We start from the raw sequence: 72,089 nt of genomic DNA, 5'->3' as shown, positions 1-72,089 counted from the left end.
AACCAAAAGTGAGATTAGTATTAATATATGAATATGAACATTAAGTGTAGCACCTTAAGGGCAATTTGATGAGAGTAATATATGCATTTATCTAGACAAGAGCAGGCTTTACACTCCTAAGGCTCATGACCTCTCCTGCCATAGGCTTTTGATTGGGTTTTCAGTACCAAGCATGTATTCCCTCCCATAGAGTGAGCCTTCAGTCCAATTAGAGAGTAGTTGGTTTCCCTCAGAACAGACATGCCACTATTGCACTCGTTCAGTCATTTGGCCTGTCTGGCCAAACTTGCGGCTTCCACTGTCCACTGTTTTCACTGCTGATGACTTCTGTCTCCCATAAGGCTGCATACAGTGAAGCTTTTCCAGGTTTTGGTTGGCTGAACTACAGGAAGAAGGTTTTCTGCTTAGCACCAGATTGATTTCTCAGTGTCTTTGCTACTCAGGCATGTGAAGTCTTCAGCAATAGGGTCTTACCATCTCTTTCTCATGGTAAATCAAGGGACTTGGCAACAGCCTATAATGTTTTGGAGGCAATAGGGACCTCCCTGGCCAACAACTTACTGGAAGGTATCCAATCCCTGGCACTGAAAATTTTCTCGTAACAATCTGTGGCTTCCAGCTGTGCCATTACTCAAGAAAGTATATTTTCACATGTCTTGTCCAAAATATCTTGAATTTTTATTGACCCTCCTCCCCACCCTTCTTTTATACAATGTCTTCCTTTGACCTATCTTAGGGCTTTCCCCTCTCTGTATCTGTTCTTCTACTTACATATATACAATGCCATCCACTAAAGTCCTTCCCTCTCCTCCCTTTCTTATAGAATTTTCTAGCTTATGGGACTCTGCTACTGACTTTTTGGTTCCAGCTCACATACATTTGTACCTAGGATCCACATATGAGAGAGAACATGTGACATTTGGCATTCTGGGCCTGGGTTACCACCCTTAATATAATCCTTTCCAGATCCTTCCATTTCCCAGCAAATTTCACAGTTTCATTTCTCTTTACTGCTGAATAGAACTCCATTGTGTAAATGTACCACATCTTTATTATCCATTTATCTGTGGATGGACATTTAGGCTGGTTCCATTTCCTAGCTGTTGTTAAAAGAGCAGCAAGTATCTCTAAGGTAGTGAGAAGAATCATTACGCTATATGCCTAGGAGTACTATAGCTGGCTCATATGGTAAATCTATTTTTAGCTGGCTCAAGACCCTCCACACTGATTTCCACAATGGCTGTACCAGATTACATTCCCACAAACAGTGTAGATGGGTTCCCCTTTTACTGCATCCTTGCCAACATTTATTGTCATTTGTTTTCTTGATGGTAGCCATTCTGACAGGGATGATTGAATCTCAAGGTAGTTTTAATTTGTATTTCCCTGATGGCTAAGGTTGTATAACACTTTTTTAGATGTTTATATGCCACCTATGTTTCTTCTGATGAGAACTCTCTATTTAGTTCCATAGCCCATTTTTTAATTGGGTTGTTTGATTTCTTATTGTTCTGTTTTTTTGAGTTCTTTGTATATTCTGGGTATTAATCCCCTGACAGATGTGCAGCTGGCAGATTTTTTCCCATTCTGTAGGTTGTCTCTTTGCTATATTCACAGTGTCCTTGCTGTACAAAAGCTTTGTAATTTCATGAGATTCAATAGGTTTTATTTTCTGAGCAATTGGGGTTATAGTCAGAAAGTCATTACCTATGCCAATATGTTGAAGGGTTTCCCCTACCTTTTCCTCAAGCAATTTCAATGTTTCAGGTCTGATATTAAGGTCCATAATCCACTTGGATTTAATTATTGTGCATGGAGAAAAACAAAGTTATATTTTCATCTTTCTACATATAGATATCCAGTTTTCCTAGCACCACCTGTTAAAGGAGCTGTCTTTTCTCCATTGAATATTTTGGGCATCTTTGCCAAAAATCAGATGGCTGTAGCTTCCTGGATTAACATCTGGGTCCTATATTCTGTTCCATTGATCTACATGTCTGTCTTTGTGTCAATACCATGCTGTTTTTGTTACATTGGCTTTATAATATTGCTTAAAATCAGGTATGGTGATGTCCCCAGCCTTATTTTTGTTACTCAAAATTGTTTTGACTATTTGAGGTTTTTGTGCTTCCAAATGAATTTTAGGATTGTTTTTTCTATTTCTGTGAAGAGTGCCATTGGAATTATAATGGGGATTACGTTAAATGTGTAGATTGCTTTTGGTAAGATTGACATTTTCACAATATTGATTCTTCCAATCCAGGAACATGGAATGTCTTTCCATTTCCATGTGTCTTCTGCAATTTCTCTCTTGAGTATTTTAAAGTTATTGTAGAGATCCTTTACTTCCTTGGTTAAGTTTATTCCAAAGTACTTTATTTTTATTTTATTTTATTTTTTTTGAGGCAATTGTGAATGGGAGAGATTTCCTGATTTCATCCTCCGCAGGTTTGTTGTTAGTATATAGGAAAGCTACTGTTTTCTGTGTATTTATTTTGTATCCTGCTACATTGCTAAAAGTGTTTATCAGCTCTAACAGTTTTCTAGTAGAGTTTTTAGGGTCTCTTATGTATAGAATCATATTATATGCACATAGTGATAATTTGATCTCTTCCTTTCCAATTTGTATCCCTTTTATGAGTGTCTCTTGTCCTATTGCTATAGCTAAGACTTCCAGTACTATGTTAAATAAAAGTGGGGACAGTGGACACCCTTGTTTTGTTCCTGAATTTAGTGGAAAAGCTTCAAGTTTTTCTCTATTTAGTGTTATGTTGGCTGTCGGTTTGTTTAAATGCTGGCTGCTTTGTACATGAGCCCAATTAACCTGGTGCCAATGTGAGACCGGATGCCTCTTCCACTAAGGAGGACTTTAGCTCTGGTTTGGCAGCTGTGTGTGCATTGTAGAAATAGCGTTCACTCCATGGAAACAACATTTTTTTGGCAGAATCCTCAAACTCCAGCCTGCTGTGGGAATTGGAAGGAAATGTTATATTCTTTATAATAGGATGAATTACTTTGTGATGTAGGTCTACATGGAAAATGAATCTTTCATTAGAAGAAATGGCATCCATGGCATTTTCTGTGCTACCTATTAACTGTCCTCTTTTGGGTAACAACTCCTGATGTTTCACCTGCATTATTTTAAGTATTTGATTTGTTAGATTCTCTTCTTGTCTTTACAATAATATCTGCAGGACTATTTTAGGCATTCAGTAATACCACAACCATATATTTCAAAAGTTAACTACTGAGTCACTTTTGACCTTTGAAGTGGTATGCCTTTTCCTTTTCCTCTTCAGGGGCCAGTGTTTAGAGTCATTCAGAATGGTTCAGAGTTTGACATACTGTCCTAGGCTTTCCTACAACATAGCCTCTAACAAAATTAGGCTGTCCCAAACCCCTGGTAATAGAATTGTTTACCTGTACGCCAAGAAGGTCAGAAAAGCACCAAAGTGAGAATCCAGTGTAAACCCAGGCCAACTTCAAGGGCTTCATGTTGTAAGACCTAAAGTCATGAGATTGTCCAAGAAAAAAAAAAAAAAAACTTCAGCCAGGCCTTTGGTGGTTCCATGTGTGGTAAATGAGTCCATGACATGATCAAGCAAGCTTTTCTTATTGAGGAGCAAAAATTGTCAATAGAGTCAGAAAGCTAAATAAATATGAAGCCTTTTTAAATAATAAAAACTAAGGCTTGTTCTGTGAAAAAAAATTAACTACTATTCCTAAAATTTTACCCATTCTAAACTCAGTTGATTGATATTATTATTATTATTATTATTATTATAATTAGTAGTAGTAGTAGTAGTAGTAGTATAAAAGTGTTTTCTCCTGATAGGTATATTATATGGACAAAAGCAAGGGCCAACTTGAGAAGATTTATCCTCAAGAAACACAGAAAACTGACAGCTATTAAGTAAAAAAATAAAAGTAGGAAAGTGCTCAGTACAGCATTCAGGGCAGCTAAGCCTGGGGAAGGACTGAACAGAGGAGGGTGACTTACAGGGCACTTACCATAACCCAAACCCAAAGTAGCTGTTCAAGCTTTTGAACATCTAAAAGTCATGAAAAAGTAAAACATGATAGGAACAAGGAATCTTGAGAAATTACCATAGCTAATTAAAAAGGAAAAGGCCAGTTAGAAGAACAGAACAAAGGCTATTGGAAAAAATAACCAAAGTTTTGAGCTAGAAATTGTTCTAGGGCATTAATAGCCCACATTGCTTTAATTCTAGTTGAAGGCTTACACCTTGGAGGTCAACTCAGTGTCACAGACTTTTGTCCCAGACTCCATGCTCTATGCCAAGAGGCAGTTTGGAATTTACCCACAAGGTCCTAGAGGACCAGATACTCCTAACAGAAGCTATTTGCCTCCATGCAGCAATCTGAACTGTCCTCTAACTTGATTATCTTTCTGTCCTGTCCTGACTTTGATAATGATGGGGTGAACGACTACGATTTGTACCATCATTGAATCTCCTCAGCACCACCACCTGGCTCTCTCCACTGGCTGAGCAGGTCTGATTTAGTGACGTGGCACTTATTGATGGGAATTAACAGCTGCCAAAAGGCTGAAGTAAGAAATAAAAGTCAATAACCTTCCTATGCAGAGATGAGTAGGAAACTACAGGACATACACTAAAGTGTTGCTGCACACAGCCTATGTCATCCCTGACTAATAAATAAATATATCTTACTTCTGGGAAGGTCTTATGTCATAGGAACATGGTGTAGGGTCAGATTTGGCCGTGTGTGTGTGTGTGTGTGTGTGTGTGTGTGTGCATGCATGCAGATGGAGATGAAAGTAGACTGGCAGGCAGGAAGTATATGAAGTCCTGCCACTTTCTGACTGTGACCTTGACTGCTGTTTAACTTCTCTAAGATTCTATTTCCTCAATTACCCCTTCCTCTAAAAGTTATAAGGAAAATTAAATCTGATAATCCTGACAACATAGAAAAGACTTTTCAAACAACAAGCCCTTATTGTTGTTAAAAGTCTAATATTTCAAAACAAGCAATTTTGTCAAAACATATTGACCATGTTCTTTGTGCCAAGCAATGGCACATGAATTACCTCACTAGATTTCCATTTATCCTTTTGCTATGGACTTTATTATACTGACTCTGACAGGTACAGCTATTAACTCAAGGTCCTTTGGCTAGTCAGGGCTGTCCAAGGCTGTCATTCTCAGGTTTGCTTTTCTCCAAGGCTTCTACATGACACATTTAGCTATGTTTCAATGAATCAGGCCAGTGAATTTTTCAAGGAGCATTGTTATTCCCTTAAACTTTTATGACTTTTCTGGCTTAACTGGGTGGGCCTCTGAAGTTATTGCTTTGAAGATGGCCTAGGTAATTGTGTATTTTCACTTGACCCTCAATGGGAATTAGACAGGCATTTACATTAGGCTCACTTCTCCTTAACAAGCAGAATCCTACTTTGAGATTATTTACATGAGAATTATACAAATTCAGAAGGGCAGAATCAGTTCTGATATTTTAAGCTATGCATTTGTTTTCCCACTGATAGATAGATAGGCAGACAAATAGACTCGAAGATGGATTTATTCATCAGGGCTCTTCAAACAAACAAAATCAATATGATGGATGGATATACTTGTACAGAAAGTTATTGCAAGGAACCTGTCATATAGTTAATGAGTCTACATCTTAAAATCTGCTTTTTGTAAGCAAGTGACCCAAGGAATTAGTTATGTAATTAGTTATGTAATTCTAGTAAAATCCAATGGCCCTGGCCCAAAAGTTATGGTTGTGGTAAAAATTCTAGCCAAGGGCAGGAGAAGACTTATGTTCCAGCTCAAGTAAATACGTAAAAAGAAAAAGGAACCAATTCTCCTATAATCTACCTTTCAGTTTTGTTCAGATTCTCAGTGGACTACATGATGTCCACTAATAACTTTCCTCACTGAGTCTGCCCATTCAAAGATTAACCTCATCTAAAATCATTCTAATCAAACCATCCAGAATCATGTTGTATCTTGGACCTCCCTGGCTCAATGAAGTTGATACAACAAAACATTAACCATTAAAGGGCTGTAGAGATTGCTTAGCAGTTAAGGCACTTGGCTGCAAAGCCTAACCACCTGGGTTTTATTCCCCAGTACCTATGTAAAGTCAGATGCCCAAAGTGGTGCATGCATCCAGAATTTGTTTGAAGTGGCTGGAATCCCTGGCATGTCCATTCTCTTCTCTCTTTCGCTCTATCTCTCCTTGTCAATAAAAAGTTAACCATTGCAATAAATGCAAAATAAGAGGTTATATCTTCATATACAAGATATAGAGATTACATTAACATGCTGTGTGTGTGTGGAGTATGTGTGTGTTTGATGCAAGAAAATCCTTTTCAGCACCTGATTCATGACATGGTCACCAACATCTTTCCTTAGGCCCTTGGATCTTCATCATGTCTTTACATGGTTAATACACATCCATCTGCAAATAGCACCTTCTTGTTTTCTTCTATATTCTTTGTAAAATAATTATTTATTTTATTTGAGAAAGAGAGAAAGAGGCAAATAGAGAGAGAATGTGTTGTACCAGGGCCTTCTGCCACTTAAAATGAACTCCAGACCCATGTGCCACCTTATGCATCAGGTTTACATGGGTCCTGGGGAATTGAACCTGGGTCCTTTGGTTTTGCAGGCAAGTGCTTAACTGCTAAGCCATCTCTCTAGCCCTTGTCCATATCCTTTAGCCAACTATTCATTACTTGTGAATAACTGAACTTACTGAGTGTACCTAAACTTCAAAATCCAGGTAAATTCTGTCCTATATCATTCAAAATGAAAGGGAAGGGGAATAACCAGAAAAAATATTTTTGTAATTGTGGTAAGGGTTATTAATAACCACAAGGAATCCAGGTTTTGGACAGTTAGAGTCCTTACTCATACTCATACCCACTATATCTTGCTATTTCCCACCATTCCTAGCTGAATATCATGAGAAAGAATAGCACCAAGAAAGTAGAATAGACATGACCAGAGCTTGGGTGAAAATGATGATTTAGGAATAGAGTATCTCTTTGGAGTCATGAAAACACTGTAAATGTATAGTAATGATTGTTACACATGTTATGAATATATTTATTGTAACTGAATTATATACTTAAAATGGTTTAAATTTTATATTTTATTCTATAAATATTTTACCATGTAAAAAATCAATATTATATAAAAAAGAAATAGTGTTACTACAGGCTGAACACCTCTAATCTGAAAACTCCAAAATCCTAAAATTTATATATATATTTTTAATATTTTTTTGTGTTTTTAAATTTATTTGAAAGTGACAGACAGAGAAAGAGGCAGAGAGAGAGAGAGAGGGAATGGGCCTGCCAGGGCCTCCAGCCACTGCAAACGAACTCCAGACGCTAACGTGGGACCTGGGGAATCAAGCCTTGAACCGGGGTCCTTAGGCTTCATAGGTGAGCACTTAACCGCTAAGCCATCTCTCCAGCCCAAAATTTATATATTTTGCATGCTAACATGAAACACAAATATAAAATCCCACACCATGAAATTTTGGTTTAGGCACAAATTAATTAAAATAATTAAATAATTAAAAGGTAATTTGATATATATATATGGAAGTTGTTTTGGTTCTGGGGTAGTTTGAATGTAAAATGTCCACAGCCTCATGTGTTTATTATTAAGCCTCATACTTGATCCCAAGCTAATGGCCATTTGGGAGGTGGAGTCTTGGTAGAGAATGTATGTCACTGGAGGGAAGCCTTGAAGTTTATTATCCCAGCTCCAAGCCAAGTACTAAGACTACTTCCTACCAGATATGTGCAGCTTCCTGCTTGTGCCATGCTTTTCCCTGCTATGATGAAGCTTTCACTCAAGACTACAAGCCAAAATAAACCCTTTCCCCACATCAACTGCTTTTAGTGGGATATTTTGTCCCTGAAATATGAAGGTAATTACAACAGAAACCTGGTGCTGAGGAATGGGATGATTGCTAGAAATATGGCCACATAGCTTTTGGTCTTTTGGAGCTAATTTGCATGAGGGATAAGGAAACTTCAAACTCGATAGGCCTAGTATTTCTCTGAGTATTGACTTATAGAACATTATGATGAGAGTTGGACTTAAATGCAGAAAGAACTGTGGGCTGTGGAAGCTTGGTTTATGAGGTTTCAGAGGGAAAATAGAATTTTGTAAGGATAAGGATTAAAGCAATATAGGTAATATTCTGGCTTTTCTACCTATGTTCTGGGAACTTAAGCACAGTTGAACTTAAAAGTAATGAACTGCTGTGTTTGGCAAAGCAAATGTGAGCATGCTCAGATTCCAGGCACAGAGATAGCTTCAGCTGCAATTGTTTGAAAGATTACCACTATTGAGGATGGGTCAGGAGCTCTGTATCAGGACAGTAGGAGGAGAGCTGACTCTTTTGAAAGGAAGGGGCCTATGGTGATTTGATTCAGGTGTCCCTAATAACTTACATGTTCTGAAAACTAGGTTCCCAGCTGGTGGAAATTTGATAATTTGAGCCTCCTAGAGGTACTGTATTGGTGAGGGCAGGCTTATGGGTATTATAGCCAGCTTCCCCTTGCCAGTGTTTGGCACACTCTCCTGTTCTTGTTGTCCTTGCCTTCTTTTGGTAGTGAGAACTTACACCCTGTACTAATATGTACTGGAAGTTAACTTATGTTTTTATTTTACAGACTCACACTTAAGAGACAATCTCGAGTTTCAAATGAGATTTTGACTTTTCAACAATGTTGGGCTTGGTAAAGACTATGGAGACTTTTAAAATTTGACTAAATACATTTTAAATTTTGAGATGGTAATGAATCTACTGTGGCCAAGGGCAGAATGGGATAGTTTGAATGTGAAATGTCTCCCATAGCCTCATGATTTTGTGATTAAGCCTCATAGTCCCCAGCTGGTGGAAATTTGGAAGGTAGAGCCTTGTGGGAGGGGGTGTGTCATTGTGGACAAATCTTGAGATTAATTTATTAGTCCACCTCCAAGGCAAGTATTGAGACTACTTCTGCCAAGATAAGTAACAGCTTCCTGCTCAGGTCATACTTTTCCCTGCTATGATGCAGTTTCCCATAGAGACTGTAAACCGAAATTAAACTTTCCTCCCTTCCACTGCTTTTGGTTAGGTATTTAGTCCCATCAAGAGAAAGTTCCAATCATTTCAGGTTAGGGAAGCTCATCTGGTACTTCATTTAACTTCTCCACCCTCAGCATTCCCATCAATATGATAGAACTTATGGCACCTACATAGACAGAGTTGTAATTAAACTGCAACAGAGCAAAAAAAAAAAAAAAAAAAAAAAAAAAAAAAAAAAACATGTTTTAGTATGAGGCTTTTTGTATTGACAATTTCTATAATTGTAAACAATATTCCATGGTAATTCCCTCCCTCCCCCCAACTTTCCCCTTTGAAACTCCACTCTCCATCATATCCCCTCCCCCTCTCAATCAGTCACTCTTTTATTTTGATGTCATGGTTTTTTACTCCTGTTATGAAGGTCTTGTGTAGGTAATGTCAGGCATTGTGAGGTCATGGATATTCAGACCATTTTGTGTCTAGGAGAGCACGTTGTAGGGAGTCCTACCCTTCCTTTGGCTCTTACATTCTTTCCACCACCTCTTCCACAGTAGACCCTGGGTCTTGGAAGGTATGATAGAATATTTCAGTGCTGAGCACTCCTCTGTCACTTTTTCTCAGCATTATGGTTCCTTCTGAATCATCCCAAGGTCACTGCCATCTGAAAAGAGAAGCTTCTCTAACCAAAAGTGAGAGCAGCATTAATATATTGGGTATGAAAACTAAGAAAAGTGCTTACTGGGCAGTTTGGTGAGCATAGTATATACATTTAGCCAGACACCAGCAGACATTACAACTCTAGGGCTCATGACCTCCTCTGTCATAGGTTTTCAGTATCAGGCATCTATTCTGTCCTATGTAGCAGACCTCTAGTCAAATTAGAGGGTGGTCAGTTTCCCTCATAACTGACATGCCATTGTTGCATCCATTGGCTCATTTGGCCTGGCTGGCTTGCTGTGTCTGATGTTGAGTGTCTTCACTGGTGATTCCTCTGTCCCATTGAACTGCATGCAGCATGGCTTTTCCTAGCTTTCTGTCAGCTGATCTACATGGAGGAAGTTTTCAGCTCAGCTCCAGTAGGATTTATCAATGACCATGCAGCCTAAGTATGTGAAGTCTTCAGAAATAGGGTCTTACCATCTGTTGCAGCCAGGTTCTCATTGTTGGTAGAAATCACCCAACCAAGAGTGACTTCTGGGAAAAAGAGGTTTATTTTGGCTTACAGGCTTGAGGTGAAACTCCACGATGGCAGGGGGAAACAATTGCATGAGCAGAGAGTGAACATCACCCCCTGTCCAACATAAAGTGGACAATAGCAATAGCAGAGTGTGCCAAACATTGGCAAGGGGAAACTGGCTATAATACCCATAAGCCTGTCCCCAACAGTAAACTCCTCCAGGAGGCTTTAATTTCCAATTGCCATCAGCTGGGGAACCTAACCTCCAGAATACCTGTTTCTTTGGGATGCCTGAATCAAACCACCACACCTAATCCTAGTGGGAAACCAAGGGCCTCAGCAATGGCCTGTAATGTTTTGGGGGCATCAGGGACCTCCCTGGCCAACAACTCATTGGAAGGTATCCCATCCCTGGCACTGAAAATTTTCTATTAACAATCTATAGCTTCTGAGTGTTCCATTGTCCAAAGAAGTAGGTTTCCATATGACTTATTTATATTCTCTTAGATTTTGAATAGCCCTCCCTCCATTTTTTCTTTATTCAGTCTCTTTCCCTGACTTCACTTAGGCATTTTCACCCTCATTAGTCTATTCTACTTAAATGTAGACAATACCATCCCATTAATCCCCCCTCCATCCCTTTCTATTCCCTATATATCTCCTTTCTAGCTTACTAACCCAGGCCCAGAAAGCCAAATGTCACATGTTCTCTCTCATATGTGGAACCTAGCTACAAATGATTGGATATCTATGGGAGTAGAAATAAAATTCAGTAGCAGAGGCCAGTAAGCTAGTGTGAGGCCTTTTGTGATGTACTGTCTGTATATATCTCATTTTTTAACCCAACACTGATATACCCATCAATTTTTATTCCTTGGTGTCACCCTACAGTGGCTATTGATTGTGTAGGCTACCTGGAAAGTTTGTTTGCTACGTAAAAGGAGTCATACATTATCTTAAATTTCCTACTACTTGATGGTACATAATAAATAAATGTTCAAACTGGAATAAGTAGTTAAATCCCAAGAAAACAATAGAAGGATGGTGGTGTGGTCTATTCTGAAGTGGCTCTTGATGCAGTTATTGGAGACTTAATCCATGGGGAAGATAGACAATATTTGTTGTTAATAAGGTAGCTATATATGTACCTCACTTAATTTCATTCCAGACAGAAGCTATTTTTTCAATATTAAAGCTTTTATTTCTATATTGTGATCATTTTATGCATTTTTATTTTTTCATTTTTTATTATTAGATATGAACATATTTGTATGTAAACATCACATGTTGGTACCATCCTTTACCTCCTCCCTGCCCCTTTTCTGAAGAGGCCTTCATTGGGGATGCAGGTCAACCCCATGGGGATTGTGGGCCATGCATTATAGAGGCAGGAGGCAGTCATAGGGGAGAGGTAATGTCTCTGAGCAAAATGTCCCAACTTGTGGCTCCCTCTTCCACCCACTCTTCTGCAAAATTCCCTGAGCCATGCTGAGAGAATTTTAAATCAAATTCAGTGATGGGCACCTAGGAACATATAGATGTCTGGTTTGGTAGGTGTTGAGCATCTTCAGTATCTTTCTCCATCACCATGGTACTGATATCAGCTTAATTTAGAGAGCAGCATTCTTGCTCATTTCCCCAATTCCTCTGTGGTTTCAGCCAGGGCCAGGGTAGAGTGTGCTGAGTAGTTGATCTCCTTAGATCTAGCTCCCATCAGAAAAAGAGAAGCAGATTCTCCAATGGAGGGTGAAGCCAGCACCAGCTAAATGGGATAAGCATTATTTAGAGATAATTATAAGGGTTTAGATACTTTTATAGTCTAAGGGTAGTGGGAGCTGGGCAATGGAAAGCAGAATCATTATCTGAATATGATTCTGACTTGTTTCCATATATGATTTCCTTTTCACTGAGCAAATCTGTTAGCCAATCTAAGAACAGTTAGTTACCCACCATGGCTATGTGCTACTATTGCAATTGTGTAAGCATCAAGTCAAGTTCTTTGCTTCTGAGTTGCTTAGACTTTGAGTTGCGTGGACAGATGTTGGCCACTTTCATATGGTAGTTTGTGTAACACCTTCCAGCACCAGATGGGCTAATTATCTGAGGACTGGCTCTCCTCTGGATTCCAACCTGGTCTCTCCATGGTCTGTGCCAACAACAATTGGTGTCTTCAGCAATAGGGTCTTACCATTAACATCTGGTGGGTAATCAAGTGCTGTGACAGAAATCTGTCTTGTTTGTTTTGAGAGATCTAGTAGGTCTCTCTGAACAACAGCTCATTGTGGATGTAGACCACATCCTCAAACATGGAATTATAGGCCAGCACCAAGGGAAAAGAGAAAAGAAAAAGCAAGAAATTTGAGGTTAGGTTTCATCTCACTCTCTCCAGGTCCCTTTAATTTAGATGCTTTCTCCATGGTTTGCTTGAGGGTTCCACCTTTTAGTCTGATTTCCAAGATATAGGATTCTATAGTGCCAGTTCAATTTGGGTTCAGATTTTGTGTCCCCATCCTTCCCCCAAGCCCTATCCTTCATGTTGTCTAAGCCTCAAGATGCTATTGTGCTATGGTAGCAACTTGGGTTGATCCAGGTTAGGAATTGCACATGAGTGAGATCATGTGACAATTGTGTTTCTGTGATTGTATGAGTTCACATAAAATGACCTGTTCCAAGTCATTTGTTCTTACTCCTGAATAGAATTCCATCCTATAGATATACCACATCTTGGTTATCCATTCATCCAGTGATGGGCTTCTGGGTTGATCCCAGTTTTTAGCTATTATGAATTGAGCAGCTATAAAAATGGTTGAGCAAATATTTCTGAACTGAGATATGGAGATTTTTAGGGCAAATTCAAAGTAAGGGTATAACAGAGTCTGCTGGTACCTCTATATTCATCCTTTTCAGGAGTCTCCATAATGATTTCCATAGTGGTTGTACCAGCTTACATTCCCACCAACAGTGAATGAGGATTCCTATTTCTCCACAGCCAACATTAGTTTTAATTTGATTTTTTAATGTCTGCTATCCTTACTGGGGTAAGGTGTAATCTCATAGTTGTTTTAATTTGCATTTCCTTAATGGCTAAGGATGTTGAACATTTTCATAAGTGTGTGTTAGCATTTGTAATTCTTCCTCTGAGAACTCCATACTTAGTTATCTGGCCCACTTATGGAGTGGGTTGTTTGATTTTATTTTTTATTGTTCAGTTTTTTGAGTTCTTCATAGATTCTAGATACTAGGTTTCTGTCAGTGATATAGCTGGCAAACATTTTCTCCCATTCAGTAGTTAATCTATTGGCTTTGCTTATGACATGATTGTGCAAAAGCTTTTTAGCTTCATGAGATCACGTTGGTTGAGTGCTTGTTTAATTTCCTTGGTTAGTGGGGTTTTGTTCAGGAAGTCTATTCCCAGTCTCATGGAGCTTCCTATTTTTTCTTCCAGTAGTTGAAGTGTTTCAGGTCTTATATTGAGGTTTTTAATTCATTTGAACTTGATTTTTGTGAATGACAAAATGAGTGAGTCTAATTTCATTTTTCTACATATGGTCATCTACTTTATCCATCACTATTTGTTGAAGATGCTGTCTTTTTTCCAGTCTACATTACTGGCACTTTTGTCAAAGATCAAGCAGCTGTAGTTGCTTGCCCTAAAGCCTGGGTCTTCAATTCTGTTCCACTGGTCCATTTTTCTGTTTTTATTCCAGTACCATACTATTTTTGTCATTATGGCTTTGTAATGTAGTTTTAGATCAGGTATGGTGTTAGCACCAGAGGCATTTATTTTGTTGAGGATATGTTTGAATCATCTGAGGCCCTCTGACATTCCATATGAACTTTGAGATCAATTTTTCAATCTCAGTGAAAAATGATCCTGGTACTTTATTGGTATTGCATCAAATCTGTGTATTTGCTTTAGGTAGAATTGCCATTTTCACAATATTAATTCCACCTATCCAGGAACATGGGTGGTCCTTCCATCTTCTTAAGTCCCCCTGTATTTATTTCTTGAGTGTTTTTATGTTTTCTTTATATAGTTCCTTCACAACCTTGTTTTAGTGTTATTTCAAGGTATTTAATTTTTTTGGTTTCATTGGCTTTTTTGCACTGTTGTCTACTCACTTTAGGAAGACTCTTTATTTTATTGAGAAGGAAGCAAGTTTATGTCCTTTGGCCCATTCTGGCTCAGATGAACAGGGATGTTGGTACTTCCTGTCTGGTCAAGATAACAGATCAAATGGGATTCATCCCAGGAACACAGGGAGGTTCCAACATACAGAAATCTGTCAATGTAATATACCATATAAACAAGGTTAAACATAAAATCCACATGATCATTTCAATAGATGCAGAAAAGGCCTTTGACAAAATACAACACCACTTCATCATCAAATCATTGGAGAGAATTGGCATGGTTGGTTCATATTTTAATGTAATAAAGACTATATACAAAGCTCCTAAAGCTCGCATAATACACAATGGAGAGAGATTGGAGGAATTCCCATTGAGATCAGGAACAAGACAGGGGTGTCCACTCTCACCTCTGCTCTTCAATATAGTACTCAAAGTGATAGCACAAGCAATTAGACAGGAGAAAGAAATAAAAGGGATATAATTTGGAAAGGAAGAAGTTAAGTTAGGTCTATTCACTGATAACATGATTCTATATGGAAGAGATCTGAGAGACTCCATCCCAAAACTCGTGAAGATGATTAACTCCTATAGCAAAGTAACAAGATACAAAATCAATGTACAAAAATCAGTAGCTTTTCTATATGCAAATGACAAAGATACAGAGAAAGAAATGAGGGACATGGTCCATTTTCAATAGCAACAACAACAAAAAAAATACCTTCGAATAATATTAACCAAGGAAGTGAAAGACCTATACAATAAAAACATAAAAACACTCCAAAAAGAAATTGAAGAGTACTTAAGAAAATGGAAAGACCTCCCATGCTCCTGCATAGTCAGATTTACATAGTGAAAATGGCAATCCTACCAAAGGCAATAAACAGATTTAATCGAATTCCAATTAAAATCCCACCATTGTTCTTCACACAGATAGAAAAAATTATCTTAAAATTCATATGGAAAGGCAGAATGCCTCAGATATCCAAGCATATTCTCAGCAAAAGAAATACCTCTTGAGGCATCACCATACCTGATATAAAGCTATATTACAAAGCCATAGAAATAAAAATAGCATAGTATTGCCATAAAAACAGAAGTATAGACCAATGGAAAAGAATTGAGGACCCAGACTTTGGGTCAAGCAACTACAACTACTTGATATTTGACAAAGGCATAAACAATATAGGCTGGAAAAAACATAGAATCTTCAACAAATGGTGCTGGACAAACTGGATAACCATATGCAGGAAATTGAAACTTGATCCACACATCTCACCATGTATAACACTCAAGTCCAAATGGGTCAAAGACCTCAATATAAGACTAGAAACTTGGCTACTATTGGAAGAAAATATAGGAGGAACTTTCCATGATATAGGAGTGGAAAAAGACTTCCTAAACAAAATTCCAGTAGCACAGAATCTTAAATAGTCACTCAACCAATGCAATCAAATGAAGCTGAAGAGTTTCTTCACAGACAAACATACAATAAGCAAAGCCAATAGATTACCCACAGAATGGGAGCAAATATTTGCTGAATATCCAACTGACAGAAACCTAATCTCTAGAATCTACCAAGAACTCAAAAACCTAAACATTAAAAAGTCAAACAACCCACTCACAAAATAGGGCAAAGATCTGGACCCACAGTTCACAGAGAAAGAAATAGAAATGGCAAACACATACTTAAGAAGATGTTCATCATCCCTAATCATCAGAGAAATGCAAACTAAAACAACTATGAGATTCCACCTTACTCCAGTAAGGATATCAACCATCAAAAAATCAAATGACCTGATTTTAACCTATACTACAGAGCCATAGTAACAAAAACAGCATGGTACTGGCACAAAAACAGACATGTAGATCAGTGGAACAGAATAGAGGACCCAGATGTAAGCCCAAGTAGCTATAGCCACCTGATATTCGATAAAAATGCCAAAAATACTCATTGGAGAAGAGACAGCCTCTTCAGCAAATGGTGTTTTGAAAACTGGATAAATATCTGCAGAAGGATGAAAATAGATTCTTCTCTCTCGCCATGCACAAGAATTAAGTCCAAATGGATTAAAGACCTTAACATCAGACCGGAAACTTTGAAACTGCTAGAGGAAAAAGTAGGGGAAACCCTTCAACATATTGGTCTTGGCAAAGACTTTCTGAATACAACCCCAATTGCTCAGGCAATAAAACCACAGATTAACCACTGGGACCTAATGAAATTACAAAGATTTTGCACCGCAAAGGACACAGTGAAAAAAGCAAAGAGGCAACCTACAGAATGGGAAAAAATCTTCGCCAGCTATATATCTGATAGAGGATTAATATCTAGGATATACAAAGAACTCAAAAAGTTAAATAATAAGGAATCAAACAAGCCAATCAAAAAATGGGCTAAGGAGCTAAATAGAGAGTTCTCAAAGGAAGAAATACGAATGGCATATAAGCATCTAAAAAAATGTTCTACGTCACTAGTCATCAGGGAAATGCAGATTAAAACTACATTGAGATTCCATCTCACTCCTGTCAGATTGGCCACCATCATGAAACAAATGATTATAAATGTTGGCGGGGATGTGGAAAAAAAGGAACCCTTCTGCACTGCTGGTGGGAATGCAATCTCGTCCAGCCATTGTGGAAAACAGTGTGGAGGTTCCTAAAGCAGCTAGAGATTGATCTACCATATGACCCAGCTATAGCGTTCCTAGGCATATATCCAAAGGACTCATCTCATTTCCTTAGAAGTACATGCTCAACCATGTTTATTGCTGCTCAATCTATAATAGCTGGGAAATGGAACCAGCCTAGATGTCCCTCAACAGATGAGTGGATAATGAAGATGTGGTACATTTATACAATGGAGTTCTACTCAGCGGTAAAGAAAAATGAAGTTATGAAATTTGCAGAAAAATGGATGGACCTGGAAAGTATTATATTAAGTCAGGTAACCCAGGCCCAGAAAGCCAAGCGCCACATGTTCTCTCTCATATGTGGATCCTTGCTACAGATGACTGGGCTTCTGCGTGAGAATGAAAATACTTAGTAGCAGAGGCCAGTAAGTTGAAAAGGAGACATAAAGGGTGGAGAAAGGAAGGGAGGAGGATACTTAATAGGTTGATATTGTATATATGTAATTACAATGATTGTAATGGGGAAGTAATATGATCGAGAATGGAATTTCAAACGGGAAAGTGTGGGGGTGGGGAGGGAGAGAATTACCATGGGATATATTATATAATCATGGAAAATGTTAATAAAAATTAAAAAAATAAAAAAATAAAAAAATCAAATGAAAATAAATACTGGTGCAGATTTGGAGAAATAGGAACCCTCATCTACTATTGGAAACCCTCACCCACTGTTGGTGGGAATGTAAAATGGTACAACCACTTTGGAAAACAATGTAGAGACTCCTAAAAAAGTTTACTATAGAGTTACCAACAGATCCAGTTATTCCCTTACTGGGCATATACCCTAAAACCTTCAAGCCTCAGTCCAGAGAGATTTGCTCAACCATGTTTACAGCAGCTCAATTCATAATAGCTAAGTGATGGAATCAACCCAGATGTCCATCACAAGAAGAATGGATAACTAGATATGGTATATTCTACACAATGGAATTATACACAGCAGTAAGAAAAAATGACACAATGAAATTTTAAGAAAAATGGTTGAACCTGGAACAAATCACTGCATAGTCTCACTCATCTACAGCACCTAACCTGAATATACCCAAGATGCTGACATAACCAGCAAGTATCTTGAGGACCAGACAACAAGGTAGGTCAAGGGAGGGGGTGGGGGACACAAATCTAGACCCAAATGACAATGGTACTATAAAATTCTACATCCTAAAAGGCAGAACAAATGGTTGAACCTTCACCAGGCCCTTAACAGGGAACACCTGGGTCACAAGGCACTGGACAGGGTACAATGAAAATTCTCTATCTCTCTCTTCTTGCTAATTCTTTTATATTACTTATTGTTTTCTTCCTTCTCTTCATGGGCACTGACCTGTAACTCCCAGTACCAGCAAGTGGCTATCATCCACAATGAACTTTTGATCAGAGAGACCTACAAGGTTTCCTCAAAGAATGACATATTTCTATCAGAGTACTTGATGACTCACCAAAGGTTAGTGGTAAGACCCTACTGCTGAAGATACCTATGAAATGTAACATGGGGTGACATGGCTGGAATCTGTAAAGTCAGTCCCCAGACAGTCAGCACATCTAGTGCCAGAAGGTGCTACTTGGGCAACTGGGGGAAAATGACCAATATCTGTCCAAGGAACTCATGGTCTAACCTACTTAATAGCAAATAACCTGTTGTGATGCTCACACAAGTACAATAGTGGTGCACAGCCAGGGTGGGAAACCAACTGCTCTTGATTTGGCTAACTGATCTGCTCAGTGGAACAGAACCCATAGCTGCAGCTGGGAAACAAGTCAAAACCATATCCAAAAGTGAGCCCACTTTCCATTACCAAGGTACCACCAATCGTGAGCTGGCTACAAGAGGGCCAATACCTATTAAATTCTCTCTAAAAAAAATAAGGGTTATCCCATTTATCTGGTGCTAAATTTACTCACCACTGGAGAATCTGCTTCTCTTTTTCAGATAGACACAGATCTTAAGGAGAGAACCACCCCATCATAGCTCAAAAGGGTCCCAGCTGAAACTAAGAATAATTGGTGAAACAAGCAAGAGTGCTGTTTCCTTGCTGAACATGGTACCAGCACAAGGGTGAAGGAGATTGACACAGACAACAATTAACGCCTACCAAATCAGATATCCAGAGACCCAGAGGCCCCCATCATCTCATCACTGAAGGAGACCTAAAATAAACCCAACATGGCTTAGGGAAATTTTGCAGAAGAGGGGGGCAGAAAGAATGTCAGAGCCACATGTTGGGTCATGATATGCAGAGACATTTCCTCCTACCCATAACTGAGGGCTAACTCTACAATGCATGACCCATATACCTCAACAAGGAGGGGTCAGGGGGTGGAGGGAGGACAGGGAGGAGGCTAACAATGGTACCAACTTCACTGTATCCACTGGGTACAAAACTAATTTATAAAAGAATAAATAAATAAATAAATAAGTGAAAAATAATACTTTAGCTAGGAAGGTGGGGACACCTTGAAGCCCCACCTATCTCTGTTGATCACTGCCACATGCTGCAGATTCTGTGTGGCTCTGTTCACTGATTCCTAACCCACACTGTGCTCTTCTTTCACCTGGATGCAACTGATGACATTGATTTTGTTATCCTAGGAAATAGTAGCAAGAATTAATAAGTAGAATTTCATGAAATTAGAAAGCATGAAGACACAGCCTATGGAACAGGATAAAATCTTTGCCATGTGTAGATTTGACAAGTTATTCATATCTAGAATACACAAAGAAATAAAAGACAAAATTTCCTGAATAATCCAATTATCAAGTTGGCTCTAAATTGAATAGACAGTTCTAATGAGATGTACAAGTCATTGACAAGCATGTGAAAAAATGTTCAGCACCCTTAACTATCAGGAAAATCCAAGTCAAATTACATTGTAATTCTTATTCATTCTAGGCAGAATAGCTACTATCAAGAAAGCAGCAAATGATGGTGAGGGTGAAGGAGTAAGGAACCTTTATTCACTCCTAATATGACTGTCAGCTGGTGCAGGAAAATCATTATGGAGGTCCCTTAAAAACTAAAACTAGAACTATCATATGAATCAGCTATACTGCATCTCAAGATGCCCCTGAAGGAATCTACATCAGCATATAACAGAGATCTATATCAGTGTTTATTGCTGTTCTATTCATTATGATCAAGTTAATGAAACCAGCCTAGATGTATATCAATGAATGAATAAAGAAAATGTGATAAATTATGCACAATGAAATTATATTCAGCTATGAATAATAAAAGTATTCCTTTGCAGGAAAATGGATGAAAGTGTAAATCATCATTTTAGGCCAAGGAAGCTAGACTCAGAAAGACAAATAATGCATGCTTTCTCTCACCTGCAGAATATAATTATTTAAATATATATTGGGATTTTTTTTTTTTCCCAAATAGGGTCTCACTCAAGCCTAGACTGACCTGGAACTCACTCTGTATCACAGGCTGGCCTTGAACTCACAATAATCCTTCCATTTTAGCTTCCTGAGTGGTGTGTGTGGAGAGAGAGAGAGAGGAGGTAAATGGTAGTATATTTAGGGGAAGTGGGAAAGAGAGTAAGAGAGAATAATGGGGGCATTAATGAGAAAAGTGTATGATACATGTGCATGAGAATATCATAATGAAACCCATCATTTTATAAAAGAAAATTCACTAAAATCAAATAACCCAAAATCCTTTTGCCCTCTATTCTAGCACAAAATCTGTATGTTCCACCTTTTTCACTGGCAGTCATCTTTCAGTGACAATCCTCCTTGTCCTAGCCAAGCTTCTTTGTATCTAGTAATAGATACAGAGGAGTCAAGTAGTATAAGCCTCACAGAGGAAATTTATAATAATCATACCGCTATTTTGATACATAATGGAGGTATGATTCAATAACCTTTTCATAACCAAAAGGACATTTAATTCACCTAACATACACATCACTGTGGCTTAGTAACATGGTACACTATGGAGTATCAGGTGTTCCTCTCACAATCATATGGTTTACTGGAAACTGTAGCTTGCTGCTCTGCTCAGCATCTCAAGTGAGTATCATTCCATCTATAAAGGAAGCAATTAAAATTCAAAACTCAAGGTACAGTTTCTACCAAATGCATAGTACATGATTGTAAAGTCTAAACATTGCAAGTTAAACCATTGTAAGTTAGGACTATCTGTGGTTAAGGTTTTCTCCTGCAAGAAATGTCAGATTAAAGATTAAATGTCAGATCATTTTGATCAAAGGAAACAAAACAACTTCTGGGACTAGGGACATGGAAAGCAGAGATGAGGAAGGCAATGTGACCCCTCACAGTGAACACCTTAGCCTGAGCCATGTGATGGAGGCAGCTGGGCTCTAGGGATTGCATGAAATTAAAGAGCTTCTGTACAACAAAGAAACAAACAACCAAGTGGAGAGAGACTAAGGGTTGAGAGAAAAGCCTTTGCTATCTATACATCTAACAGAGGATCAATATCAGAATATATATTTAAAAATTAAGCACCAAAAACCCAAGTCATCCAATTAATAGGTTAACATAAATTGAATAGACATTTCTTTTTTTTTTTTAAAGTTTTTATTTATTTATTTGAGAGCGACAGACACAGAGAGAAAGACAGATAGAGGGAGAGAGAGAGAATGGGCGCTCCAGGGCTTCCAGCCTCTGCAAACGAACTCCAGACGCGTGCGCCCCCTTGTGCATCTGGCTAACGTGGGACCTGGGGAACCGAGCCTCGAACCGGGGTCCTTAGGCTTCACAGGCAAGCGCTTAACCGCTCAGCCATCTCTCCAGCCCTGAATAGACATTTCTTAAAAGAAGTATAAATGGCTTATAGGGATATGAAAACGAGCTAATCATGCTTAACCATCAGAGAAATGCAAATCAAACTATATTGGAAGTCCATTTTGCCCTAGTCAAAAGAGCTATCATCAATGCCTTTAATGCCAGCACTCAGGAGGCACAGGTAAGAGTGAGTTCAAGGCAAACCTGAGACTACATAGTGAATTCTAGGTCAGCCTAAGCTAGAGCAAGACCATACCTCAAAATAATAATAATAATAATAAAACATGCTGGTCAAGTTAAGAGGCAAGGAAACCCTTTCACACTGTTGTGAAAATAATGACAGCTCATGTCAGTCAGGGAGAGTTCCCCAATCTGAGCCTCATTCAAAATGAAGTCATCCCAACCTGGAACAGCCACTGTGGCAGGCTGGGCATAATCCCATCAAATAAGGATTCCAAATACCTCAGAGATACTGTAAGACACAAATGAGAAAACAAACTGTGGCCAGTGGCTTTGCTCAGACACATCACTGAGAAAAGACTGGTCATGGTGGGGGACTCCACTAGGCAAGAGACAAGAGCTAGCCCCACCCAGCGCAGCATCCCAGGACCCAGTATAAACCCTCAGGATAGTTAGTGAGCTTCCTTAGCAAGAGCCCAGCACTACAACTGGGAGGCAGACAAATAATGATTAAAATGTTATCATTTTGTTTTGTCATTGACATTTGTTACAGTGGCAATGTGTCCACCTCACTGGGAAAGTAGGGTTTCTCCCTCCATCCACCTTGCTTCTCGTACAATCGTACAATCGTTAGACTCTCAAAACTTCGCTTTTCCCACGTACAGGGGCAATTCATAGGTGGAAGGGGCTAGACTTAAAGGTCATTCCTCCCCTGCCACTTAATGGCACATATTCTTCCTCACTAGTCAAAGGAAATTTCAATTTGATCTAGCAGGGTCATTGTAAACCTTAAACGAGAAAACAGCTTTATAAAGTACTTTAACAAGTCTGAGACCTCAGCCATCTTTGCTAAGATTTTGTACCCAGCAAGGAGCATTGAGCAAGGGTCTCAGTGTCCAGCACAATCCCAACACCCAAGTACACACTGCTGTCCTGATGCCCCTCTTCCCTGAAGTGTTGAATCTGGAACTCGGTGCTTTTCATCCTCTTCAAACCATCTACTTTCATATGGAAGATTGTGAGTCATATGCCAAATCTTCAAACACTGATATAACACAGGAAAGAGCAGTCTGATTGCTTAGCTCAAATTATACTGACCAAGGATCCCTTCCCATTAGAGTTCTACATGGCAGGTAGGACTCCACCATGAAGATATCATGCTCCTGACTGTACAGTGAGGCTTTTGACAGTTGATGGGTCAGTAAGAAACACAGTCTAGAGGGGAACATTGGGGAAGGGACTGGCACATGCACCTGATTCATGACCGCTTGGGCAAGCATCTTTCCACCTCCCTGCCTACCTTTTGCCAAGCATCAAACTATTACTTTCTGTACTGTCACCTGGTACTCCATGAGGTCCTCTGTACTGACATGTTTCCCAGCACAACTTTTACAGAGTAACTCTGACACACATCAGCTCGGCTAACTCAACTTTCCTTTAGGACTGACTGCCTTGAAGCAGCCCCACTTCACACCACGTACAAACTGAGCAGGTGAAGTTCCAAACTACCTTTCAGCTATAGAGAAACTCTCAGGCCTGGCTCTACCATAACTTCAAAACAACCATGGGATCTGTCAGAAGACAAAAGTAAAGACAGACAAGCTAAGGAAACTATATTTGGGCCTACAGTATCAAAAGCTAGAATTCAAATGGAAAGGTTTGGTTAATTGTTAAGTCATGGTCTCAGTGCAACAAACAGGAAAGCGCAACATAAGCACCTACTTTCTTATGTTGCTGGCATACCTTTGTTCTCCATCTGTCGTCAGCTTCCCAGAAGACACAGGGACTTCCAAACCCTTGGTGACAACTCTTATTTCCCCTTAGCCTTCAAAAGGTCTCCACACTTCTCTCCCTTGACCCTGGGCAGACACCCTATTCCTCAATGTCCAACATAACATGTAGCTCCTGTTGCCACATAAGCACAAAGCAAGCAGAGTAGGGATCTGAGCCCTGAGAGTCTATTATGAAAAAAGTACCATCAAACACCAATCACACAACTGTGCCTGGAGCATGAGTTGAAAGGATAATTCAATAATGTCTAAAATAATTCACCCCCATTCTCATGAAATTGCTAACAAAGAACAGCACAGGCACGTTGCAAATGGTCCATAAATTACTCTGCAAACTGGCTTTCATGAAAAGGCAGAGATGGTAATGGATAATGAGGGTGGACAGGACTGGGATATAGGTATTCCTGCTACCTGCTTCCTACCCCAAGCTCAGGTTCATCCCCAACTTTGAGCTGTGAATTAGCTCCAAGGAGTATTTTAAGATTCACATTCTCAAGACTGGGTCAGATTCCATAAGTAAGCACCTTACCAACAGTATGACTAAGAAATGGATTGTTTGACTTTCACTTGCCTCTAGTTGATTCTAATGCAACTGGTCATTCTGCAAACCAGTTGCCTTAAACAATGTTGGCATAGGAGATAATTCTCTAGAAAGAAAAGAGCATTGTCTTCAATTTCAATCAGAGCTCCTTGCTGTCTGAGCTCCTGGGGTTGGTCTTAAGGCAGCAGTGGCAGTGTAGGCTGGGGTCCTTAGACCACTTCACCTCTCTCTGAGTCCTAGACCAAGTGTTAGTTTTTTTAACATTTCTATTCTATATAAGGAAGTACTGATAATTTTGTTCTGCAATATTTTCATTTGTATTCTGGACCATAGAGGAGGCAGCATTCTGCTGACAGTCAAACTATCACATCCCTGTGGAGACAGTTACACAAAAGGACAGAGGGATCCCATATCCCCAAGGCAGCTTCCTTCAAACTGTCTCTAGTCCCAATCCTGTACCACATCTGGAACTCCAGCACTGGCAAATATTGAAAGTCAGTAGTAGATGGATGAGGAGCAATTTAATTCACTTCTTACCCCAAATGCTAAGTAAGCAAAGGCTGCTGACTGACTCTCTTCATCAGTAATTATATCAGGTCACATTTGCATAGCACTTTATTTTCACAGTCACTTTCTTGTCTTACTCTTACCCAACCATTAGATTAATCCAGAAGAGATTTCTTCCTTCACTTAACCTCAGAAGGGTGAGGCTCAGACCAGTTGAATGACCTATCAAAAATCATACAACTAGAAAAAGAAGAGAATAATTCAGAAACAGATATTTTACCTTCAAGTCCTCTTTTGCAATTGTCCTGACTGTTAAAAGCTAATAACCATTTCTGAAGGAATAAAATGATGGACAGAGGGATAATTTTTTATGAAAAAAACACAACTAAATTCAGATTAACTTTAATATACACTGTTGAATATAACTAAGAAAAAATAACAATCAATAAATAAGGCATTGGAAATAGACTTCTAAGAAAGAACCTAAGATGTAATTTGCTATTTGATCTTTTCACAGTTGACATATATCAAGAAGTAGTTTTCTGCATGCATAATATTGGGGGGGGGATAATGACATCAAAATGGGAGGGGGGCTGAAGAGATGGCTTAGTGGTTAAGCACTTTCCTGTGAAGCCTAAGGACCCTGGTTTGAGGCTCAATTCCCCAGGACCCATGTTAGCCAGATGCACAAGGGGGCACACGTGTCTGGAGTTCATTTGCAGTGGCTGGAGGCCCTGGAGCGCCCATTCTCCCTCTCTCTCTATCTGTCTCTTTCTCTCTCTGTCTGTCACTATTAAATAAAATAAACAAAATATATATAAAAAAGGAAAATGGGAGAGGGACTAATTGTAAAGAAGTTGTTCAGTGGATGGGGGATAGACAATGGAGAACAAAGAAGGGTGTGGGAGGAGATTATCATCAGGGTATATTGTATATTATATAATTGTGTGGAGGTTGTCAATTAAAAGTTATAAAATATGATACTTGAACATCTCAAAAAAAAAAAAAGGAAAATAATTGGTCTTCTGAGTTGTCCCAGAGGGATCAAGCACATTATGGAGATCAAGACGCTAGAACCAGACAGTCTAAATTTAAATCCCAGACCTGCTACTCACTAGCTCTGCAACCAAGTGGAAGTTACTTAACTTATACATGTTATGAATTTAAAGTTTCACCTAAGGCTGGGGATGCAGCTGTCCTGTACAGCACTTTCCTAAGAGGTGGTTTGTTCACCCAGTAGTGCAACAAACCTCAACAAATAACTTTGAAGCTGGGTTTGGTGGTGTACACCTAATCGCAGCACTCAGGGTTTCAGGAGAGCCTGGACTATAGGCAACTTCAAGGCCAACATGAGCTATGTAGTAAAACTCTGCCCACAGAGATTAAATTAAAAAATAAATAAATACGCTGTGCTCATCTGTAGCAGTTTGAAGCATATGTGCCCCATTAGGACTCATTTGCATTGAGTAAGTGGTCCCAAGCTGGTGGCCATTTGGGAAGAAGAGCCTTGCTGGAGGAGGTGTGTTGCCAGTGTTGGGCTCAAGAGTGTTACAGTTATCTCCCCCTTGCCTCATCTAGTATGGCAAGGAATGATGTCCAGCCTCTACTCTGCCATCCTCTCCCTGACATCAAAAGGATTCTCTTGAAGACTGTAAGTCAAAATAAACCCTTTACTCCCATCATCTGAATGAGTCTGGTATTTTATCCCAGCCATGTGAAAGTAACTGCACCATCATCTAAGCCTTTCTCTTTTCCAAGCCTTTGTTCTTTCCAAAATTCTCTTGTCAATGTGGATATGGGAATGATTCTTACTAAACTTGAGCAACAACTACATGTCATCCTCTTAGATCAGGAAATATGTCACAAACTAGTTACAACCACACAGAAGAGCCTGTAGGAGCTACTTTCTAGGAAGTCAAATGGTACCAGAGGATCAGCCACAGGACAAATCAGCAGCAAATTGAGCAACAAACATACAATATGTGCCACAATGTACAAAGTGTGAGATGGTAATACTTACTTGAGAAGGAGGCTGTGGTAAGTAATTGGGATTTTGCCACATAGCAAACACCCAATAACTATTTCCCATAAAAGGCAGTTGTAGGAACTGGAAAGATGTCTCAGTGGTTATATACTTGCCTATAATGCCTAATGACTTGGGCTCAATTCCCCAATACCCACATGAAGTCACATGCACAAAGTGGTGCATGCATCTGGAATTTGTTTGCAGGGGCTAGAGGCCTTGGGGTGCCCATATTCTCCCTCCTCCTTCTGTTTCACACCCCTCCTTGCAAATAAATAGTTATTGTTATTATTATTGTTATTTGGTTTTTGGAGGAAGGGTCTCACTCTGGTCCAGGCTGGCCTGGAGTTCACTACATAGTCTCAGGGTGGCCTCAGAAACTCAATGAGCTGGGCGTGGTGGTGCACACCTTTAATCCCAGCACTTGGGAGGCAGAGGTAGCATCGCTGTGAGTTTGAGGCCACCCTGAGACAATAAAGTGAATTCCAGGTCAGCCTGGGCTACAGTGAGACCCTATCTCAAAAAACCAAAAAACAAAAAACAAAAAACAAACAAACAAAAACTGTCAGCGATCCTCCAACCTCTGCCTCCCAAGTATTAAGATTAAAGGCATGTACACCACCACACCCAGCCCCAAAACAGTTGTGATGGTTGGTTTTGATTGTCAACTTGATGGGATTTAGAATGATGTGTGATACACACCTCTGAGTGTAACTAAGGATATTTCCACAGAGAATTATCTGACATAGAGAACTGCTCACAGTATGGACTGCATATCCAATGGGATATATATAGTCTTTAAAAGCCGTGGATATGACTACCTTTGCTTCTTTCTAAGAATTTCTAAGAGAATTCCCTCTGTCACTGTTGCTGACATCAGACTCTAGTTTCTTTAGTCCTTCAGTATGGACTCAATACCAATAACTGTCCATGGGTCTTCAGGATTTCAGCATTGATTTGTGACTGCTAAGGCATTCAGCCTTGTGGACTGAACAGCTGTCCAGTTTTCAACCTCTCCAGCATTCAGGAGCCATGGCTCAACTACCTAGTCCTTAGCACATAAATTGATCTAATAAATCCCCTTTTATCACTAAGATATCTATATTCTATTGGTTCTGTTCTTCTAGAAAGCCCTGCCTAATAAAGTATTTAAAACATAATGTCAGCCGGGCGTGGTCGTGCACACCTTTAATCCCAGCACTCGGGAGGCAGAGGGAGGAGGATCGCCATGAGTTCAAGGCCACCCTGATACTCCATAGTGAATTCCAGGTCAGCCTGGGCTAGAGTGAGACCCTACCTTGAAAAAAAAAAAAACAAAAAAAAACAAAAAAAAAAGCATAATGTCTATGTCTATGAGTATGACACTGGACATCAGATTGCCTGTGTTCAACTTTTGGCTAGATCATTAGTGGTGAGATGTTGGAAAAGTTATTTGGTCTTCCTGTGCTACAGTTACTCAGTGAGAACCTGGAGATAGCCTTAGAACCTATTTTAGAAAATTCTAGCAAGAATATAATAAGATATGAAGCCAAAGAACAGTTCCTGGAATTTAGTAACTGCTGTATAATTATTTATTTTTATTTTTAAGACAATAAAAGTTCGTTGGAGGAAAGCATTCATGAAATGTGGGAAATCAAACATATACAACATACTGTTAGTTGGATTTTATATTGATATAGCATTTTAAAGTTATCTGGGAATATCCTGAAATCTTGTAAATATTTGTTTTCTTATTTGTCAATTCCATGCCAAGACTATAATTTTAAGAGGTATCAACATTATAGTTGTACACTGTAGGAAGCAATGAGAGATAAAAGATAATTCTGTAACCTAAGAAAGGTATCTATCAGAAACCTAAGCAATAAACTTCTTAAATATAAAACTTTCAGAAAAGCCTCTTAAAGTTAGAAATACAGCAAGGAAATCCATTGTATGGTCAACTATTTGGGGAGATGAAAGAGACCACTGAGAGTGAGGAGGTGTGACAGAGAGGGAAGAATACAAACAAGATACAAGGATAATACATAAATGAGAATGTCATGAGACCCATTATTTTTTAATCTTATTTTATTTTATTTTTCTCAATTTTTAAAACATTTTCCACTACTATAAAAAATATCCCATGGTAATACCCTCCCTCCCCCCACTTTCCCTTTTGAAATTCCATTCTCCATCATATCCCCTCCCCATCTCAAAAAGTCTCCCTTTTATTTTGATGTCGTGATCTTTCCCTCCTCTTATGATGGTCGAGACCCATTATTTTGTACACTAAAATATTTTAAGAGTAAGTAAATGTGATATAAAATGGTCTAATAGTAATATTCCAAACGGACACACTAATCCATTTTTAAATTTTTATTTATTTATTTGAGAGCGACAGACACAGAGAGAAAGACAGATAGAGGGAGAGAGAGAGAATGGGCGCGCCAGGGCTTCCAGCCTCTGCAAACGAACTCCAGACGCGTGCGCCCCCTTGTGCATCTGGCTAACGTGGGACCTGGGGAACCGAGCCTTGAACCGGGGTCCTTAGGCTTCACAGGCAAGCGCTTAACTGCTAAGCCATCTCTCCAGCCCACATTAATCCATTTTTGAAACTTGAACAAGAGTAGATTATGAAACTCATATGGAAATAATTCAAAGGGACAAGACAGAACACCTACTCTTGAAGGAGAAAAAAACTATGACTGAAGAATATGTTATAGAAATTACAAGATTTTATAAAGTTTGACATCACTGACAGTAATGCTTTGTCTTAAGGACAAATTGAGACACAGCATACAATAGAGAGTTCATATACAGCCCTGTGCAGCTATAGAAACTCGATATAGGCTAGAAGTGACATTGTATGTCACTTAGAAAGGACTACATCATTTCAAAAGCACTACTGGGAAACTGGCTGCCCATGAATATAAAAAGAAACAGTGGAACAGCCCTAATCAAGTCATTCCTCAAAAAGAAATGGTCTCCAGATAATTCAAAATATAAATGCAAAAGGTAAACTTTATTAGTAACAAAATAGAGTATATGGATATATGTTAATAAAATTATCATTTGGAAGGGCTTTTTATTTTTTTATTTTTTTGGATTTTTCAAGGTAGGGTGTCACTATAGCTCAGACTGACCTAGAATTCACTATGTAGTCTTATGGTAGCCTTGAACTCACAGTGATTCTCCTACCTCTGCCTCCCGAGTACTGGGATTAAAGGCATGCACCACCACGCCTGGCTGGAAGGGCTTTTTAAAAGCAGATATGGGCTGAAAAGATTTCCTAGTGGTTAAGGCTTTTGCCTGTAAAGCCTAAGGACCTAGGCTTGATACTCTAGTACCCACATAAGCCAGATACACAGATGGTGCTTGCATCTGAAGTTCATTTGCAGTGAATAGAGGCTGTGGCATGTCCATTCTTTCTCTCTCTCTCTCATAATTTTTTTTTAAAGTTTAAAGCAGATATGAAAATTACTGACATAAATATGAATAATTCAATCACACTAAAATTAAGGAAATTTCCAAATGTGTTCCACAATGCCTATAGTCACTGCACTTGGATGGCTGATGGAAGAAGACTGCACAGACTGGGCTACATGGTGAGTTCCAGCCTGGGCTAAGAGTACAATCTTATTTTTTTAAAAAAAGAAAGAAATTGGACATAAAACAAAAACAGAAGCAAACAAGTGTAAATGACATGCCACATATTAGTAAAATAATTTATAATATTCCACAAAGTGCTGGTATCCTGAGTATAAGGTATACCTCAAATCTGGAGTGGGGTCCCTGGGTGAATGTATGTGTGAACATCAGTTAGTTATTAATACTAGAGAACATTTGAAATTGCTGATAGCAGCTTGAAAAGCTCATCTTTACTTTGCCACTTAGCTATGTGACAGTGAAACTGTGTATATTCAATATTTTATCATCTTTCCTTACATACAAGCAAGAATTGGTATTCTTTTCTAGCTCCCAGCTCAGTTGAAAAAACTTTAACATGTCACATGTTTATTGGCTTGTTTTTAGTATTTTGTAAATTCCTACTTACATTCCTTTTTCACTTAGTAGTAACACTGCCTTAGAGCTGTGAGAAAATTCAGAAGACAATAAAAATCTGTACACACATTAGAAAACAAATGAAATTCTTATTTTATTATGAATTTATTTTCAGAAACTCTAGAAGCTCTAGTTAAGAAAAAAAGAAAAAAATGTTTGGCTATCTAATTAGATAAGATGACTTAACACAAGACAAATATACAAAGATTTTTAATGTAAATTTTCTAAACTAGAAATAAAGACCTAGAAATGGAAATATGGATAATCTTTCACTTACAATGGCAAACAAAGTGAATAAACTATTCATGAGAAACTTAACAAAGCAGGCTTAGTACCATTATGTATAAATCTATAGAATCTTGCTAAGAGTCATAAAACAAGATCTGACCAAGTGGAAAGACAAACTATTCTAAACAATTTCTCTGCATTTCTATCTGGGTAGAAACAGAGTTGGGAATGGGTTTGGCATATCTGGAGAGTAATTCAGTGCATAAGTGAGCTGACAACTTTCAATCATTGAGCTCTGACCACTGGGCTACACACCAATAATCATCTAGACCTGACCCATGTTCCCATGAAGCTGGGAATGGCTTAACAGCAACACAAGACAGGAATTTAATAAAACATAAAACTCGAGGTGGTGTAGATAAAGGACTTTTACAGTCTTCACATTCATGCCATTATCTGACAGATGTGGAAGCAGAGGCCCATAAAGAAGATACTGTTTGTTGAAGTGTATACAGCTAGGAAGCAGAAAAACTGGAGCTAGAACTCAACTCTCTGAATTTCCCCAACATCCCATCCTGACTCTCAGATTAATTAGAAGGGCTCAGACTAGTGCTTTGTAAGGTTCTGTAGCACAATTAGGACACATGCCTAGAGGAAAAAAAAAACCGAAAAACAAAAAACAAAAAAACTAGGCATTGCCATGGGAATTATATTCTACTACTATTTTGTTACATGATAAACAGAGTATTAACAAGGTATATCAGTTTGCTTATTCAAAAATTAGGCATAGATCTACACATATGAAAATGATAATATACCTATGAGTAAATAAAGGTTGTAGAATTTTACATTTATCAATATCTCATACATATAAAATTACATATGTATAAACATATGTGAAGTTGTATATTTATATGAATATAAATGGGAATATAGGACTGGAGAGATGGCTTAGCAGTTAAGATGCTTGTCTGCGAAGCCTAAGGACCCAGGTTCATTTCTCTAGATCCCATGTAAGCCAGATGCACATGGTGGCACATTCATCTTGAGTTCATTTGCAGTGGTAAGAGTCCTTGGCATGCCCATTTTCTCTCTCTCTCCCTCTCTCTCTCATAAAGTATTTTAAAATAAATAGATAAATGTGAATATATGCACTTATATATGTTCCTATGTATAAAAACTACATGTGGGGTTGGAGGGATGGTTCAGTGGTTTAAGGTATTTGCCTGCAAAGCCAAAAGGTACAGGTTCAATTTCCCAGGACCCATATTAACCAGATGCACAAGAGGGCGCACATGTCTGGAGTTCATTTGCAGTGGCTGGAGGCCCTGGTGCATCCATTTTCTCTCTCTCTCTCTCTCTCTCTCCCCTCTCTCCCTCTTTCTCTGTCAAATAAATAAATAAAAATTTTTAAAACTACATGTGTAGAAACATGAAATTATACATATATACAATGATATGAGTATATATGTGTGTGTACACCTATTACATATACAGAGAGAGATACAGGCTTCTGAATGAAGGTATCACATAATGTTAAACAGTAGTTATTTGGTGTTGTGAGGTGGATGGGAGTGGTGAGAAAGAGAAGGCTAGGAGGACATGAGTGATGTGTATAGTGCATGTTTGTGTGATAGTGTTTTCAGGTAACACAGTACTATGCACAATAAATATATACAATGAATTTTAAAGTAAAATATGAGATATCTGAGGTGAATAGGCTGGGATACATTTTAGTAGGCTGATTCTCTAGGATTTGTGAAATCCTGCAATTAATGCACAGAACCAAATAAAAATATTTGAGGTGGGTTTATTTGTTTTCTTTGTGGATTTCTCTATTGCTGATGTTTAAAGATTAATCAGATAAACCAGGTATGGTGGTGCATGCCTTTAATCCCAGCACTTGGGAGGCAGAGGTAGGAGAATTGCCATGAAGCCACCCTGAGACTACATAGTGAATTCCAGGTTTGCTTGAGCTAGACTGAAACCATACCTCAAAAAAACAAACAAGCAAAAAAAAAAAAAAAAAAAAAAAAAAAAAAAAAAAAAAAGGTCAATCAGATATCCCTTAATAACTTCAAATACCAGGAGTATGAATGGGTTAAAATAAAAGTCATCAGACCATGGATTCAGAAATCACATTAGAGTTTCCTTTTCAGAAGAAAAAGAAAAAGGAAAATTCTGTATTTAGTACCAAACAATGCACCCTTTTAAACTTTTAGAATAATGTGGACATGACCCCTAGTCTACCAGAATGATAGAAATGTTTCAAAGTTTACATTTGTACATGATGACAAATAATCCATCAGGTTGTCATGTCTATGCCCAGCCCCAAACATCTAGAGCTCCGATCACATGGTAAATGGAACTCCCTTGTGTCTAAGCCCTCGTGGATTAGAAGTAACTGAAGTTGCTGGGTAGACCTTCCTTCCAAAATATCAATTAAAATATCCCATTTCCTTCTTGTCTTAGTCTCTTCCTTTCCTATCAGCCTGGAGTATAAACTCAATAATCCCTGGAAGTATGACCATCAATCATCTTATAATCTTGGGAGAAAAGCTGTGGACTCATAGCAGGGGTCCTTGGGGCACCCTTAGTGGCATCTTTGGCCTGGGTTGCCAAAGCAGGTATCTCCTCATAAAGGAGAAGGATGGACATGCTGAGAAGCTTCTATTTAGCATTCTTTCACTTCAAGCACTGAATGTGACATGAAAGGATATTTGCAATATAAAACCTTTTTGAAATTGACTTGATTTAGTCATAGTTTTGATGTTCTTATATTAGTGGGAATTAAAATTAACTTTTGTGAAATTAATTATAGAAGAAATCAGGGGTGAAATTATGAGGGTAAGGAAAATCATTACCTTTCTTCAAAGAATTACTTATTAGACATAAGTCCTTTAGCAGCACCCAGCATAAGGTTCCATACAAATCATTGCTATGTCAGTTACAATCATTTCTATTCCATAAAATGTTTCTGGCAATGTGTTAATCCAATTTCTGTTTGATCTTCAGTCCAGAATACTGACTTTTCTCATAGTTCTCTGAAATTAGCTACACTGCTCTAAAATTTAATCTCCATTAACATAAGAACAATATAACCACAAATATATTTATTTTAGCCTATTATGTTTTACTTTGCAGTGAACACAACTCCCACACAGATATTTATCACCCCAGGACAGACCTTCTGTTCTGACTTCATGAGCTGCCATTACAGACACTTTCAGAGAGCTGTGTGAAAAATATTTGGTCACACTACATAATTTCGCCATGACTGATAACTGATAACCTGCACAAAAATTAGTTCTGAAATAAAGTGACATAATAAATTTGTATAATATAATCAAATCATCATTAATCATATGTAATCCTTTCCCTTCACTGCATTTATTAATCCTTAAAAGATTTTCCAAGAATTGTTTTATTCCAATGTTCTTCATGTGCCATCTGTCCAAGTGCATTACTTATACTCTTACCAGGTTTCACAGATGCCACTTCTTAAATCTGCAAATCTCCTCAGGAACATCATCTGGCTCCCATTACCCTACTCAAGGGAGCCCCTTGTCTTCATGGTAATGCCAGTGTCAGAGCAGATGTTCCTTATTCTCTGCCATAATTCCTTTCCTTGGTAGAATTTTTGAATCTAAATTTTGAGGTGGAAAAAAACAAACCCTCATGGCCAAAGCAATTTCTGCAAATCCTTTCTGTCTGCATGGAAACCAGTACTTGTTTCCAGTCTTCTGAAGTCTAGGTCAGAGAGGGTCTCTTTGCTTAATGAAGGGAAGGAATAAACACAGAGGCCTGGAGAGAAGTGGGAAGCTAAGGAAGTCAGACACAAAGCAGTGCAAATTGCACAAGGTTAGACTGTTTCAGTTCAGCAGTGCCTGTTCTTCATTGGATAATAAGGAGGAGAAAAATCTAATTATTTCAGGTATGTGATATTCAACTGTGACTTCCCATGAAAAATTACATGTAGATCAGAAATATTCCATGAGATTAGATCAGTATAAGTAATTAGTTTAGAGAACTCATCCGAGTTCTTTTTTAAATGTTAGAACCTGATATTTAAATTACTTTTGCTCCAGATTTACAACTTGTTCATGTTCCTTATTCACACAGCTTCAAAGTTAAAGATACATGTAGTGAGGCAAAAAAACAATATCAAGTTTGATATTGCACTGACCTGGAGTCAGAACAGGGTTCTAGAATGAGTTAAGTGCTAACTGACTTATTTGTGGAGCCGTGGGCAACTCATCTTACCTGTGTGACATGTCAGCTTATCTTTTCTTTTTTTGGCCTATGTGTATATAATATGGTGTGGGAGAGGGATATATATATGCTGTGTGTGTGTGTGTGTGTGTGTGTGTGTGTGCGCGCGCGCGCGAGCGTGCGCGCGTGCGCTCCATATACCCACCTGCAGCAGAGTACACTCACCCGCTATGGCGGCAACTGAAGGTCAGGTGTCCCATTCATCACTTCACTCTTCTTATTTGAGCCAGAGCCTCTTTACTAATACCTGAGCTTGCTGTTTTGTTTTGTTTTATTCATGAGCCCAGGCTATTCCTGGTCCCTGCTCCCTTTGCAGGATTGGTGTTGGAGGCATGTGTGGCCACACTCAGTTGTTTATGTGCGATCTGAAGATTCAAACCCAGGCAGTTTCAGACCCTTTCAGGTCTTTATGCTGACACAGGAAGCACACTTGACCACTGAGCCATCTCTCTGGCTCAGCCTCTTCACCTACAGTGAGTGATAGGTGGAACTAAATGTAATCAAAGTAGCATAGTGCCTGGTGTTTGGTACGTGTTCCCACTTTGTCTTAAACTGACTCGCATCCACTTCCAAAAAATTGAAGAACAGATTGCAAGGCTCTCTGCATCCAGTGGAGCAATGGGAGAAGTGTTGGACGTGGGTCCATATATGCTTAGAGGAACAATCTATGTAAATCAAAGTAAATATCATCTAAGAGGCACAACACCAGAGGCTGCTCATTTCGCCACCACAGTCCACTGGAAAGGGGAGTCCTTAGAGCAGAAGGGAGACTGGACTGGACAAGTCCCAGGTTCTGCCAGCTTCTCCCTCAGTGACGCAGCTGAACACATACATCTATGAGTCTTGAGATTCACCTTTCTTTCTATTTTTATTTATTTGACAGAGAGAAAGAGGGACAGAGAGACAGAGAGAGAGAGAGAATGGGCATGCTAGGGCCTCCAGCCACTATAAGCCAACTCCACATGCATGCACCACCCTGTGTATCTGGCTAACATGGGTCCTGGGGTATCAAGCCTGGGTCCTTTGGCTTTGCAGGCAAATGCCTTAACCACTAAGTCATCCCTCCAGCCTTGGGATCTTCCTTTCTAAAGAGCGGATTAAAATAGAAGGAGATGGACTAGAGAGATGGCTTAGTGGTTAAGGTCCTTGCCTGTGAAACCTAAGGATCTAGGTTTGATTCCCCAGTACCCACATAAGCCAGATGCACATGGTGAAGCATGCATCTGAAGATCCTTTGCATTGGTTAGAGGCCCTGGCCTGCCCATTCTCATTCATTCTTTCTCATAAATGAATGAATGAATGAATGAATAAATGAATGAATGAATGAATAAATAAATAAAATAATAGATGGAGAGCTCTGGCAAAGGATAATTAGCCTCCAGGTTGAAGCCCAGTGACAAGACATCAATAAGAAGCAAGGCTATTTCAATCCTCCCTCCTCCCCCATCATTTACTTTCCCCAAATTCACAGATGACTTCCACTGGGTTGGCAAAATCTCCAGCAGGCTGAGACAAACTTTGCAGTCAATTTATGCTTCCATTCATTGCACATGTCACCTCTGGTGAGGCAGGCACATCTAAAAAGGAAGAAAACAAATAATTCAATTAATTGAAGACATTAGACTAAATATATATGTGAGTAGATGATAAAAAAGTAAAACCAGCCTATTTTTTTCCCTTTACTGATAGTTGGGGAGATTGTTGGTTTTAATAAATTCTTGGTTTGGGCTAAGTACTAAGTGCCAGATGTTCATCGTAAATTCCCACTTTATAACTGCAACCTCAGCCATTTACCTGTCTTAACAGAAGTGCAGTTCTGGCAAAATTTACAAACACAATTGTTCATATCATTTGCTTTAGTTTCCCCCCTTTTACCGCCCCAAGTGTAGCCTTCCATTATTGTGACAACATATCAGCAATAACTAGTTTACAAATAGGAAAGGTCTGTATTGTTTCAGTTTGGAAGGTTCTGTCTGTACTTGTGTGGGCCCACTTTGAGTCTGTGATGAGGCAGGACACCATAGCAGGGAGTCCTGGGAGAGCAAAGCCAGTCACCTCTTGGCCAGGATGATGGAGAGAAAGGAAGATACCAATTTCCCACAATCCCCTGGAGGGTACTCCCATAGTTTTCAAGTACAAAAGTCTTTAAAGTGTTGAATATTTAGACAAGAAACAGTATGTCCATTCAGTGGAAAGAGAGGAAATTAAAAAACACAAAATTGTGAGATTAGCAGTACACTTAGTTCTTAAGGGAAAAAAATACATTTATGTAACATGTGAAAACTATTATGACAATAGTCAGCCAAGAAAAAGAAAAGATGCAATAGGAACAGCTAAGAGCAGGGCTAGAGAAACAATATCATGATTGTGGACTAATACAAGAACACTGGAGCACACTAAGAATTTATAGGCTTAGCCTGGTAAGAAGCTTTATCATAAGCCAGTAAGTCTTCAGCCAACATCAGCCTAAACAATATGAGTGAGTGTTATACTAACAGGTATAAACACCATAGCTATGATTGCCTGCCTTGATAACTAGGAAGCATAATTGAAACTGAACTCTGGGACTGAAATGGCTCTACAAATCAATGAGGGAGAGACAAATCAGTGATTTTATGTCCTAATGCATCCAGATTCAAACTTGGGCAATAAAGTTGGGTCCCTACTTCATTCTTCACATTAAAGTAAATTTCTTTTAGGCTGGAGAGATTGCTTAGTGGTTAGGGTGCTTGCTGGCAAAGCCAAAGGACCCAGGTTCAATTCCCCAGTACCCACCTAAAGCTAGCTGCACAAGGTAGCACATGCATCTGGAGTTCATTTGCAGTGGTTGGAAATCCTGGCATGCCCATATTCTCCTTTCTTTCTTTCTTCCTTCCTTCCTTCCTTCCTTCCTTTCTTTCTTTCTTTCTTTCTTTCTTTCTTTCTTTCTTTCTTTCTTTCTTTCTTTCTTTCTTCCTCCCTCTCTCTCTCCCTCCCCCTCCTCCCCCTCCTCCCCCTCCCTCCCCCTCCCTCCCTCCCTCTCTCTCTCTCTCTCTCTCTCTCTCTCTCTCTCTCTCTCTCTCTCTCATAAGTAAATAAAATATAAAGTTAACTTCTTTTTTATTATTTTTTGGTGGAAGTGGGTTTGAGACAGGGCTTCACTCTGTAGTCAAAGCTGGCCATGAAATCATTGCAATACTCTTGCCTCAGCTTCCTAAGTGCTGGGATTACAGCACAGGCCACCACACTCAGTTTTAAAATTAATTTCTGATGAGGCATTTTTAAATGTAAAAAAAAATTTTTTAAAAACAGAAAAAAGTGTTGAGTTACAGAGTGATAAAAACTTCTAAGATGACTCAGCATCTAGCCCAGGTGGACCTGGAATTCATATAGTCTCAGGCTGGCCTCAAACTCACAGTGATCTTCCTACCTCTGCTTCCAGAGTGCTGGGATTAAAGGAGTGAATGGCCATGCCCAGCCTAAAATTTTTAAAATATTTTTATTTATTTGCAAGCAGAAAGAGAGAGAGAGAATGACAACATGCCAGGGCCTTTTGCCAGTGCAAATGAACTCCAGCCAAATGAACCACTTTGTGCATCTGCCTATATGTAGTAGGTACTGAGGAATCAAACCCAGGTTATCAGGTTTTGCACTCAAGCTCCTTTAACCATCAAGCTATCTCCACAGCTCCCAAAATGAAGTTTTTACATGGGAAAAAATCTCACTAAAGCACAGACATAGAAAAAGATATAATTCATAACCAGGGAAGTATTTTCATACTATATTAAGTTCTTCTGCATATAAGTTAGAAAATGTCAACAATTCAGTGGCAGGAGGGGGGGGGAGCAAAATACAAGAACAGATAATTTCCAGAAAAATAAATACAATATTTCTTAATCACATAAAATATGTTCAATCATCTTCATAGGAAAAATAAAGGACTGAGAGTTATAGCTCATTGGCAGAACACTTGAAATGCTGGGTTCAATCCCTAGTAAATACCACAAAAACAAAACAAAATTAATGTACATTTCATTTTCACCTATAAGTTAGCAAAGTTCAAAAGTATAAAAACAGATTTTCACTCACTTAGAAACTGATAAACTTTTATGGAGAACAATTTGACACTATCAACCAAATGTACGAAAGTTCAGTTGTGTGTGTGTTTATATACATACAAGCATATGTGTGTGTGTACATGGTCATGTGTGTGATTGTGGGCACACACATGTACCAAGATGTGCATGTGGAGGTCAAAAGAAAACTTTTGAATTGCAAAGCCAATTTGTCATACAAAACAAAAACCCTCTTTGCTTCACCTATTTATTTAAGCCCATTTTGTCACATGTTCATGTCAACAACAAAACAATGACTCCTTAGGGACTGTGACTCTGTCCCCACCATGGTTCCTCCCCATGAGACAGCTGTGTCTCAGTCAGAAAAAAAAAGAAATAAAAAAGGTTTTCTGAAGCATCTCTGAAAGGTGGTGCAAGAAGTCTCCTTTTGAACACAGCTTTATACACCTCTTTCACTCAATTCTGAGATCCTAGCTTAAAACCCATTCTCATCTTCAAAGGATAGGGAGGAGAGAAAGAAAGAAGCTGAAAGGGACTTACAGACTGAGTTCAGATCAGTGCTATTAAGGAGAATCCATCCACAGGGAGAAATGTGATGGTGTGAGTGGACAAAGGAGACTGTTCACCATCTTGCAGGATCTAATGTGGAACTACATCTACTGTGAAGGAAAATGACTTGTCTTGAAGTTGTCACTGTTCATGGTGGGTCCACAGGCTGCAATCTCAGTCATTAAGGATGAAGACAGAGACATCCACATTCTATAGCTACTTCTATTGATTTTATCTCAGCATACATACTCTCAGCACTTCCCTAGGGCAAGATTGACTGACATTTTTATTAGCAATAACCTCCGCCTTCTGATAATCTGGAGATTTAAGGCCACATAATCACCCTGCATGTCACTGGGAGGAGGGGAAAGAGAGGCCCCAAATCCCTCCTAACACTTGCTTCCTCCCTATGAGCAAGATTAGAGTCCTCTGGCTCTGCTGCCTGGGTCTACATGCAACAAACAGCTCTAAGGGCACTGCACGGAGCCTGGGGCATGCTGGCCTCTTAGACAGCGCAGGCCATGTGTTCGGTCCTCCTGGTGGCAGTGGACAGGCCAGGAACCCTGGACAGCTAGGAGGAGCAAGCAAGAGGGTGTGATTCCCACAGCCATGCTGAAACAGAGCACGGAGAGGAGGCGGTCTTGGAGCTACAAGCCCTGGAACACTGCCGAGGGCGAGGATGCGTCCACCCTCGACAGCAACCAACCCCGCAGGAGCATCTGCTCCATTGGAGCGCGCTCTGGATCCCAGGCCAGCATCATACCGTGGATCGAGGGTAACTACAACTATTACATAGAGGAGGATGACGATGGTGGGGAGGAGGAGGAGGAGTGGAAGGATGACCTTGCGGAAGAGGACCAGCAGCCAGAGGAGGTCACCACCACGGCCCTACCTGGTGACCACAGTGACACTGCAATGCAGATGTCCATGCTGAAGGTGAACGTGGGCGGCCACAGCTACCAGCTGGATTACTGCGAGCTGTCCAGCTACCCCAAGACACGCCTGGGTCGTCTGGCCACCTCGACCAGCCGCAGCCGCCAGCTGGGCCTGTGCGACGACTACGAGAGCCAGACGGACGAATACTTCTTCGACCGCGACCCCGCCGTCTTCCAGCTCATCTACAACTTCTACACGTCCGGGGTGCTGCTGGTGCGCGACGAGCTGTGTCCCCGCAGCTTCCTGGAGGAGCTGGGCTACTGGGGCGTGAGGCTCAAGTACACGCCGCGCTGCTGCCGCATCTGCTTCGAGGAGCGGCGCGACGAGCTGAGCGAACAGCTCAAGATCCAGCGCGAGCTGCGCGCCCAGGCGCAGGCCGAGGAGGCCGAGGAGCTCTTCCGGGACATGCGCTTCTACGGGCCGCAGCGCCAGCGCCTCTGGAACCTCATGGAGAAGCCTTTCTCCTCGGTGGCCGCCAAGGCCATGGGGGTGGCCTCCAACCTCTTCGTCCTCATCTCCGTGGTGGCCCTGGCGCTCAACACCGTGGAGGAGATGCAGCACGAGGCGGAGCAGGGCCTGGGCGGAGGGGACCCGAGGCCCATCCTGGAGCACGTGGAGATGCTGTGCGTGGCTTTCTTCACACTCGAGTTCCTGCTGCGCCTCGCCTCCACGCCCGACCTGCGGCGCTTCTCGCGCAGCGCCCTCAACCTGGTGGACCTGGTGGCCATTCTCCCCTTCTACCTGCAGCTGCTGCTGGAATGCTTCACCAGCGAAGACCAGCGGGGTGTCAAGGGCTCGCAGCACGAGCACGACCTGGAGACCGTGGGCCGCGTGGGCAAGGTGGGCCAGGTGCTGCGCATCATGCGGCTCATGCGCATCTTCCGCATCCTCAAGCTGGCCCGCCACTCCACCGGGCTGCGTGCCTTTGGCTTCACGCTGCGCCAGTGCTACCAGCAGGTGGGCTGCCTCATGCTCTTCATCACCATGGGTATCTTCGCCTTCTCCGCCGCCGTCTACTCCGTGGAGCACGATATGCCTGGCACTAATTTTACCAGCATCCTCCATGCCTGGTGGTGGGCAGCGGTGAGTACCACGACCCTTGGGCTTTTATCCTTTGCCCCCAACCCCACAGGCACTGAGTCCCTAAGCCCAGGTCATGAGTTTTCAGCCTTCTCCTATCCTGTCTGCCTTGCATACTACAGCCTCGGACGAACAAAATATGGGTGGATGTTACAAAGTTGGAAAGACATCAACACTGTAGTCTACTAAGTAACTGACTGATTTGGTCCAGTGTATCTTCTAATCCAGATTTAACCTCAAAACCTTTTGACTGGGAGCTTGGAATGGTGTTGTAGTCTTGAGATTCCAGCACTTGGGAGGTGGAGGTAGAAAGATCGGGAGTTTACAACCATCCTGGCTAGACACAATTTAAAAGCCAGCCTGGGGTACATGAAGCCGTGCTTCAGTAAACAAACTCAAGAGTTTAAGACCATCCTGGCTAGATACAATTTGAAGGCCAGCCTGGGCTACATGAAAGCCCTGTCTCAAGAAACAAACAAACAACACACACACACACACACACACACACACACACACACACACACACGCGCGCGCGCGCGCGCGCAAGCACGTGAGCAAAAACCCAAAAATCCTTGACAGGCAGAATTTGAAAGCAGTGCTGATGATTCACTGTTAATGAGTGTGAAATGCTTCATGGTCACTATTGTGTTTATAATAATGGTCCGATTGAAACATCACAACCCTGTGAAGCAGTTATAGTCAGCATTCCTTCTGAAGATGAATAGAAATAAGCTTCAAGTTTTTGAAGGATACTATATATTTGTTACAAGAAAGGAAGATAACATTTGGCTGCAATGTCAGCCCTAACAGAAAGCCCACTTCCTCTTGCTCTAGTTAAGTCTGAGTTTGGAAAATGCATTTCATAACAAGAGGAACTGAGTAACAGAGAGCTGGGTGCTGATACTCAGCTCAAGGTAGTAGAACAGGGTTAAAAATCTAAGCCTGTGCTTCCATGGCGAGCCTGACAAGCACTGACAGGGTGAAGGAAACAGATGCTGAGGATACACAACACTTACTAAAGCAGAGATCCAGAGGCTCCTAAGAGCTCATCACTGAAGAAGACTCACCCAGTAAAGCTCAGGGAATTTTGTGGAAGAGAGACCAGAAATATTTTAAGAGCCACAGGTTGGGACGTCATACCCAGAGGCATTGCCTATCTCCCACCCCCCCACCCCCCGTAATACCTGACTGTTGCTCTCACAACACATAACCCACAATCCCATGAGGAATACTAGCAACCCCATGAGGATGGTCCCCTGTGGGATGGGAACAGGGAGGAGGGAAAATATGGTGCCAACATACTTGTATCCACACAAAGTATGTTCTTAATTAAAAATGAAAAGAAAAAAGAGAAAACTCTAAGCCTGCTCTTCCCATCCACCAGTGCCCTTTCCAGATTTAGTTCTTTATCACACCTTGTCTAATTTGTACTAATAATGCATTAATTATTCTTGTCAGTGTTATCATTGGTATTTGTGTTTTTGTGTGCCATTTGCTCAAAATACCTATATTTATGATGCCCTAAATGAGTCCCTGGAAATAAATGCTAAATAATTCTGGTTAGATCAATAAATAAACTGATAGGTGTGGGAAAGAATTGGGTGTGTTCTTTCCATGGTTTTCTTCCTTAAAGTAGATCATAATGCCTTAAAAACATTAAATGAGCAAAAAGGAAAGCAGGCATTTGCAACATTAACTTTGTATATGAACATAGTCTGGTACAACATTCAGAGAGGAGCTCAGGGCTACTAACAGTGTATTGTGATATGATGGGAGGCTCAGTCACTGGGTTCTAACCTCAGATACTCCAACAATTAACTGTGACTCTGAATAGTTAATTGTGAAACCTCACTGTATTATTCCTTCTCATTTCTACATCTCTAGAAGAGGAGTAGGTCTTATAGGGCTCTGCATTTCAATGAGTTCCTTCCCTTGAAAGCAGAAAGCTCAGGTGGTCATTAGGACTTTTGAATTTTCTTCAATGATAGGGTGACATTGGGCTTTTCTGACAGGCTAGTCAAAGGCTGTTCCTCTGCTCATATTCCAAGTGATGAAAGGTCATTGCCATAGTAGATAAACCATGTGTACAGGTGGAGCTTGTAGAGGATGATTGTCCCCAGCAAGTGGCATTTACTTTGGAGGTGACTAAAGCCCAAAGCAAAGAACAAATCCACATGCTGAAATATAATACAAAGTTTTAGAGTCAAATTTTTATCCATCCAAACATCTTAAAAGGCTATCATGTATGGGCATTGGATATAGCACACTTATAGCTACTTTAACCTACAATAATACTATTTTGACCGTATGTATATGATATAAATGTTTTTTTATGAGGATTGGTATTCATGTTTGATTTTTTACCTTTAAAATATGTCCTGAAGTTAATGCTGATTGATCTACTTATGTTCTTGAACTGATTGCTACAAAGTGACATTTTCTTTTTGTTCATTGAAATAATTTTACAAAAAATCAATATTTTCTCTATAAATTTTCCAGTACCATTCCATTTTTAATCTATGTAAAAGCATACCAATCATTGCACTAAGCAATGTTAGGGGCCAGGGCAGGAGTAGCAGGTATTATCTCTACCAGACACTTGTTGTCACAGATCAAATTTTTTCCACTTTTTTTTCAACCTTCCTCCTTTGTTCATTTAATTCTGAGAGTTATGCCAGTTATTTTGAACAATAAATGACTGATAACTTGTTACATTTTTTTTTCCTTAGCCAATATATGAACATTGTAGGAACAATTCCCCTTCATTATTTTAGGATTGCTCTGTTTTTGCAGAACAATCTAGCCCCTCTTGATATTTCTGATTATCTTTGTGGTATGCACTAAGTCTTCCATTATCATAGGACAAGTTGGATAGAACACCATCAAGATGTAGACAAGATGTCTTGTTTCTTGTATGTAGATGTAAAGTGAATAGATAAAAGATATTACAGGGCTGGAGAGATGGCTTAGCGGTTAAGCGCTTGCCTGTGAAGCCTAAGGACCCCGGTTCGAGGCTCGGTTCCCCAGGTCCCATGTTAGCCAGATGCACAAGGGGGTGCACGCGTCTGGAGTTCGTTTGCAGAGGCTGGAAGCCCTGGCGCGCCCACTCTCTCTCTCTCCCTCTATGTGTCTTTCTCTCTGTGTCTGTCGCTCTCAAATAAATCAAGAAATAAATTTAAAAAATAAATAAATAAATAAATAAACAAAAGATATTACAAATAATTTCTCATATAACATACAGAAGAATCCATTCTATTTCCTCACTGAATATCTTCAACGTGCAAATGATACTGTAAATACTGTGAATACGGAGTGATGGAGGGAAATATGGTGAAGATGTTTTCACTGTGATGCTTACATGTTAATGCAACAAGATGCATATTAAATATTTTCTGATGATGTCATGTCTTGTATAAGATAATAGAGAAGTATTTGGATGGTATGATCTCTCTTTGATGGTATAGTCAGAGAAAGCCCATAAGAGATGATATTGAGATAAATTTGAACCACAAGAACAAATTCTCTTAAATACACATAATGAAATAGACATGACAACATGCAAATTGGATGAATCCTAAAAGTGACTCTGATCCATAAGTATTTGGTTGATCATAAGTTTTTAGAAAAAAAACGGAGCACAAACCCATGATAAATGTGCATTTGTTCATTTGTAAATAGTATAAAGGTTTCTTATTATCACAATAATACATCATAAAACAGCCAGCATTCATTCATTTAGTGCATGAGAATAAAAGTAAGCAATTGAGTCTACTTTAAACTGGAAGGTTCTTCTCATTTGATGTAATTCATTCTCATGCCTGATGTATGACAATGACAACTATATGACAATGGCTCTATGAGGAGACTGGGTCACATGTCCAAACTTGCCCACAGGTGTGTCCAGGCTGGGGCAAAGGTCCTGACCATGTAAGCACTGTATGTATCATATCGCTTCTGTTCATATTTGCTCAACACATTGAGTTGATATCAGCTCAACCCAAAGCAAGTCACATGGCCTCACTCAGGTCTTCCCAAGATAGCAAAGCACCATGGAGTTATATGACAAAGACTATGTCTATAGGAAGGTATATACCTCAGAAAACACACAACCACACATTGAAATTTTCAAGATGAAGAAAAGGAAAACATGGCTGAACTTTTCTTGATGCCACTACCGAGCTGCAACCCTGGTGGACTCTGTACCTCATGTGAGTAAGATTCTCCAGCCCATTCTCCTATGTTTGGTTAATACATCCAGGATAACCCCAAATCTGACTTGCTATTTATATCAAGTATCCTACATCCTTCCTCTGTAATTCAACTCAGGGCTTTAAGAGAAATACAGTAAATTTTATTATTGTGAAGTTCCCGTACCTGCAAAAAACAAATCCCTCATGAATGCCTACATCTGCAGCTGCTCATGCTCTTGTAAGATAAACATGTCTACCAAGTCTGTCAACTGGAGGTTACTGTGAGCAGTAATGTAATAAGAAACATATGTAAAATACTCCAGTAAGTCTGTAATAAAGAGATGCTACCATATTGGACTAGTTACCACACGGAAACAATATCCTTTGATTCCAAATTCATTGTAGGGGAAATTAAAGCAGAAGAGATTCCTTCTCTGCTGGGGGGAAAGAGAGAGGCTGTGAAGCATAGAGAAGGGTCAGTAGTTCCATGTGGTAGAGTTTCGGAGCCTGCAAGCAAACAACAAGCCATGCCTGGAACAGCTCTATCCCTCTGGGTTCTCTCAGGATTTCCCCAGATTGGTAAATGCAAGTTATTGCTCAGCAAGAGCAATTAGCTCTATGATGCAGCTATAATCATTTGCCTTCTAGGTGGGGATGTTTTATAAGAAGAAAAGGCCAATTAGAGTGTCAACAGACCATTTCTTTCTGAACCTTCCACAAAGGGTGAAAGTTGTAGAAATCAAAGAGGAAACTATAGTATGAACTGCTTTCTTCTAAAATGCTCCCAAAAGGAAATTTATTTCAGCTGAGAAACCAGAGTATTATACTCCAGAGACCTGGCTCTCGTCTTTGCTTTCCTAAAGTATGTAATCATGCTCATGCAAATAGTTGGCTCTTGCAAGATCACTGGAATGTATTTTAATTGATTAATTACTTGGAGAAGGCACATTGACAAGTGAATTAGACAGGCTACCTTCTGGGGAAAAGGAAGCCAAAATGGACATTTGCTATAGGGAAACAGATGCATAGGCATCAGAAGACCAGAAGGTCAACGTAACAATGGTAGGAAAGTTGGTTCTAAATTGGGAGAAAAAAATGGGGAAATGTTACTAGAACTTAGTAGCACAGAGGGGGGCCATAGTGTAGCCATTGAAGAAGTATCTAAGATGGCAGCACCAAGTTGATGCTGGAAATGATGAGGACTGCTAAAATCATACCATCTGATTGATACTGGAAGGATACTGATGAAAGCCAGAGTCAGCAATGAAAATCTTCATAATTTCATTCCACCTCCCAGTCTCTCAAAGCTGCCTCTCCCTGGCAGAACATAAGAAGACAGAAGGTAAGAGAAACTAGGACATGTAGTCTACAGAATTCCATTTTCAGGGTTACAGAAAAGAGGACTGAAGGATGTCAGGCTTGGAAGTGAGATACTGCAGGTAATAATCTGGCACAGAAGTGTTTAAAGGTCTAACTTCTTCAGAAATAGCACAAGAGCTATAAGTGAGGCAAAAGCTCAAGGACACTAGATATTTATGGGATCCTGATTTGAGACTGCTCTCCTTTTATGTCTTTAAAGCATGCTCCTCCTATTGTTCAATATGATTTGTGTGGGACATGATCAAAGGGCAAGGGAGGTACCAAATCAGCAAAGGATGCAGGGGTCATTATCACATGCCTTTGTCATGGGTGCATCAATAGACTCCCAACTTACATCTTCAGCTTGGACACACCTCCTTCTTATTCTATCACTTGCATTCATGTTGGAACTTTAACAGACTGTACCATGTGGCTGAGGGTTATTGCTCTCATTAAGGTGGTAACCTTGTTTTACTTGAACTTTACTTGGAATTACTCTGAAGAATTGCCTTCAGTGTCTGTGACCTGTCGTTTACTTCTTTGTAATTGTGCTAAATGTTTCTCTTTAAGGCTGAATTATTTTTGTGGGAAAATGGGTTTATTTTGGCTTATAGACTCGAGGGTAAGCTCCATGATGGCAGGGGGAAATGGTAGCATGAGCAGAGGGTGGACATCACCCCCTGGCCAACATCAGCTGGACAACAGCAACAAGAGAGTGTGCCAAACACCGGTAAGGGGAAGTTGGCTATAATACCCATAAGCCCACCCCAACAATACACTCCCTCCAGGAGGTGTTAATTCCCAAATCTCTATTAGCTGGGAACCTAGCATTCAGAACACCTAAGTTTATGGGGGACACCTGAATCAAGCCACCACATTCCACCCCTGGCTCCCATAAACTGATTACCATAAATGATGTAAATTACAATGCATTCAGTTCAATTTTAAAAGTCCCCATAGTTTTTATCAATCCCAGTGATGTTCAAACATCCCCACAGTCCAAGACCTTTTAACCAATCCGTAACACCAAAAATATTTAAAAAAAAAATAATGGCACAGAATAAACATTCACACTGAAAAAGATAACACTAGGCATAGCAAATAGCTAGTCAAACAATACTGTATCTAAACAGGGCAAACATCAAACTCTGTAGCTCCAAGTCCAACAACTCTAGTCAGTGACAAGTCTCTGGAGTTCCAATCCCACCCCTCCAGCTAGGCTACTCACAGTCCTGGAAAACTTCATCTGAGGCTGGCAGCTCTCCATGGCAGCCATCTCATGGTCTCAGCATTTCTACTGGGTCTCCACTGCAATTCACAGTTCATCCTCATGGCTTCACTGGGTCTCCATGCAGGCAATCCTAAGCACACCTGCTTCACACTGCCCATGGCCATTTCCAAAACACAAGAATGTTGCATATTCAATCACCCTCTCCTGATTTGCTTATACTCCATAATGCCAGGTAGAGTGCCAATTTATTAATCTGGGGGGGGGGGGTGGGGAGATAAACCAGACTTTTGAAGAACAGGACACTCTTTCAGCATTCAGGCCCCTTCAAAAGAGTGACCCTATGCAGGTCACTGGCACAATCTCGGTGGTTGTAATCTCTCATATAATTGTAGGTGAATGGGCAGAAGTTTCAGCCTAGAAATTTTATTTCTGTGCCATGTCCCTCTGCTCACACCAGTCTGTTTCTATGCAAAGCAATGCTGCACAAGTTCTCAGGACATGGGCATAACAGCAAGTTTCTCATACAAATTGCTTCTAGCCCAGTCTAGACAAAGCTCTTTCACACCCTCACAAGCCAAACCTCACAGTCCTTCATTATTGCTACAGTCAGGTGTCCCAACTCTGACCATCAAGCTGTACTTACAGCTGTGCAAGGCATCTCTTAGGCCACATTCCTCTTGAAAATCAACTCCAAGAGGCCAAAGCAACAGAGCAGCAATCCCACTCCTCTGGTATCAACTTTACTGTTGCAGTCAGGTTTGCATTGCTGTCAGAAAACACTTGACCAAGAGCAGCTTGTGGGAAAAAGAGGTTTATTTGGCTTATAGGCCCAAGGGGAAGCTCCATGATGGCAGGGGAAAATGAGCAGAAGGTGAACATCACCTTCTCACCAACATCAGGTGGACAACAGCAACAGGAGAGTGTGCCCAAGGCTGCATTTTTGAACAGATAACAAAAAAAAAAAAACAAAACCACTAGAGTGGGGCATGGTGGCATATACATTTAATCTAAGCACTCAGGAGGCCCAAGTGGGAGGATCGCTGTAAGTTTAAGGGCAGCCTGGGATGAAAGAGTGAGTTCCAGGTCAGCCTGGGCTAGAATGAGACCCTACCTCAAAAATAAACAAAGTAGACACTAGAATTTAAGATTGATACCTAGAGTTAACTATAGAGATAGGTGCAGCCACATGTATCAAAGCCTTGCCAATGATCTTTTCAGTAAATTATGATCCAAAGAAGGAGAGTTTTCAAAAAGATGTTTAACAGGCACATTAATAAGTATCACCTTTGAAATAGACTCTTTGAAGGACATGTCCTGAGAGGTCTATTAATTTCAGGCAACAAAAAAAAAGGCTCATCTTTACCACTTCCAGGTCTTTAGGAAGAGCAGAGGTGTATTAATTATTTTTTAAAATTAGGGGCCGAAGAGAATCATTTCTATGGAGATTAGACTAAGAACTTGTCAAAGTAGGAAATAAAGGTATTGAGAGGTCAACACTACAGGAGATTTACATCTCATCCACCAAGGCTCAGTGAACATTGAGAAGAGGGGGCAAAAAGAATATTAAGAGTCACGGGATATGTAGGTGTACTTTACAGCACTGTCTTGACATGAACTGACTGGCACCCTCATAATTCTGGTGATTACCAATCCCTGTACAAGAGCAGCACAATTCTGAGACCATCAACATTTTTTATGAGAATGAAAATGAATATTGGCACTTCAGGGCCTCCAGCCACTGCAATCCAGTGTTTACCACCTTGTGCACATGTGTGACCTCACATGATTACATCACCTTGCGTATCTGGCTTCTGTGGGGCCTGGAGAGTTGAATATGGGTCCGTAGGTTTCTCAGGCAAGTGTTTTAACTGCTGAGCCATCTCTCTATCCCTGCCCATCAACATTTTGACATAGAGGATAGTGGTAGACAAGAGGAGCAAGACAACAAAACAGAGAAGGACTACCTTGAAAGAAGGGTCCTCAGGGAATGGAATGTGGGGGAGGGGACAGAAAAGTATAATGCGGTCTGGAGAGATGGATTAGCAGTTAAGGCACTTGTTTGCAAAGCCAAAGGACCCAAGTTCGATTCCCCAGGACCAATTTAAGCCAGATGTACGAGGTAGCGTATGCATTTGGAGTTTGTTTGCACTGGCTGGAGACCTGGTATTCTCATTTTCTCTCTCTCTCTCTCATAAACAAATAGAAAAAAAAGCAACAAAGTGTAATGGGATGGAACATGATCAAACTACTGTATACTCATATATTATAGTTCTCAAAAAAGAAAAATTAGGGGCTGGAGAGATGGCTTAGCGGTTAAGCGCTTGCCTGTGAAGCCTAAGGACCCCGGTTCGAGGCTCGGTTCCCCAGGTCCCACGTTAGCCAGATGCACAAAGGGGCGCACGCGTCTGGAGTTCGTTTGCAGAGGCTGGAAGCCCTGGAGCTCCCATTCTCTCTCTCTCCCTCTATCTGTCTTTCTCTCTGTCTGTCGCTCTCAAATAAATAAAAAAAAAAATTTTTTAAGAAAAAAAACAGAAAAATTAGGAGCTAAAGATATGCCTCAGAGGGTAAGAGTGCTTGCCACACAAGAAAGAAGACTAGAAAGGACCTGATTTTCCCAGAGTTCAATTTTCCTAGCACCCATGAAAATAGTTGGGCATGGCCACACATGTTTGTAACCCCAATCCTTTGGAGGACAGAAATGGGAGAATCTCTGGGGCTCTTTGGATGGCCAGTTGGAGCACAAAAAGCACCTTTGGGTCAAGTCAAAAATTCTGCCTCAAAGAAACAAGTAGGTGAATGGTAGAAAAGGATATCTGACTTTCTCCTCTGTCCTGTGTATGTATGTATGAGATATGTGCATCTGCATATGCCCCCTACATGATATAATATACACACAAAATTTTTAATGCCCTTATTTGGGGCTGGGTAGATGACTCAGGTGGTAAGAGTGCTTGCTGTGCAAGCATGAGGACCTCAGTTTGATCTCAAGTACCCACATTTAAGAAAATTGGTATGACCGTGTGTGCCTGAAGCCTCAATGCTGAGAGGGGCAGAGACATTGCCAAGGCTCCCTGGTCAACCAGTCTGAGCAAAGCACAGGCAGCTTCATGTTCAGTGAGAGACTCTGTCTTAGGGAAATAAGGTTGAAGAGCTACTGAGATGTACACTCATGTCTTCTGACCTCTGCATGCATGCATACACACATGTTCATAGACCACATATACACACACCACATATGATACACAAAAATAGCTTCATTTTCATGATCATAATTCCCAGATGCATGGACTGCTAGCTGCCAAGACAGATTGTATCTCTACTTAATTCTTTATTAAGGATTCAGGCATTCCTTGTTCAGTGAAAACTCCTAGTGTAATCCTTCTGAGGTTTCCGAGGCAAGTCTGATGCTTGTTCTCATAATACTTGGCAGGTCAGGACTTGCTGGTTAGTGAATTAGCTGCCAGGGGAAGGTCATGTTCTGGCTTTTGGGACCCTAAACTAAGGAAAATATGTAAGTTTTCAACAGAATGGTAAGTTTCCAGTATTCAGAGCGGCTGAGCCAGCCATTTTTGCTGGATATTGTGATGGATTGCAGACATTTTGGTCACATTTCCAAGCCCAGTGCCTGCTGATGTGCAGACTCCCTCTGTGAAGTCACGGATCACTCTGGGACCTTCAGGGTTTAATGCACATCTATGGAAAAGTGGTATATCCCTGTAACCTGCAGAAAAGTTCCCTACGGCTAAGGAGTTCTGAGCCCTCCTAGAGCCAAGAACAAGAAAAATATCTCACATTGAATCAAATGATCTACAAAACAGCTAAGTCTACATTTTGAACAAATCCTTGGTGATAACTCTCACACAGCATCCTAGCAGAAAATATCTTTTCTCTGGAGTGAGCTGAGATACTCAGAAATATTTATACCATATTGTATATACCAAATATTTATTCTTCTTTCTGTCAATTCTCTTTGCTTTTGACTTTTCAAAGTTCGGGGGGGGGGGGGTAAGGAAATAAAGCACAATGAAGGAAGGGGTGGGGTGAAGCAAAGCCAATGTGGGGATCAATCAAAAATTGTTAATCAGGACTCTGACTTGATTTTTTTTCCTCTGTGTCCCTCCTGCCATTCTCCCCTCCCCCATATCCTGGAGCCTTGAGTGGCTGGTTAACTGCAAGGCCTCCTGCTTGGACTTTAGGGATATTTCATGTTCTGAAATGACCCCTTTTTGCCACTTGCCTTAATATTCAACCTCTGTTAGACAGTTTTCACAGAAAATAGATTGACATAAGGTTCTGAGTGGGTGTGAGTGATGGTGTTACTAACAGATGAAAGCTGTTGGTCTGCTCACACACCTGGACAGAAGTCTGACTCCATTCTTTTCTCTTGGGTGGATGCAGACACACATGGAGACACTGAGATCAACCTAGCCTTAACTTCGTCTCTGCCTCCATTACCCTTTCCTCCAGAATGTGGGCAAAGCCAGAGGATACCCCTGCCTCCATCTCCTTCATTTAGCATTTAGTAGAGCTCGGTGGCGCTGGTTTCTGCATCCTGTGGGTCTAACCAGCACCTGGCAGTGTGTGCTCCTCCCTTCAGCTAGGACTATTCTGAAGACAGCATTCCCTGAGGCTCCCAACATGGTGTGCACTAATGCCATTGCTCCCACTGCCTGTGCCAGGCATGCCTTCAATTCCTAGAACAAGCCTATAAGATAAATGAATTATTTTCCCCATGTGTCAAAAGCAGAATCTGGCCTGGAGAGATAGCTCAGCAGTTAAGGTGCTTGCATGCAAAGCCTGATAACCTGCATTTGATTTCCCAGTTAGTACCCACATCAAGCCAGACGCACAAAGTGGTGCATGTGTCTGGAGTTCCTTTGCAATGGCAGGTGGCCTTGGCATGCCCATACTCACTGTCTTTCTATTTGTCTCTCTCTCTCTCTCTCACACACACACACACACACACACACACATATAAATAAAAAATATATTTCTAAGTAGAATCAGAGGCGGAGACCACTTAGATGATTTACGCAGTGCATAAAACTGCAGAGTAGACATGTGAACCCAAGAGTGTGGTCCAGTGTGGTCCCTATTTCCATAACCTAATCTCTGCCACCTCCCTCTGCCGCATTTGTTTCTGTTCCACTGTAGGACAAGGATGCCCTACCTCTGAGAAGATCTCTCACCAGACAGAAATGGGACAGTAAGCGCTGAGTCTCATTTAACCCAAAACAGGCGTACTTTTCCCTTTGTGGGGACTGGGTGCATCTGTGGTTCTTATCAGCATCACCAGATTTGCCCAGCTGGCTCACTTCTTTCCATTCTAATCAATCAACAACACTTGAAAGTTCAAAGAAGCCCTTGCATCATCAGAACACAGTGCTACCATTTTTGAGCCAAAGGTCAATAGTAGGGACAATAGAGTGACTCCATATGATTACTGCCACCTGTTGGCAGACTGGGACAACCCCACAGAATCCTCTGGAGTTGTGCAATGCAAGATGATTACAGCTGTTAGTAACAGTCATGACATAGAGGCTCTAGGGGACCAGAAAATGCACATGAGGAATTAAAAAGTTCCCAAGAGATGTTCCCAGGTTTTTCTCTGGCTATACTAAGTGATATCTAGTCCCATGGGGATCTGCATTTTAAAACAGAAGCTTGTTAACCCAAATAAATCTCTAGTGGAATTTAAAGCAGTGTTTCAAGAATGATGAAAAAGATTTCATTCAGGGTGAACATATTTTTGGTCAGTGAGGTCTTCCAAAAGTTCCTTCACAAAATAAGTGTATTTCTCTAGACATGTGCAATTAATGAATATTTATTTTAAAAATCAATTAAACTACATAACCACTCTGAGAAATGTTGTAATTGTCTTCCTTGCAAAGATGGGAAGACCATCATGGAGGCATTTAAACCTTGTGTGTTCCTAGTACTGTGTTTTCTTTAGTCTATACAAGAATCCTGAGAGTCCACTCAAGAGTCAGTATGCCTTTACCCAAGTCTCCCAACTGGGGAGGCTTGGAGTCTCAACTTGAATCCTATACAGTCTGGTTCTAAGGTCAAGCTGCTTTTCACACATACATGATGCAGACAATTCCAGGGAACTCTTGTCCTAGCACTGGCCCCAAGCTGTGTGGAGATGGAGACAAGGACGAGCAACCACTGATCATGTTCCACATGAGGATCTCAGCACATGTTCCCTTAAGCCTTCCTTAAAACAACTCTCTAAAGTACATGTTCCCTGTGTTGCACATAAGTGCATGTTTGAGTCACAGTCGATATTTAAACCAGTCCTACAGCTCCATAGCTTACATTCTTTCCATGGCACTGTCCTGCAGGCAGACTTTCAAAGCTGGCTCTGTGGGGAGCTTTTAAACTTCTCCCATGTACTTTAAGGACACAGGGCACTTCCCTTGATAGCTTCTCTCCCTTCTTCCTCCTCCTCAGAGCTAACAGTTCCACCCTGCCTTCTCTCCTGTACAGGTGAGCATCTCTACCGTGGGCTATGGAGACATGTGTCCAGAGACGCACCTGGGAAGGCTTTTTGCCTTCCTCTGCATTGCTTTTGGTATCATTCTCAATGGGATGCCCATTTCTATCCTCTACAACAAATTCTCCGATTACTACAGCAAGCTCAAAGCTTATGAGTACACCGCCATCCGCAGGGAGAGGGGAAAGGTGAACTTCATGCAGAGAGCCCGAAAGAAGATGGCTGAATGTTTGGCTGGAAGTAACATACAGCCCACCACAAGGCAAGAAAACTAATACTTCATAGGATGCGTGGCTGGTAGAGAGCATGAACTGTAAGGCTTCCCTGCTTCCTTATAAAAATTATGATAACAATTGGTAGCAAAGGAACATGTTCAGGTGCTGCACAAAAAGGGCATCCCATTCACAAAGTTCTACCTCTAGAAGCACACACTGGGCCCACACTCAGAATACCTCACACTACTCTGTAATCTTGTTGTATGTGTAAATGGCTCTGGCATTGGAAATGGCTCAGGAGGAGTAACATCTTGGATTTCTCTTTTAGCTTGTTGTGGCAACTAGCTCAATACACATTAATGGACTTGAGTAGTCTAAAGAAGTGTGTCTTTCATTTAAAGGGTGGGGGAGTCTGAAATTCCCAGACAATGGAGTATGATAATGGGAACTGTATGAGCTTTGGAGTCAGACAAGACCTCAGTCAGAATCCCAGTTCCACAAGCTGCATGGCTTGAGGCAAGTTACTTTAACCCTCTGAGCTTTTGTTTCTTCAATTGTGAAATGTACATAACAGCACCTTCTCATGTGAGGGTGGGAACTGGAGATATGACTTGTAAGTGCTCAATAAATGATAACTGTGAAAACTGGGTTTTGTTTGGAATATTCTGTGCCAGCCATTCTCACTTAAGGGCAGCTTTGCTCCTTAAGGGACATTGGCAATGTCTGGAGATGTGTTTGTGTGTATGCACACACTTGAGCCCACATGTTTAGAATACATATACATGTGGAAGTCATAAGACAACTTTTTGGTGTTGGTTCTCACCTCCCACCTTGTTTGAGGCAAGGTCTCACATTTTTCATGACGGTGGTCACCAAGCTGGCTTTTCAAGGATTCTCCTATCTCCAACTCTTGTTTTGCCCTAGGCATGGTTCAATTACAGACATGTACGGTGGTGTCCAGTTTTTCTGTGGGTTCTGGGGATCCAGCTCAGCTACTTACACCTGCATGGCAAGCACTTTTCCCACTGAGCCATATTCCCAGTCCTGGAGATGTGTTTGAATCCATGACACTGTTCCATGACACTATAAATGATCTGATCCTAAATGTCAACAATGGCAGTGTTGAGAAACTTTGGTCTACACTTACTATGGGAACACCTGCAAAACAATGCGCATATCATCTGTTAGTTTTCCTCCCCTTGAAAGGAGCCCCCACTGTTGTCACAGCTCTGACTTCCTGTCCTGCTCCTTTCAGAAAATTGGGGTGAGTCACCTGCCTTCTGGAATAATTGTAGTGTGCCAAGCACTGAACAAAGGACATCCCAACCTGTATTTCAGCTAGGCTGTGTAACAGGGAAACCAGGACTCCCAGCTCATTACTGTCCCCAAGACTTTTCCTCTTACTTCTTCTCTCCATCCTTCACATTATCAGGAAGTGAAGTCTCAAAATTGAATGGTCATTTGAGCTAAGCTAACTGGGACTTGCCTCTGTAACTGGAATTTGCCATTCTGTCCATTAAATTCCTTAGGACAGAGCTAGATCTACACCTGGGTCATAAACAACAGTAATACTTATGTAGCTTATAGTGATAAGCACTATGGACCGTGTGTATAGTATATAACTTTAGCCTTTAATACATCCCTAAATGAGATAATGTATTCCTTATTTAAGAAGGAATGGAGGCTCAGAAAGGCTAAGTAATTCAGCTACTTTCACCCAGCTACAGGATGGTAGGGCTGGCCTTTAAGCCAACTTGGTCTTTAACTTGGGGCTCTCAATCCCCGCAGGATTGCTGGAGCAGAGTGCTAGGCTGCTCCAGGGTGTCTGAGTCAATAAATCCTGGGGGTGTGTAAGGATTTAGATGCCTAAGAAGTGCCAGGTGGTGTTGCTGTTACTACTTCATGAGAAGGAGGGGAGAGCCACAATTTGAGAATCATAGTCTACATCTCTCTTCTCTGCCCCTCCCATGATTAGCATTGTTTAAAAAGCCAGGCTGAAGTTGTCATTAGCTCTCTGTCTCCTCACTCCCAAGCATTCTTGTCATAAAGATCTGGTGTCTGAAGAGTGGACAAAAGGGCCACTGTTGTAATATTACTAAATAAAAGCCAGGGGCCCTAGGCATCTTAGTCTGTTTGGTGCTACAATAATAGGATAGTGGAGGCTAAGAAACTTATAAAAATCATAAGCACATTTCTGTTCTGGAGGCTGGACATCCAAAACCAAGACATAGGCAGTCTAGATAACAGGCTCAGGCAGCCTCTGCTGCCAAGATATTGCTTTATTGCTGTGTCCTCCAGAGAAGATTGTGCCCTAATATGGAAAAATGCAAGCTCACCAAACACTACTGTCAAGTCTCTTATAAAGTCTTTTATTCCACTCATGAGGGAGGATGATCCTGTGCTAACCATTCCTCAAATGTCCCATTTCTTAATAATTCCTACCCCCAAATTGTGGGGTGGGATCCACTCAGACCAAAGCATAAAGTAATTTGAATTTTACATAAATATTTTTATATGTGTTCATTTATTTTTTTATTTATTTGAGAGCTAACAGAGAGAGAAAGAGGTAGGTAGAGAGAAAGAGAGAATGGGAGCCCCAGGGCCTCCAGCTACTGCAAACAAACTCTAGATGCATGTGCCACCTTATACATCTGGCTTACATGGGTCCTGGGGAATTGATCCTTGAACCGGGCTCCTTAGCCTTCACAGGCAAGCATTTAACTGCTAAGCCATCTCTCCAGCCCATAAACAAATAATTTTAATAGAAGCATATCCCAGATATTATATAGTTCATATTTCTAAACCTTGTTTTATCTGTAATTAAAATTAAATCTGGTGTTTTACATTGTCTTTTGCTAAATTTGACAACACTGTCCTATTGTTTCTAGAGGCAAAGTTTCCTCTTATGAAAGGAAATTACCTACAAGCCCTATATCCCACCTAACAGCAGACCCATTAACCATAGGAGACTTCTCTTTGCTCTTGCCAAATGAAAGGAGGGAGAATTCTGAATCAGTTTCCATGCCAGAAACAAACATGTAAACTGAGTCATAGGTGCAGAAGGTCCAGATTGCAGCTCTAATAACCCCCGGATACAGTCTGCACAACATCCCCCTTCCCATCCACCCCCAGGTTCCTGCCATTCTGCAACTCTAGGGGAGGGGTTTGTTGATGAAGTGATATTCTGGGGTTGTTAAGGAACACAGTGAGTAGGAAGGACTGATATTCATCATGCCATTCTCTGCTCAAAGCCAGAGAGAATGACCCAGATCTGCCCAGCAGAAGAAACACTCTGAGAGGAAGGGATGGGGATCAACAGTAGGAAGACTAGAGGAGGTCTGATAACAAAGATAGAATGTTCTGGGCCTCTGGAACAGGGTCTAATAAATGGCAATGAGTTTCTCCTCCCCAGTGTCAAGGGCTACATCTGCTTGCAGCTGTGCATTATTACCCCAGTGAGTAAGACTGGCAGACAGAATTGAGTTAAAACAAAAAAGAACATTTCTTGGGCTGGAGAGATGGCTTAGCGGTTAAGTGCTTGCTTGTGAAGCCTGTTTGAGGCTCAATTCCCCAGGACCCATGTTAGCCAGATGCACAAGGGGGTGCATGCATCTGGAGTTCATTTGCAGTGGCTGGAAGCCCTGGCATACCCATTCTTGCTCTCTCTCTATCTGCCTCTTTCTTTCTTTCTCTCTCTCTCTCTCTCTCAACTAAATAAAAATGAACAAAAAAACCTTTTTTTTTTTTTAAGAAAAAGAACATTTCTTGAGCTTCACTGAGCACCAGGCACAGAAGCAACATCATGTTATTTAATCCCTCAGTTACTTTATGAAAAGGTTTCAAGTTGGTCGCTGACAGAGGCTCAGCCCCATTAAACTTTGTCTTGATTTAAAACCTAATTCTGCAACACACTATGAAAGTGAACTGTATGACATTTCCATTTTCATCAAAACGTCTGGACATTAATGAGCACTTTCATCTAGCATGATCTAGTAGTTGTGTGGTTATGCTTCTTCTGAACTTGTTTCTGCATTGTTAAAATGGAAATAATAATAGTGCCTTCCTCGGGATCATGATAGTAATTAAATGGTAAGGTATATGTTAAAACCATTAGAGGTCAAATACACATTGTATAATAAATCAATGCCGACCATTCTCATCAACATCATACTCAGAATCTTTCTGGCTGCATAACCTTGGAGTCCCTTGTCATCAAGGAGTGAGCTCTGCATTAAGACAGCTTTTACATCCTGACCATGAGGCTATGCACAAGGAACTAAGCCAGTCCTACTCAAAATAACTGTCTTTTCTCAGGACAAACATGTTTTAAAAGAGTGTGGATGTGTTAAGTACTTCCTGGAAAAAAGTTTTCCATCTTAGTGTAAATATGTAAGAAGCTGGATAATGCTTGAGAGGATGCCCGTTTTAATACTAATGGCTAAGGAAATCCTTTACTGCCAGCTGCCAGCGCTGTCTTCCTTCAGACACAACTCTAGAGCTATACCATGAATGAAGGGTGTGAGATCTGCAAAACCTCTTTGGGTTAAAAGTAGGACATGCACTAAGAATTTTAAAAAAAGTTATGGAACTTATGTAAATATAAACATTAGACATCAAAAGTCTATATTCCAAAAAATATCTGCCCAGAAGGAGAAACCTTACACAATGTCAACACCCAAAGTACCTTCTTCGAATCTTAAGTGAAAGAAATAAACCTGTATATTCTGAATTGTAAACTTTTAGAAAGTATTTGATTTTTTTTTCTATTTTGTTGGTTGAGAATCCTTAGATTATTAGTTAAATTTTTTATAATTATTTGATCCTCTATAGAGTCTAATTACCTAATAAGAACATGTGAATTACTCATTGATAAAACAAAAGAACTTTCTGCACTGATGAAGACATGGCATGCTGTTTGATGCAATAGCCACCAGCTGTATGTGGCTACTGAACCCTTGAAATACCAACAGCTTCACTGAGAACAACTCAACTATGTTTATTTTATGTAATTTTAATGAATTTTATTTTCAATTTAAATGGGCACATGTATCAGAGGCTGCCATGTTCAACAGTATACAGCTAGACCCTTCTGTTCTCCGGAAAGACTCAGTGTCTAAGGTCAAGAGCAGTGTTTATCTGGATGAAGGTGTGGAATTAGAAAAAGAAAACATAACTGTACTGGTCTGAAGATGGGCAGGGTTTTCAGGCCAATACATCCAGCCTTAGTAATCAGTGTGGCCAATCTTATTGGTGGGCAAGGAAAGACTCCTATATTCAGAGAAGAAGAATGCTCTGGGAGGAACATAGTGGAGGTTTGGTTGAGATGTCCAGATGTACCCCATAGCTTCATGTGTTTTGAATGCTTGGTCCCTAGCTAGTGGCAGTTGGGGAGATGGAGCCTTTCTGAAGCAGGTGTGTTGCTAGAGGTGGCTTTTTGAGTATCCCTCCTGGCCAGAGGTGAGTATATACTCTTGCTGCTTTCTGCCAGCTGCTATGGCAAGGCATGACGTCCAGCCTCTGCTCTACCATCCTGCCATGCTGAAATTTCCCTCATGCCTGCATACCAAATTAAACTCTTTCATACCATCAGCTGTTTTGCTTGGCTATTTTGTCCCAGCAACAGGAAGGTGACTACAACAAACATCTTCTTTACTCAAGTCAAACCTTCATTCTAGAGACTTCAGAGCTCCTTCACTTGTGCTCGCCCAAAGCCACATGCATATCTCAGTGGTATGATGGTGATACTGCTGTTGATTTGAGACAAAATCTTATTACACATCTTGGGAAATTCTCCTGCCTCATCCTCTCAAGTACTGGAGTCACAAGTGTGCACCTCTCTTCCTGGTTCACACACACTACTCATTGTGTCCCAAAGCTAGATCAAAACTGCTGCCCTTGTTTGACTTCAAGGGAAAAGGTTGCATATTCACAAATTTAACAGAAAACACTAAAGTATCACCTATAGAACAAAAGAAGAAGAAAAGCATGATTTCAAAGATTTCACATCTTGGAAAGCAGATTTAAAGGTTGTTGAGTTTCAAATGTCCTATGTCTCTCCAAAACAAGATGACTACGATACTTTACCCCAGTACTTTCCCCCTCCCTATTCTCTGGCATGACATCTATAACATTGTTTACCCTTCCCTGCCTGGTTACATGGCTCATGGAGTCTGTCTCCCACTTCTGTGTAGTCAGGAAAGGCACTAACCTGTCTGGCATGATAGCGGGGATGAAAGGAGACACCTCTATGCTTTCTCCCAATCCTCTGCCCAGTGGTGGTCAAGGCAGCAGCTGAGTTCCCACATTACTGGCTCCCCTGAGAAGCTCTCTTGTTTAGAGTCAGCATTCATAGGTCTCTGCAAAATCTTTCCCTCCTTCTCTCCTTCAGGCTAGGAATGTGAGCATCCTTGCACTGTTGCTAGTGAGTGTCTGACTACTCTTGATCAGTCCCTTCTATATATGCAAGACACTACATTATAATATGCATATTGCTGCATTATAATATGAACATTGCTATATGGATGTTTCTACATTACAATATGCAGATTTCTGCATTATAATATGGAGATTTCTACATTACAATATGGAGATTACTGACCTCCTTGTTGAGAAGACTTGTTGAGCGTGACTGTGTATAAATGTAAATTACCAGGGATAATGTCCATCAAATAATGATGCCCAACTTGGATATGGTAGCATATGCCTGTAATTAATTACAGCACTTGTGAGGCTAAGAGAGAAGAATCAAGAGTTTGTAGTTTATCTCTACATAAAGAGATACTATTTCCAAAAAGAAGGAAACCAAAACCCTCGTTTATGATAGCCTTATTATTTGATCATTCTTTTTTTTTATTTTGGGGGGTGGGGAGACAGGGAATTGACGCATCAGGGCCTCAGCCACTGCAATCAATTCTACATGCTTGTGCCACCTAGTGGGCATGTGTGAACTTGCGCTTGCATCAGCTTTGTACATCTGGCTTATGTGGTGGATCTGGAGAGTCAAACATGGTCCCTTAGGCTTCCCAGGCAAGTTCCTTAACTGTTAAGCCATCTCTCCAGCACTGATCATTCTTTATAAGTAGAATCTTACTGATGTCCACTCTTCAGTGATTCCTTCTGGGGTGTCACTAGGCCATTCTCTGATAACTATAGTTCTCCTAGAACCCATGCCTGTAGATGACTTTTACCCATCACATTAAGTTAAAAGTGGCCAGGTGTTTTGCCTTGCTTAAGAAAATGTGAGAAAAAGGCACATATTGATTCTCAGTAGAAGCATTTCATTTCTGCTTTCTATTCTAGTCCTCCTTTTATAGGTTTTCTAATTGTGGAAATGGAAGGTACAGTGGAGCATCCATCAGCCCTGAGGAACTCTGAGGAACAGTGATTGGCAGAACCCCAGGCTAACCCCTGTTGAAATATAGTGCAAGTCAGAAAAACATCTGGCCTAGGTGAAGGCATTAAGACTTTGGAGATCCATCTTAACAAACACTTCTTCCTGCATCAAGATATTTGATGCACCCTGGATGCATCTTCATGCAGCGAGGGATGCTGAAACTTCTCTGTCTCACAACTGAGAAGTGACTAGAAACATTTATGTATTCTGAATGTCCATGTTCCCCAAAGTCATTGTCTTTTTCTTTGACATACCATTGGATGACGTATGTGCTTCAGAGGTGTCAAATGCCCATTTGTATGCCCAGCATTTTTCTGGACACATTCAAGCAAGTCAATGTGTTCATGTTGTCTCATACAGTAGGCATCCTAATTCATGTTCATCATTAATATCCTCATTATGTATTTCTATGACAATTCAGTTTTTTTATCTCCTTCTGACAGAAGAAAAAAACTAAGGCACAAAGTGTTTATATAGTATGCTCAAAGTTCCAGAAACAAAAATAATGCAGCAAGGCTAAGACAAAGTGAGCTTGAAACCAAGGCTTTGTACTTTCCATACTCTATACATGCTGCCCATTGAGGACTACTAATATCTGGGTGGTACTTTCCTGGGATAGCTGCTTGATACTGGTGCCTCAGCATCAAAACTGGCCCCTTGCCTCCACCATCTTGTAGACCAACTAACAGAAAAGGAAAGAGAAACCTGGATCCCTCAGGCCAACTCATCCATAGAAATTAAACTTGGTATTCAGGAAAAAAGGAAGAGTACTGTCTTTCTGCCAGATTCATAATTTAATAACAAGAAATATTTCTGCCCCAACCCTGCTGCTGCCTCCATTTTGTTCAAAATCTCTAGGCTTACCTGTCATTTCTTTTTATTTCAAAATTAATATGGGGCAAGGAGCCAGTGCCAAGTTTGCCCTACACTGCTCATCTCCTTAGAGCTGCAGAGTCCAAATGGGGGAGAAAGAGAGAGAGAGAGAACCCAGACACAATGGACCCATCACCTGAACTCCCCACAACAAAGCTTCCTCCAGGCCATTTATTTCATTAAAACACAGATGCTCAAGGGAACCTTGGGAGAGAGGACAATTTCATTTTTCCTATGCTGTGGAAATTGAAATTTTTTCCAAAATATAACATGCTTTGTTCTTTGATAAGACTAAGGAGAGGGAAAAGAGGGTCAGAGGAGTGAAAGGAACAAAATGAGAGGTAGAGAGGAGAAGGAGGGTGGAAAAAAAGAAAGCTATGTAGAGGAGGGGAAGAGTTAGACATTAAGATGGAGAAGAAAGAAAAGAAAGATGAAAATAACAACAAAGTCTGTGTCTTCATTTTTTCAGCCCTCTATCTGAATTACATCTATTTTCAAAATTTTAATTCATCTATATGTCTACTTTTCAATATCCTATCAAAGGTATTTCATGTAGTTTCTTCCTTGTTTTCTAATAACCCTAGAAAAACTTCCAAATGGCTCCCATGTGTTATTAATATCTGTGATACATCTTGGAAGAACATGGTGCAGTGAGAAGTCCACCTGACCTGGATTCAAAATGTGGTCACTCATTCATTCATTTTCATACAACAAAATGTTTATTGATAACTATAGATGTGTCAAGCATTGTTCTAAGCACTGGGCCAGTTCCCTGGGAGCCAGGGGTTGGGACATAATGAACATGATAACAGTCAAAAGAGTTTGTCAAATAAAGTACTAGTTTCTTTCCAAAAGAGAAATCACAAGGCTCCTGTGAGTCTTTACAGATGAGGGGTGTGACTTTTGGGCTGTTATGTGGTCCTAAGGCACTTAAGGAAAGGAAGGTCCAAAGACTGCTGTCATGGTTAATCTCTACAGTCAACCTGACTGTATCAGGAATCAAAAGACAAATGGCATGTGCAGGTCTGTGAGAGCACTTCCAGGAAGGACTGAGAGGGGAAGACCCTAACCCTTCTGGTGGCAACCTATCTATAAAGAGGTTCTAGGTGTGAACAGTGTTTTTTAAAATAAAATTCTTATTTATTTTTATTTATTTATTTGAGAGTGACAGACACACACAGAGAGAGTGGGCACACCAGGGCCTCCAGCCACTGCAAATGAACACCAGATGCATGCGCCACCTTGTGCATCTGCATTACATTGATACTGGGCATCTGAGCCTCGAACCAGGGTCCTTAGGCTTCACAAGCAAACACTTAACTGGTAAGTCATCTCTCCAACCCTAGAATAGTGTGTTTGCCTACCCACCTTCACCCTTTCTTGTGAATGCATCTACCCTGTTGCTGCCATCCTTTTCTGACATCACAGCCCAGCTCCTTTGGTCTTCCAATAAGGACTAATGATCCATGGCCCTCCAGGAATCTTCCAGGCCTTCAGTGCCAGACTGGACCTGCTGACGTACCCAGCTTCCTTGCGGACTGAGCAGATAGTAGGTTCTCAGCCTCTTCAGTGTACAGACACCTATTGTTGGACTGCTCAACTCATATCCTGTAAGCCAGTCTCATAAACCCCTTCGTAATATATACTCATTTTATCAAGTATGTTTCCCTACAGAACCCCAACTAACACAGACTACAATACCAGAAGTGGTGTGACCTGCCAGCAACCTGGTGGCATGTTAACTACTTTGGTCCACTTCCATTGTGGAAAGGAAAATGCTATGTCCTTGCTGAAATAGACACTGCTGTAGTCAAATTTGTCTTACTGGGATGAAATATTTATGAACAGAAGGAAAGGTGTTATTTCATCTTACAGTCTCAAAGGAAAATTTCAACATAGCAGAGAAAGGATGGTGGAGGAAAGACTGGACATCACTTCTTGCCACAGCAGCTGGCAGAAAGCAGGAAGGTAGTATTCTGAACTCTGGCAAGGGGGATCTGGCTATAACACCCCAAAGCACATTCCCTAGCAACACACCTCCTCCAGCAAGGGTTGACCTCCGATGTTGCCACCAATTGGTGATCAAGCATTGAAAACACACATGAGTTTATGGGGAACATCTGATTCAAAACACCAGATACTTATTCTGGGTATGGATTTGACTTTTCTGAACATAAACCTTTCCTTCCTTGTTTTTGTAAGGTTTTCTATCATAGTAATGCAAAAATATTACAACCTGTGTCACACAGACAGTGACATTAAACAAGTGTCTTGTCAATCCACCAAATGGAAACAGACTCCTGTCTTGACAAAGGTAAGGTGAGAATTTGCTTAGCAAATGTAAAACATTCTGCAGGTGCTAACTCAAATAAGAAAAATAATTAAGAACTTTGATATATAAAGCCAGACTAGGGCCTGACGGGTAATACAAGGAGAACAAATGGTAGGGGTTCTCTTTACTGACAGGCTCACCTCAAGGAAAATAAGAAAGCAGCACATCAAGTGACATCATCAAATTTTGTCTAATGTCATTAGGGTTTGTCTGACCTGGGCCTAGGTTCCACCTTTCTTCTAGAACACTCTATCAAAGCCCTGGAGCCACTACTAGCCCAGGGTTTGCCCTTGGACCCCAGCACAGTTAGGGTGTGGACCACAGAACAGGAGCAGGGCAATTGCTCAGGAGGACTTAACTTCCTTTCGATAGGATATGAAGAGGCCAGCAGGGCCAAGAGGCCTGTATAGAATGGTGCGATAAGAAACTGGAAGACTAGAAGGGCAGGAAGAGAACACAGGTTTCCTTTGATCTCTCTGCCTAGGGCCTAGTTTCTGATATTCATCTCCAAGTCCAGGATTAATAGAGCAAGGCAGCACACAGCTGCAAAGAGCTATGCTTCTCCTGACTTATGTAAGAACCACAGCTTGAGGACTTACTCCTCACATCTGGGAATGTGACTTTATTTGGAAAGAGGGTTTTGGAAGGTGATTAAGATGAGGTCACTAATGAGAGCCTTAACCTAATAGGCTCATGTCCATGTATGCATAGGAATTGTTTTCCTAGGAGCAGACAAGCATATATGGTATTCATGTAAAAATGAAGGCAAAATTTTGGGGACACACCTGTGAACCAACAAGTAGCAATAATTGCCAGCAAACTACCAGAAGTCAGGGGAGTCATGGACATTCCCTACCTCCATTGTCCTCAGAAGTATCCAGTCCTGCTGTCCAGTGACCTAAGTCTTCCAGAGCCAGAACTGGAAGACAACTTTCTGTTGTTTAAGCCACCCACTCTGGGGCGCTAGTTGCAGCAGCCCTGTCAATAAATACTAGAACTTTAGAAGTCGTAAGCACAAACCCATGGGGTCATACAACTCACAAGAACCTCTGCACTCCCATTTCCTAGCAGCATGACTTTGGACCCCTCACCTGCCTTGTTGAGTTTCCAGTTTTGTATCTGTAAAATGAGAAAATCCTCTTTTGGATGGTCATTGAGGACCAAGCCAAGTAACAAAAGCAAGCATCCAGTTACAATGCTCACCTCCTAGTACCCCCTCAACAATTGCAGTGTAGCTTTAATTTCAAAATTCACCCCTCTAAACCACTCCATACCTCACAAGGGAAACTGAAGGCCCCACTTCTTGCCCATATGTAGGGTTACCAAATGCTTCAAAGAAAAAGACACTTCCATCGCTGAGCAAACTTAACTTAGCTTTAAACAATACTCACTTACTTCAGAGTTCTAGGGCTCACAAGTCCAAGGCTTATTTAGGTTCTCTGCTTAAAATCTCAGGCTGGAATAAAGTCACCTCAGTCTAGCATCTTACCTGGAGTTCTTGTTGATCAACTATTTCCTTACTAGCTCATTTAGGCTTCTGCAAGTATTCTGTCTTGGTAGTGGTAGTGGTGAATTTTCTCTCTTCTTGCTGGCTGTGGGTCAGGGAACCCTTTCAGCTCCTCATGCCACTTTCAGGTCCTTCCAGATGCCCCCTCCACTTCTGCCACAATGGAGAACTGCTGTCATGTCAGATCTCCTCACACGTTGGGTCTCCTTGGCTTTTGCTATTGCCTGCTCTTAAAGAGTTCTTAGGATTAAATTAAGCCTGTGTGAATAACCACTATGGGCCATGTGTCAAACAAATATTCATAATACTTATTTATGTGAGAAGAAGTCAGGCATTTTGCTTTACTCCTATAATCTCAGCTCTTGGGAGGCTGGGACAGAAAGACTGCCATGGGTTCCATGCCAACCTGGGCTACCTAGAGAATTACAGTCCCTCTTTCTGCCTACAGAACAGTACTCTGTATAACAAACAAACAAACATGTTAATCAAGACACTATACTGTAGAGATGGGTATACCATGTACTGTGATGGGGCTTTATAGCAGGAAAGTAAGACTGTGGTTAATTTTTAACATGGGAAACTAGGAATTTATAGTAAGGAACAGTAGGCAGGAAGTCAGTAAGAGAAGATATCAGGTATAACTGGCAAGTCCAGCTAAACTGACCTAACAAGATTTTTGCTCAAGGTAGCCCAAGATGACCAGATATCTGTGGTTGATAGAGAAAGAGGAATTTGATCAGATATCAAGGATTGCAAGATATCAAAAGTGAGAAGGTTCTGGCTAAACTGACTTAGTATTATTGCTTTATTTGCTCTTGAAGGACCCAGAAGTGGCCAGAGGTGAGGTTTACTTAAGCTGATTATTCATTGGCATTTGATAAAAAGAGACTATGTTGCATGCAACATAGCAAAATGCCTCAAATATCACAGAACAGTAGAGAGACAATCATGAGACATCTTAAAATTACACTTACTATACCAGGTTCTATCCCTGACTCTTCCAATGAGTGGATGAGAAACTCTGTATTTCTTTCTGGGCCACAAATTCCTGTTAATTGTCATAGTGTCTCCATGGTCAAGTCATATCTTCCTAACTCATACTTATATGTGTCCTACTTGAGGATTACAGAGAAATTTAAAAAGAAATCTTTCTGCTTAAAGGAGTTGTGCAACCTAAACGCAGACTTATTCAGATTAGATCTGCTAGCAGCTCTAAAATCCAAATGCCAGGGCCCCCTCTTCAGAGAATCCGATACCCAGGAGCTCCAGGAAGATAGTAGAGGATAATAACATGTCCCTCCCTGTGTGGGAATGTTCAGTGAAGTGAGTGGGAAATTTGTTTGCATTTAATCTTTCCAGAGTGGGAAGGGACAGGGCTAAAAGAGCTGCAGCTGGATACATGTGTGTGCACTCTAGCACAAATATCCTTCAAACCATATCATTTCAGTGCAGTATGTATGCCTTTTAGAATATCTTTGAGTAAGTTGAGCATACAAATACAAGCCCCACATATTTCTCCAGGGACCAAAACACTGTTCCAGACATGTAGCTCTCAGGCATGCCTGCCTAGCTCCACGGCTCAAGTACAGGCTTGTCTAGCTTTAAGAGAATGGATGGAATGCATCTCATTCTGAAAATACTTCCATGTTTGTGTGTAAGAGTATTCTTATGTTAAAACATAATGTGTGTCCATTATATATGAATTCTTATTAGAGTATTAGTGTGTTATGAAAGATGATAGATGACAGATATAGATGAATAGTAGTACAGTCACAGTTGATGATTACATCCTTTGCAAGTGTCTTGGTGTACATAATTTTTCTTTGCAAGTTTCAAATCCATGTAGTTAAAAGATGCTAGGAAGAAATGTGAAAACTCTGATTAGATTACTGAGTATCCCTGTACTCCAATGCTAGGCACTTAGAGGTTTCTCCCAGGGCTGCCCAATCCTAAAGAGGCCTGTACTTTTCATTGTCTTTGTTTTTGCAATGATACAAAAACTAAATTCTGGGGATTCTGATGAGGTGCAATGATTCATATTCATAGAAGTCCAAACTTTTATTCAAAAATATCCCGCAGATTACTATTACCCTGTAGAAAGTGTAGCTTTGTACCGATGAGCAAGTGTAACATTTCTATGATAAGAAAAGTAAAGTCTCCTTCCTTTGCCTTAAAATGAGACGGCTTGTTATTTTCTTTCAAGGAAAGTAAAGGAGGTGTGGAATGTAGAGTCACAGAAATAAAGGAGCCATGGTTTGAGGAAGGTGGAGGTGAGCCGTTTTTTGATACATGAGAGCAGGTACTCACTAACAGGCAGCCATTCCCAGGATCATGAGGCTCAGATGAAGGGTAGCTATTGAGATGGAACAGGAAAGTAAAGTTATAAGGAAGACCAGCGATTGTTTTGACAGAGTTTTGCTTTGTGGCCAGGAGTGGCCTTGAGCCCTTGATCCTTCGGCTTTAGCCCCTTGGGTGCTGGGATTACAGGTGTGCACCAATATGATCAGATCTTTTCTTGTCTTTAAATTCCAATAAATCCGGACATGTAACCTAATACCTATTACCTATTATAATAAAAACTGATTACTATTGGTGCAGTGGTCTACTTTGACAGATGTAAACAATTTAAAGATATTCATACCATAAATGTAAAATACTTTATTTATTTGCAAAAGAGAGAGGGAAGGAGATAGGGAGAGAATAGGATTGCCAGGGCCTCTAGCCACTGCAAACAAACTCCATATTCATGCACTACCTTGTGTATCTGGCTTTATGTGTGTACTGAAGAATCAAACTCAGATCCTTAGACTTTACAGGCAAGCACCTTAACAACTGAGAAATCTTTCCATCCCTATACCATGAATTTAAAATGTTAATTCATAAATTTGCAGCTCTGTTAGGATACTCCAGAGAAGCAGAGCCAATCGGGCATGCATATAATTATGAGAAATTCTACCAGGTGCTTGTCTGTGAAGCCTAAGGACTCATGTTCAACTCACCAGGTTCCATGTAAGCCAGATGCACAGTGACACAAGCGTGCAAGGTTGCACATGTGCACAAGATGGCACATGCATCTAGTATTCAATTTCAGTGGCTGGAGGCCCTGGCATGCCAATTCATTCTCTCTCTGTGTCTCCTCTCAGCATTGCACTAAGAAAAAAAAAAAAAAGTAGTCTGTTAGGCCTGCCTCAAAAAAAAAAAAAAAAAAAAGAACTGAAAGAGATGCCACTCATGTTTTTATTTTGGAACTTCAAGTGAAGCCTTTTGCTTTATTCTTAAAGATCTATAGAACTCATTCTTCCACAGGGCAATGAGACTTGGCCTTCATCCCAGAAGTGGGAAGAATATTAAACAAAGAAGAGTTACCAATGGGGAAAAATACAAAATTCCTTCAAATTGTTACCCATCTATATGAAAACATAAACCTTTCTATATAGTTGCATAAAATCATAAATTTTTGCTAAAATGAGTTAATAAAAGCTTTTATGATAAATATACATAATCTCATAATAAAGCCCCATAAAGTATTTACTAATTCAAAAGGAGAAATAGATCGCTTTAAAGTAGTGGCCACAGATCCTCCTTAATTACATGATTGAAGTTAACATCACCATAAGACAAGGAAGTACCTCTTGAGACACCTAAGACACTGAAGAATTTCATGCTATTCCACCCAAAATATAAACCCTGAACTTTATCAGGCAAATTTAAGCTGATGGATGTTCAAAAGTAGTTGGTCTATACCTTAAAAATGCCAACGTTGAGAAGAGTAAAGAGATCTGGGATGCAATTCAGTAGTAGAACATTTTCCTAGCATGTATAAGGCCCTGGGTTTTATCCCAGCACTAAAAGAAAAATCTATTCAAGAAGAATAGAAACTGAAGAGAACACCATAGTGTTACCCAAGACCCATGTTAGCCAGATGCACAAGGGGGCATACATGTCAGGAGTTTGTTTGCAGTGGCTGGAGGCCCTGGCGTACCCATTCCTTCTCTCTCTCCCCCTCTCTTTCTGTCAAATAAATAAATAATCAAATATGAAAATAAAATAAAATAAATGAAGAAACACACTAACTCAATTAGAGAGAAATTAACGATATAAAGACAAGCAAAGATGATCTAACATTAACATAATTGGTTCCTTAAATTGGAAAATCCAATATAGTGAGCTCAAAATGTACAAAACATTTTTAAAAATGTGAAACAGAATCTTTAGATCATAGCCCAGCATGGTGGCAGAGGTCTTTAATCCCAGCAGTCACTAGGCAGAGGAAGGAGGATTACTGTGAGTTTGAGGTCAACCTGGGACTACAGAGCAAATTCCAGGTCAGCCTAGGCTAGAGTTATACCCTACCTCAAAAATCAATCAAACAAACAACAAAAGCATGCACCAGAATCTTTAGATCAATAGGGAATGCCATAATCAAGGGAATCTTGGATACAGCCTACTT

General features: G+C 40.5%; 1 protein-coding gene across 1 annotated transcript; it reads left to right on the top strand.

Moving 5' to 3' along the window:
• The first annotated feature begins 40,636 nt into the window (after positions 1-40,636).
• On the top strand, positions 40,637-55,594 carry Kcnv2 (potassium voltage-gated channel modifier subfamily V member 2). The gene is made up of 2 exons (XM_004653165.1): positions 40,637-42,046; positions 55,313-55,594. Exons 1-2 carry the CDS (start codon positions 40,637-40,639, stop codon positions 55,592-55,594), a joined length of 1,692 nt encoding a protein of 563 aa, XP_004653222.1.
• Positions 55,595-72,089: the final 16,495 nt, after the last annotated feature.

The sequence above is a fragment of the Jaculus jaculus genome, chromosome 1 (assembly GCF_020740685.1).
Source record: "Jaculus jaculus isolate mJacJac1 chromosome 1, mJacJac1.mat.Y.cur, whole genome shotgun sequence".
NCBI classification, from domain to species: domain Eukaryota; kingdom Metazoa; phylum Chordata; class Mammalia; order Rodentia; family Dipodidae; genus Jaculus; species Jaculus jaculus.
The sequence above is the reverse complement of the archived record's forward strand: the minus strand, read 5'-3'. Positions and strand labels throughout refer to the sequence as shown.

Bases quoted from the DNA above. Each gene is read 5' to 3' on its own strand.
- Kcnv2 (XM_004653165.1), top strand. From the start codon at position 40,637: ATGCTGAAACAGAGCACGGAGAGGAGGCGGTCTTGGAGCTACAAGCCC. The intron at 42,047-55,312 runs GTGAGTACCACG...TCTCCTGTACAG, and splicing joins ATGCCTGGTGGTGGGCAGCG to GTGAGCATCTCTACCGTGGG.